Source organism: Aedes aegypti, chromosome 1 (assembly GCF_002204515.2).
Source record: "Aedes aegypti strain LVP_AGWG chromosome 1, AaegL5.0 Primary Assembly, whole genome shotgun sequence".
NCBI classification, from domain to species: Eukaryota; Metazoa; Arthropoda; class Insecta; order Diptera; family Culicidae; genus Aedes; species Aedes aegypti.
The window spans coordinates 291,684,246-291,756,334 of record NC_035107.1 but is presented as its reverse complement, the minus strand read 5'-3'; the positions used below and the strand labels follow the sequence as shown (position 1 = coordinate 291,756,334).

The 72,089-nt window shown below is 38.8% G+C and overlaps 5 protein-coding genes across 7 annotated transcripts in view; 3 read left to right on the top strand and 2 right to left on the bottom strand.

Annotated features, from left to right (window-relative positions):
• LOC23687401 overlaps positions 1 to 2,404 on the top strand; it is a 2,961-nt gene extending 557 nt beyond the window's left edge. The window contains exons 1-3 of one of the 2 annotated variants that reach the window (XM_021838160.1): positions 1 to 1,519; positions 1,588 to 2,024; positions 2,086 to 2,404. The exon at positions 1 to 1,519 is cut by the window's left edge and continues 555 nt beyond it. In XM_021838160.1, the coding sequence (XP_021693852.1) occupies positions 1,465 to 1,519; positions 1,588 to 2,024; positions 2,086 to 2,325 (732 nt within the window). In that variant the 5' untranslated portion in view covers positions 1 to 1,464 and the 3' untranslated portion in view covers positions 2,326 to 2,404. Of the gene's footprint in view, positions 2,025 to 2,085 lie in introns of both variants that reach the window. The other variant, XM_011494691.2, reaches the window with a different exon arrangement.
• Positions 2,405 to 24,297: 21,893 nt separating this feature from the next.
• On the top strand, positions 24,298 to 33,753 carry LOC110674179. The gene is made up of 2 exons (XM_021838158.1): positions 24,298 to 25,661; positions 31,402 to 33,753. The coding sequence occupies exon 2, from the start codon at positions 31,813 to 31,815 to the stop codon at positions 33,607 to 33,609; it is 1,797 nt and encodes a 598-aa protein (XP_021693850.1). The 5' UTR covers positions 24,298 to 25,661; positions 31,402 to 31,812; the 3' UTR covers positions 33,610 to 33,753.
• A 6,071-nt stretch (positions 33,754 to 39,824) lies between these two features.
• LOC5577637 (low molecular weight phosphotyrosine protein phosphatase 1) lies at positions 39,825 to 40,683 on the top strand. The gene is made up of 3 exons (XM_001656585.2): positions 39,825 to 39,937; positions 40,006 to 40,352; positions 40,413 to 40,683. Exons 1-3 carry the CDS (start codon positions 39,913 to 39,915, stop codon positions 40,500 to 40,502), a joined length of 462 nt encoding a protein of 153 aa, XP_001656635.1. The 5' UTR covers positions 39,825 to 39,912; the 3' UTR covers positions 40,503 to 40,683.
• LOC5577638 (adenosine deaminase 2) lies at positions 40,413 to 52,873 on the bottom strand. The gene is made up of 5 exons (XM_001656586.2): positions 52,779 to 52,873; positions 51,881 to 52,721; positions 41,132 to 41,268; positions 40,709 to 41,069; positions 40,413 to 40,653 (listed from the first exon to the last, which is right to left on the bottom strand). Exons 1-5 carry the CDS (start codon positions 52,834 to 52,836, stop codon positions 40,551 to 40,553), a joined length of 1,500 nt encoding a protein of 499 aa, XP_001656636.2. The 5' UTR covers positions 52,837 to 52,873; the 3' UTR covers positions 40,413 to 40,550.
• Positions 52,874 to 52,951: 78 nt separating this feature from the next.
• LOC5577639 (carotenoid isomerooxygenase) lies at positions 52,952 to 66,176 on the bottom strand. 2 transcript variants are annotated; one of them, XM_001656587.2, is made up of 4 exons: positions 65,461 to 66,176; positions 63,905 to 64,311; positions 63,416 to 63,837; positions 52,952 to 54,517 (listed from the first exon to the last, which is right to left on the bottom strand). In XM_001656587.2, the coding sequence occupies exons 2-4, from the start codon at positions 64,262 to 64,264 to the stop codon at positions 53,161 to 53,163; spliced, it is 2,139 nt and encodes a 712-aa protein (XP_001656637.1). In that variant the 5' UTR covers positions 64,265 to 64,311; positions 65,461 to 66,176; the 3' UTR covers positions 52,952 to 53,160. The 2 variants fall into 2 exon arrangements, with proteins under 2 accessions (XP_001656637.1, XP_021693849.1); XM_021838157.1 differs by lacking the exon at positions 63,905 to 64,311.
• Positions 66,177 to 72,089: the final 5,913 nt, after the last annotated feature.

Genomic DNA, 72,089 nt, shown 5'->3' with positions numbered 1-72,089 from the left:
CCATTGATCCTTTTAGTGATAATCATATGAAGTGGTGAAAAATAATAATATTTTTGTCATTTCTGAGAAGCTTTCCTGTCTCATCGGGCACTAAGCGCATTGTGTTATAGAGTGTGCATTAGATTTCCACTCCGTTCTGGAACACTTTTCAGTATTTTTTCGACCATGCCACTGGATGTTGCATGCAAATACGTGGTTTAGTGTAGCGTTTTATTTTATTAAATTTGCCATTCCTCTATTAAAACTAATAGCTTGTTGAAATTATCCTTATATGATAGGTTATTTACGAAGTTGTTCTGCATTGGTTCTAGGATTCGTAAACTACAAATATATAGGTTATGATCCTGTTGCATATAAGTATAAAATAATTTCAAGACAATTTTACGATGTATTGATAGTTCCCAAATAGGATGATGACTATGAAAGATTAAGCAGTAAAAATAAAACGGTTTGCGTTTGAACGAGTTCCAAGTTCAGTAATATTGATGTTATCTGATTAAAGTACGTAACGCATGGAACTGATTGAAAGCATCTAAGTTGTTGATCAAAAAGATTATTTTTTGTTGTTGATAAATATGATTTTATTTACGAAGCTCGAATTCCTTAACACTCCATTTTGCATTTCCGTCAAAAAACACACATTTTCAATATTATCTCAAAAATCTGTCATAGGATCCTCATCCTTGTATTTGGCTTTTGATATTCACGACGAGATAATTGTAGGGCTGTCCTTTGTTCAATTATTGACATAGAAGTTGCTTAAAATTCGAGATGATTTTTTTTTCATCATCCCTTAACACCCCATTTTACGGTACTCACGAGAAAACTGCTTTGTGGGAAATCAGCAGTACTGCAGTCGTTTGCAAGTTTTAATTAAAAGCCAAGTTTAATTGATGCTTTTTGTACATCAAAGGAATTCATATCAGTCTTTGCAAAATCGAGTGAAAATGAAGTTACCCCATGAGCCGATTTGAACAGATTTATTGAGAGCTTGACCCAGTAGCACCATGCAAAGTATTCGCCTCTTGATAAACCTGGCAAAATCCAAACTCACTACGCTGGACGATGAAAGTGACTACTTTCGTCAAATGGAGTGGGCAATGGTGGTAGCAGGCATAAAACTACCATCCCAAAATTCCACCTACCAAAGGCTGTTCGACTGCTATCGAATCATTATGCTCCTTCAGTTTAGCATTTGGGTTGATCGGGTCTACGTGGCCTACACCGAGTGGAACTCTCCTGGAGAGCTAATTGGCGTAGTCGCCTTCTGCTTGGCGTTGGTGATGATCCTTTCTAGGGCAGTGCTGATGAGAGTTTATTTGAAGGATTTGCTGAAGGTGCGAGATGGTTTGAAAAATCGACTTAATAACCATCACTCGGAAGGTCGAGTTCGCTCGTACCGCTTGATACGTCGATTCTTTATGGTGTTGGAGTGGATTTACCTAGTTGATCAGATCATACTTTATGCGTTTGGAATCAACGAAGAGCGCCAATACAGTGTTCCGGACAATCTGCGAAGGTTGAGCAAAAGATCGAAGCTAGGTTTCGATATTTTTATTTGTAGCAATCATTTCATATTCTCGTCAGTTTATGCGTCGATCTTGACCATCATGAATACGGTGTTCATGGGTTTCTCTACCGAACTGGAGAATATTGTATCGGAGTGTGATGGAATATTTGAGCGTGTAAAGCAACAAGTGGCCGTTATCGCTATTTACGAAGAATCTTCAACAAATATAGAGATGCGGAAAAATCTCTTATTTTGGAGCGCTTTGAAAAATGAAATAAGTCTTATTGCAGAGCGTTACTCTGTACTGACAGAGCATGTCGCAACAGTTAGAAATTTACTCAAAGTGAGTTTTCTGCTGATATTTTACACGGAGATTGTGTTCATCGGTTGTGCGTTATTCTACGTAAAACTGATCGGCATCACCATGAATACCGTCATCGTAGTGAGTTATGTGGCTGCAATTCTATTGGAGTGCTATTGGTTCTGTCGTTTGGCGGATAACATAAACGACACGGTAGTTCTATAACACCACTGTTGGTTGTTCATAATAATTAAAATTTGATTCGTGTTTACAGAATATCGCAATTGGATTTGCACTGTACAATCTGGACTGGCCGATACAATTGTGCGACCTGCCGAACTCACGGAAGCAATACCTGGAAATCCGGGCTTCTTTACTGGTCATGATGACAAGATCACAGCAGAATCTAGGCATTACCTGTGGAGGGATGTTCGAAATGTCAGCGCAAGCATTTGATGAGTTGATGAAAATGATATACAGCTGTTTGATGTTCCTGCTCAGTATCGCCACATAAAGAGTTTATTTATTTTTTGTAATTTCTCATCGTAATAGGCTGTTTTCCATCACGCCATTCTGTCATGAAACAGCCTATTTTCCTGCACTGAAGTATGCAGTGCGGGAATAGTCATTATGCAACTGAAACCAGTGCTGTAATGATTCATTACGCAACGCTTTCTCAGTACGCAACTGTTTTGAGTTGTGTAATGAATCATTACGCAACCATTTTTCAGAAATTGTTAAATTATGGTGAATGCATTCCGATATAATTGCTGATACCCTTAAGTGGTCTTCTACGAAATTGCAAAAAAAAAATGTTGTACGTAACTCGTTGCAGAACTCGATTTTTACAGCGCCCATCGGAATTCGGCAAGCCTCTAGGATAAATTTACGACTCGTGCTGTAAAAATCATCATTCTGCAACTTGGTCCGTAAATTTGGCTCACGGTTTCGCGCATGTTTTCGTCGCCGGAGATTTTTTTTTTTTCCTGTTTGCAAGCGTCTTGCTGGGTAGTGCTTCGTGAAGCCCAAGCAGGACAGTTCAGTTTTGCGTCGTCCGATAAATTTGGCTCACGGTTTCGCGCATGTTTTCGTCGCCGGAGATTTTTTTTTTTTTTTTTTTTCCTGTTTTCAAGCGTCTTGCTGGGTAGTGCTTCGTGAAGCCCAAGCAGGACAGTTCGGTTTTGCGTCGTCCGATAGATTTGGCTCACGGTTTCGCGCATGTTTTCGTCGCCGGAGATTTTTTTTTTTTTCCTGTTTGCAAGCGTCTTGCTGGGTAGTGCTTCGTGAAGCCCAAGCAGGACAGTTCGGTTTTGCGTCGTCCGATAGATTTGGCTCACGGTTTCGCGCATGTTTTCGTCGCCGGAGATTTTTTTTTTTTTCCTGTTTGCAAGCGTCTTGCTGGGTAGTGCTTCGTGAAGCCCAAGCAGGACAGTTCAGTTTTGCGTCGTCCGATAAATTTGGCTCACGGTTTCGCGCATGTTTTCGTCGCCGGAGATTTTTTTTTTTCCTGTTTTCAAGCGTCTTGCTGGGTAGTGCTTCGTGAAGCCCAAGCAGGACAGTTCGGTTTTGCGTCGTCCGATAGATTTGGCTCACGGTTTCGCGCATGTTTTCGTCGCCGGAGATTTTTTTTTTTTTTTTTCCTTTTTGCAAGCGTCTTGCTGGGTAGTGCTTCGTGAAGCCCAAGCAGGACAGTTCAGTTTTGCGTCGTCCGATAAATTTGGCTCACGGTTTCGCGCATGTTTTCGTCGCCGGAGATTTTTTTTTTTCCTGTTTTCAAGCGTCTTGCTGGGTAGTGCTTCGTGAAGCCCAAGCAGGACAGTTCAGTTTTGCGTCGTCCGATAGATTTGGCTCACGTTTTCGTCGCCGGAGATTTTTTTTTTCCTGTTTGCAAGCGTCTTGCTGGGTAGTGCTTCGTGAAGCCCAAGCAGGACAGTTCGGTTTTGCGTCGTCCGATAGATTTGGCTCACGGTTTCGCGCGTGTTTTCGGCTCCTAAGATTTTTTTTTCTGTTTTGGAGCGTCTTGCTGGGTAGGTATTTGGAAGGCACAAGCAAGACGGTTTGTTTTCGGGACGCCAAGAAGTTTTGCTGTCAGTATCAGTTTTGTGTTCAGTCGAGGATGGATTACCAACTGGTGAGTTCGTTTCATTCTTGTGATAACACATATTTTCTTGAAAGCGTAACTTAAGTAATTTTAAAACAAACTTTGTATGGTTCGTCACTATAAGTGTCGGCATTATGTTTTTTTCTTATACAATTTCAATATACATATATTTGTCTCTTTTATACGTTATTAAAAATTATCTTTTGAATTGTTCGACATTGTGAATGTTGACGTATTTTTTAAAACTTGTACCATATCGAGACAAAATGCACAGTAATACTCATATGTAATTTTCAAACAAACTATGTATAGTTCGTCACTACAAGTGTCGGCATTATTCCTGTTTCATATAATTTAAAATATATACATGTAATTTTCAGTTTTCGTCATTAATAAAAACATCTTTTGAATAGAGTAGTGTTTGATCCTTCGACCTTGACACTTGCTCCTGCTGGGGCGGGTGATGAGGGCAGGATCAAATATGTCGCGCGTCGGTAGTGAAGCGGTGAAAAAGTGATCGGTTCGTAAGTAGTGTTTGATCCTTCGACCTTGACGCTTGCTCCTGCGGGGGCGGGCGATGGGGGCAGGATCAAACTTGTCGCGCGTCGTTCGCTCAGAGAAATGAAAAAGCGCCGCGGATCGCTAGTAGTGTTTGATCTATTGATCGCGTCGCTTGCTCTTGCGTGGGCGAGTGACGAACCCTTGTTCGGCGTTTAATGCGATTATAGAATTATTTCGCGAATCCGGTTAGGCGTGATTATATCATGGCTCGCATCACCAAACATTGGTGACTCCCAGATCTTTACCTTATCCCACTAACCCAATATCCTCTCCATGACAACCGTGGAGATGCAGAGGTGATCTCGGTCTCTAGTAACAACGGTAGTCACACTAACATTCCTTCCATTCCCCGATGACCGTAAGGACGTGGCCGGCGCCGTTATTGACTTTTAAATTTGAGCTCTCGATTTGTGCACATTGAAGAATGGTAAGCTAATCCCAAGCCCCATTCATTAATTCCCTGTGCAACTTCGATTGTTCTGGTCAATCACGGAGTAGCAACTACGAATTGTACGGTCATCTATGCTTATGCTTATGCTTATGCTTATTCTGCAACTTGGTCCGTAAATTACTATTATTAACCTGCTGTTACATCAATTAATTTGATAAAACCTCGTTAACGTTAACATCAACATCTTCGATCAGACTGAAATTTTCAAGGATTGTGTGAATCGCAAGTCAGTCCCATTTGTAAAAAGCAGGCATTGAGAAAATGGAAGAGCATTGGAACATGTTTCAATCTTAATGAAACTTCCACAATTTGCTTTTCACCATGATATCTTTGCGAGAAAAATGTAAAGATGATCAAAACACTGTTCATTTTCGTGTTACACGATGCGGAATACTTTAGTGGGACTGATATGCGGTTACTTTTCATTATGGGATAATTTGACTTGCTGTTTTTTTCAACTTTTTCCGAAAAAGTCTTATTATCTATTAAGGGCAGCTTAAAGAGTATTGGGAAATAGGTTGAAAACTGAGCTCAACTTAATTTTGACCAAACTGCAGATGGAACTGACTTGTTCGCATATAAATGTTTTGCAAAATTTTAGACTTTTATATCAGGGGGAAGTGGGACAAAATGACCCCTAATTTGATTATGAAACTGGACATACAAAATCACAAAAACTGATATCACTATATAAAACTGCACATATTATGATGAAATTTGGCATGATTCCTCTACGTTATTTAAACTTCAAGATAAGCATGGTATATAAATTTTAAAAGTACTTAAAAGCGAGAAAAAAAAGTTTTTCATAAAAAGTATGAGTGGTTTTCAAATCTACTTTTTTCTTACCAACCAAACTAGGTCAAAAAACTAAATATGACGTTTTGTAGGGCAACTCATGGGCTTTCATTTGAGTTGTAATCCAAATATGTCATTAAAAAAAAATTCAAACAAAATTTTTTTTGGTGTGGTGTTTGAACTTGAGCCATTTTGCGAGTACCGCAAACCCCTTGTCTAGAGAGGTTGCATTGATGTTCTCCAATCGAACTGAAATTTACAGGAGTTGTTTTCCTATATAAAAAAAGATGTTTTGTAAAAGTTCAAATTTTCATTTAAGGGGGAAGTGGTACAAAATAACCAATAATGAATTTATTTGAAAATTAAGAATACAAAACCAATTAAATTGCTACAGCTTTAGTAAAAATGGGCGAAATTTGGCATGTTTTCTTTACGTCATTTAAACTTCAAAATAAACATGTTTTTTTTTATTAAAAAAAGGTTTTTTTTTTCAAATTGACTTATTTTTGTCAACCGAACTAGGTCAAAAGACTAAATATGGAGTTTTGTAGGGTAACTCAGGAGCTTTCATTCGCGGTGTAGGCACCGTAGTGAATCAAAATTCAGACGGCACCTTTCTTATCCGAGTGGTTAAAGTCCGTGGTTACAAAGCAAAAAACTGCTGAAGGTGTCTGGGTTCGAATCCCGATCAGTCCAGGATTTTTTCGTAATGGAAATTTTCTTGACTTCCCTGGGCATAAAAGTATCATGAGCAATTCTCGCTGAAACCAGGCCGCCATCGGCACCCATCGTTAGAATTCCAATTTTATGTCACTGATCGCTAGTTTTCGATAAAACTTAAGGGTCGTCCTTTCTGTTTTCTCAAATTGATGGACCCCTCGTACGCCAGTTAGCTGAACAGTTTGCGAAAAAGCCCATTTTTTGATAAATCTTGGGTATTTCGTCACGTGATATGTCTCATATTTCGCTTGGAACACACAGCAAACTTAGTGGCATTGTATAGAGAAAGGATATAGCTTTCATTTGAAGTCGAAAAAATTTTGGCGGCCATTTTGAATTTGGCCGCCATCTTGAACTTTGATAGAAAAATCGTTTTTTCACCATTAGCCCACCGCTAGTTTTGAATTCTGAGATCACCATCAGAAAGCTGAGGAAAAATTGCGTAAGATAGGCTACAGAAACTAGGTGAGCAATTGTATTTACCCTATCAAATGAACGATTTTCTAAATCATGTTATACGATTTTAACGTATATGGCGAGTGCAATCAATACAAAAACCTTTTTTGTACTAGAAAGAAACAAGTTTTCAACCTTTGTTGTTTTATTCGAGTCGAGTAAAGAATAAGAATATTATTTTAAGTGAAAAAATCGGGCGGCCATCTTGGATTTTGACGCCATTTTGATTTTAAGTAGAAGAATGAATTTGTCACCTTGATAGCACTCAGCATGTCGAATTTAGTGACCACCAATAAAAAAAAGATTACGTATACTCTTGTTCTTATTATTCTTCATTTTCCTGACGTTACGTCCCTACTGGAACCGAGCCTGATACTCAGCTTTATTAGTTATAAATCCAGGTTATTACACAGGAATTTTCTTTTATTATGCGTTTTCTGACAACAGAATAATTCTACGACATATCTTTGAATTCAGTAATAATGAATAAATAAACTCAATAAATGAAAACAAGCCAAAAACATTCATTGTATCAAACAAACATTTTTGTACCATTCATTGAATGAAGTTTATAGATTGGGCAACGGGACATTAGTAATTCTTGTTGTAATATCTGTAGTTTTAGCGTAAATCATTGACAAAAGTGCATTAATTTAGAATGGAAATCTTACATTTTGAAGCAAAAAAACATGCTTAATTTTCTGAACCATAAAGTATCGTTTTTACTACCATCCAACATGCATGTGAAAAATAGCGAAATTGAAAGATTGTGGACGTAATGCCGAAACGCAGGCATATTATTTTGAGGTTGGAAAATCTGGCGGCCATCTTGGATTTCGACGCCATCTTGGTTTTTAGCAGTTAAATGATGTTTTACCATCTCAGTGCTCATCATGTTGAATTATGAGGTCTCCGTTAAAAAAATAATTCTATTTTTCTTATCTTATCTCAGCTGTTCAACTGATTGTTCATTTCTATCAATGGTTTAGACCAAATAAATGAAAGAAATAATGCTATTTTTCAACTCGAAGATATGCAGAAGAATCATTCAGGTAGCAAACAAGCGTTAAAAAATCATATTTGATAATTTGTTTTTAAAGCTAGTTAAGCTGAGAGGCTGGCTCTGTCCCAGTAGTGACGTAACGTCAGGGAAAAAAAAAGAACAAGAAGAATAATAAGTGTAACGGTAGCATTAAAGTTCAACATGTTGAGTGCCAACAAGGTGAAAAATCATTCTACTACTTAAAACCAAGATGGTGTCAAAATCCAAGATGGCCGCCCGATTTTTTCACTTAAAATAATATTCATATTCTTAACTCGACTCGATAAAACACCAAAGATTGAAAACTTGTTTCTTTGTAGTACAAAAAAGATTTTTGTATTGATTGCATTCGCCATATGCGTCAAAATCGTAGAACATGATTTAGAAAATCGTTCATTTGATAGGGTAAATACCATTGCTCACCTAGTTTCTGTAGCCTATTTTACGCAATTTTTCCTCAGCTTTCTGATGGTGATCTCAGAATTCAATACTAGCGGTGCGCTAATGGTGAAAAATCGATTTTTCAAAATTCAAGATGGCGGCCAAATTCAAAATGGCCGCCAATTTTTTTTCGACTTCAAATGAAAGCTATATCCTTTCTCTATACGATGCCACTAAGTTTGCTATGTGTTCCAAGCGAAATATGAGACATATCACGTGACGAAATACCCAAGATTTATCAAAAAATGGGCTTTTTCGCAAACTGTTCAGCTAGCTGGCGTACGAGGGGTCCACCAATTTGAGAAAACAGAAAGGACCACCCTTAAGTTTTATCGAAAACTAGCGATCAGTGACATAAAATTGGAATTCTAACGATGGGTGCCGATGGCGGCCTGGTTTCAGCGAGAATTCTCGATTACTTTTTCAAATCGACGTAAGTAACTTTCATACGGTTTTGAGAAAATTAATTCAGAAGAATCATAACCTGTCTTCTAAAACTGTTTTAAAATGAATCACCTTTTTAACATTTTTTCGCAGTGTACACCACTTAAATTTTGCATACAATCAGCTCGCGTTCAAAAACTACGTAGTTTCTATTATTTCCCAAAACAAAATTATACAAAATGATAAGCCGTTTCATCAAGTTACTTTCGACGTTTTTCTATCAGTGTAAAATCGGCTCAAGTAGTGTTTTGTTTTGATTCGTGGTTAAGTCACTTTGTCTCTCCATACAGCGGGTCGGCGAAAGTAGTGGTTAGGTTGCGAAAGTTGAAAATCTTACTTTCGTCGTTTTGTAAATCCGGAAATTAAACGTTCTAAAAGTGAAAAGTTGAGTTGGTACAGAGCGGTACGTGTAGAATTCCGCCTGCTTAACACATAGGATCGATAAAGTAAGTTTGTATACTTTTTTGACTTGAGTCTGTATGAATAAGTTTTCGAGAATTGCTCTATCATACCTGCCACACCATATACGAATGCGAAAATGGCAACTTTGGCAAAGAAAGCTCTCAGTTAATAACTGTGGAAGTGCTGATTAGAACACTACGCTGAAAAGCAGGCTCTGTACCAGTGACGACGTAAATGCCAAGAAGAAGAAAAATAAGAAGAACTGCACAAATATTCGAACACTCTGATAATATGTACCAATAAAATGTTAAATTGAAGGTTAATATGTTTTTTAATTCTTTTTGTTTGTAATAAACATGATTGATCATTTTACACGCATTTATTTTTCAGTTATGCCATTCATAAATAATTAACATCAGAAGGATCATCACCAACGCCAAGCAGAAGGCGACTACTCCAATTAGCTCTCCAGGAGAGTTCCACTCGGTGTAGGCCACGTAGAGCCGATCAACCCAAATGCTAAACTGAAGGAGCATAATGATTCGATAGCAGTCGAACAGCCTTTGGTAGGTGGAATTTTAGGAAGGTAGTTTTATGCCTGCTACCACCATTGCCCACTCCATTTGACGAAAGTAGTCACTTTCATCGTCCAGCGTAGTGAGCTTGGATTTTGCCAGGTTTATCAAGAGGCGAATACTTTGCATGGTGCTCTTGGGTCAAGCTCTCAATAAATCTGTTCAAATCGCCATAAGCCGACTTCAACTTCATTTTCACTCGATTTTGTAAGGACTGATATGATTTCCTTTGATGTACAAAAAGCATCAATTAAACTTGGCTTTTGATTAAAACTTGCAAACGACTGCAGTACTGCTGATTTCCCACAAAGCAGTTTTCTCGTGAGTACCGTTAAATGGGGTGTTAAGGGATGAAAAAGAATCAACTCGAATTTCAAGCAACTTCTAGTATGTCAATAATTGAACAAAGGACAGTCCTACCATTCTCTTGTCGTGTATATCAAAAGCCAAATACAAGGATGAGGATCCTATGACAGATTTTTGAGATAATATTGAAAATGTGTGATTTTTGATAGAAATGCAAAATGGAGTGTTAAGGAATTTGAGCTTCGTAAATAAAACCATATTTATCAACAACAAAAAATAATCTTTTTTATCAATAACTTGCTTTGCTTTCATTAAATTTCATGCGTTATGTACTTTAATCAGATAACATCAATATTATTGAACTTGGAACTCGTTTAAACGCAAACCGGTTTAATTTTACTGCTTTATCTTTCATAGTCATCATTCTATTTGGGAACTATCTATAAATCGTGGGGACGGACCTGGTGTAGGGGTTAGAAAACACGCCTCTCACGCCGAGGACCTGGGATCGAATCCCATCCCTGAGATAGTCACTCAAAAATTTCAGTAGTGACGACTTCCTTCGGAAGGGAAGTAAAGCCGTTGGTCCCGAGATGAACTAGCCCAGATCTAAAAATCTCGTTAATAAAGATAAAAAAAATACATCGTGAAATTGTCTTGAAATGATTTTTATACTTATATGCAACAGGATCATAACCTATATATTTGTAGTTTACGAATCCTAAAACCAATGCAGAACAACTTCGTTAATAACCTATCAAATAATGATAATTTCAACAAGCTATTAGTTTTAATAGAGGAAATGGCAAATTTAATAAAATGAAACGCTACCCTAAACCACGTATTTGCATGCAACATCCAGTGGTATGGTCGAAAAAACACTGAAAAGTGTTCCAGAACGGAGTGGAAATCTAATGCACACTCTATAACACAATGCGCTTAGTGCCCGACGAGACTGGAAAGTTTCTCAAAAAGAGCTCAGAAATGACAAAATGTTATTATTTTTCACCACTTCATATGATTATCACTAAAAGGATCAATGGCTTCAAAACCATATCCAAATAAAAAAAAAACATTCCTATTTCCAAACATTTTACCAGCGTGATCCAACGAGTTTTGAAAGTAGTATCAAGAAAAATCCCACATTCACTTTAATACGTTGTTATCGAGGCTTTCCTACCAGTTTTACCGATTATCGAGATTAGACATTTTTGGCAATATTCAGTAACAATCAAAATAGACCCCTTTACTTTTTGATGTAGTTTTACTTCACGGAACAAACCAAAACTATATTTTAATATATAATGACATAAATCGACTTAAATAACTTGGAAAAAGTACAAAGGATAATCCCTTAACACCCCACTTATTTTCAATAAGAGACTTTTTCTAAAGAAAATAATAAAAATTGAAATCTAGATAACATTTTAGAAGTTTCTGTCTGCATTATGATCTCAATTAAGGTGAAGATGAATCGAAGCCAAAGTTCAAATTTTCAAGAGCACGGATCTGGAGAACCAAACATCCGTTTGAGCTGAAAACCTAATCGATTGGTCACCACCAGCTAGTGACCAATCGATTAGGTTTTCAGCTTAAACGGATGTTTAGTTCTCCAGATCCGTGCTCTTTAAAATTTGAAGCTTGGCTTCGATTTATCTTCACCTTAAATATACTTATCTTCTAAGTTGCTCACATATTTTTCTTATTATTGTTTCACAGTTTTGTACTTAAATGTATTCAGCCAATAAAATTTGAACAAAATTCATTTAAAAGGTTTTCAATAGCTTAAATCCACAATATTTTATTTTAAAAGACATCCTATTAAATATAGGGCAGCTCGCAATCCTCCGAACAAATCAAGCATTGCAGATGTTTGATGGAGAAGTTCAATCCCTCAAAACCCCATGAGTCCTTAACACCCCATTTTACGGTATTCAATGTGGCTACACATAGTTTCTGAGGGAGGGGTATCATTAGTTGGTTGTAAAGTAAAAAAAAAACTCGAATTAATTCACCGATGGTGAGATTGAACCATTCTTACATTTCCATATAGGTTATAGGTAATTATTATTCATCATTCATTGGGAACCTGATATTAGAGTAACTAAACTTTAGTATGTAGTGACTATGTTCTATATGCCCTTTTCTAATAGTTAAATGGTTTGCGAGAAAGTCCTGCAAACTGAACGTCAAAAGGTGGATATCAAACTTTATTACTTGTCATACGCTTTTTATCATAGTTTAAAAAGTCTATAAACCCATGTAGCCATCCCATCAATCTACTTGTCTTGTATAGGGTCGATTTATATCTAAAAACAAATATTTTTATAAAAAACGCGGCATTAGTTTTACATATTTTGAAATGTTCTTATCTTGGTTTTGTGGAAATATATGAAAACTACAAAAACTCAAATATTTGTATTTATTATCGCTTGTGCCACTTCAAGAACACATGTGCCTATAGTAGCACTATTTCAAATTTATTTACTTATATATTTCATGTTGTCATTTCGCAGTTGTCTTGAAGGAGCAAAATATGTAATTTTGACAAAAGTGTCATCGAGCCAATGCGATGCGAAACTATTTCATTTACGAACCAGACCATTGCAAATTCACGACGTTTCTTCAATGTTTGAGTACTCATGAGCATGTATCGTGCTTCATAAGATGGTAGAGGCCTAATTTTCGAAGTGCAAACAACAGAAATTGTTGTTAAACTGATTCAGTACTATTTTCATGGGTTAATGAAAATGATGACCAAACTATGCTACAGTATTCTAAAATTGAGCGCACATAGGTTATATAAAATGTTTATTTTTTCTTCAGGCATCACACCAATTTTATCATCAGGGTGCATTTCTGATAGAAAGTTGTCAGATTTGATTTTAGTTTTAAAATAATAAAAAAAAAAAAAATAGGACATGATTTTAATTCACGCTTAGTTCATTCATTATTCTCTTCAAATGCGGTTTTATGTGTTTTTTGATAAGATTCTTTTTTTTATTTCTCTACTGAACCATTTAGGGTACTTTGAGTTATGATTCCATCTTTTTTAATAAAGAGTATATCGTCGTGTATTATTTCGTATAAAATTTGTAACACATTTTAACAGCAGGTTCAACATTTTATTCGTTTCTTAGCACATTTTGCCAGCTTTTTTGATTGATTTTCTGTCTTATATTCTCATAATTTGCTGAGCGATAATCATGAACTTCGAATAAAGTGAACTCAATTGTTGTATGAAAGAAATCGTTTTTCCATAAGGGAGTCAATGATTCTACCACACAGAAACCTTCATCATTATTCGTTATTCAAAAATGTCTGTTATTAACATTTGCTGATTTTTAACGTGGTTAATATGATTTAGACCTAGACTTGCAGGTGTATCACATATAAATTGCAAAGCTTCATTTTCTCCAAAAATTGGCAGCAGGATGCTCTCGTTGTCAACGTCTGGGAAGAAATCCATATCACGTTGATTGAATTCTTCATCCGCCAAAAACATGTTCAACAATATTGTAAAATTAAGCACAAGCATAAGCAATGGACATACCGTAATCCGGGGTATCATTGATCAGCGGGGTAACATTGATCGGAATGACTCATCTCGTAAAAAGTTGGTATCATCATTTATTGATGAAACATTTCCAAAGCATGAATGTTGCTTCTCCTTCTTATATTAATGAGCTATTAAAATTGAGATTTTTGCAAAAATTGCGTTAATTTTATGCGTAAATTTGTCAAGTTTGCGAAACAATGATTTCAATGGTTAAGGATGACACTACCGAAGATTCATGTCTCACATAGGTTCTGCAAGCGATATGAGCAAGGAAAATGCGGTTCTCACTAAAAATGGCATCGCCTAAAACGATTCCGCTGTCAAAACTTTTATAAGTATGTTCAATTAGGCAACATTAACGACACGTTCGTTATCCCGTCCAGTCAAGTCGCGTGTGCGTGTTGTTCCTGTGAGCAATGTTTTCCGCTTGGATAAAAGTTGGCTTGCTGATTGAAAAGAGTGTCATATAGTTAAAAAGCATGTAAATGAGCAGCATAATCCAAAGAAGAAAGAAAATGTGCGTTTAAACGTGAAGGAAAAATGAAAATTTAGGTAGAAGAAAATCTTAAATTCGGAGGCATCAGATATTTTGCGGTGTTAGTGAGTGTGAAAAAATACCGTTGGTGTGAATATCTGATTGTAGCGGTACTAGTGTGTGTGTGTGTGTGGACTGTGGAGCGACAAGGTTGCGACTGTCTGGTTGAAAGATGACGGAAGATGCAGTTTCGTTGTATTCGTGCAGCTTTGGACGCCATCAGCCAAAAAGTGTAACGTTAATGAAGGCATCAGCACCAAACGTGTTTGAAGTGCATGGTGAAGGAGCGAAAGGCAACAGAAGCGTTTGCAGGCCTGACCGCAATTGCGTGGACTCGAAGCTAAGTATAATTTCATTTCATTATGTTTCCAGGGTAATCGCGTTTACATTTCAACTTTGTGGAAATATTACAAATATTTTTATATTTTTGCCCTTTGTGTACAGCAACTAATAATTATTGTCCTGATTATCAGGTCTTATATAGTTAATTAAAACGTGATTCTATTTGTGGCATTCTGTCAAGCAAATAATTATACAATTCCATTGAATAGCTAGTGTACACTTCCAAATTGTTCGCGGTATGGACCTTTGCACGGGTTCACTATTTGACGTTTTAGCGGTATCATAACGATAGAAATTTTCCATTAGGTACCTATTTGCTCTACTTGCGCCCACGCGTCTTCATAATCATCATCATCGTCATCAATTGGTCGGCGTTAAGTCAGAGTGGACCAAGTGACATTTTTGATATATTGAGAAAAATGGGTTTAAAGTCTAACGCTCTGTAATTTTTGAACTTGTTTAAATTTCGGTTCAATATTTTTACACGTCTTTATGTTACTTTCAAACAATATAATGTAAAGTGATAATCATGAAAAATCATAATCCAAACCTCTAACAGAACGATTTTTTTTATTGACTATGTGTACTTGGTCCACTCTGACTGAACCAAAAACCACCGTTCAGTGAGCTGGTTCACTCTGACTGAACAATTTCTTGAAAAATAACAATCATTTAATGCTTGCATGGTCAAATTGGGTGCATATCTCTAAGATAAACAGATTATCAAGACCCTTCGACACCAGTATCGTAAATTCTTAAATAACCCATATAGTAAATACTAAAATCAGTGGCATTACGATAGCTTGAAAATTAAGGTTTCGCAGGGTTAGAGCGTTGAAGACCAGAAATATTCAAATATGCGTTCAGTCAGAGTGGACCAAGTGAAAATCTTGAGTACCGACCAAAATATGCTGGTCCAATAAGCGGATTGTAGGACATGCCATACATACACCATAGAACTACCGTAAACTTCTATCGGACTCTGAAATTGACTCAAAAAATGCAGTAATCAATCATTTTATTGCTTTTCAACACTTGGTCCGCTCTGTCTGCACAGAATTTGTTGCAATTTCTGACCACCCATCCGAATGTGATAAATTGTCAAAAATCAAAATCAAATGCATCGAATCATGTAATATTTATAAATTTCTATTGATGGATAAGTAGAAGAATGATTCGATGTCGAAAAATCTGACAAATCTCCTGAAATGTCTTTCATTTCCTCGCATTCCTAAGCGCGCTGATCATTTTCGCTGTTATGGTAATAAGCACTTGGTCCATTCTGACTGCACACTTTATCGATTTTTGTTGATCATCCAAAGTAAATTTATTACATATCTCTCGTAGTTTACAGCATTCTTCAAATCTGATCAAAGTCTAACGGAGGTAAAGTAATTTTGCATCTAATGAGAGAATAATCCAATTTTCTCAAGTTTTGTACTTGGTCCCCTCTGACTTAACGGCGACCAATTGGCCATTAGGCTGACACGCGTTCGCAGAAGTGAGGTGGTGTGCGTGATACCTGGCGCCCTTTCTCTCTCTTGTATGTAGTTTTCGAGCATCGCAATTCTCGCGGTCGTGTTGGTAGTTGTTAGAAATTAAATGCCTCTTGCCTTATGGACCGATGCACGTGTTCACTATTTGACGTTTGAGCGATGCCGTGTTGTTTATGTGACCATGGAAACAAGTGAATTTGGCACCGCTCAAACGTCAAATTAGTGAACTCGTGCATCGGTCCATTTCATCATGCTGCGCGTGCATTGTCAATGATTAGAATCAGTTACGCAGTGCATTTGTGGGTTTTGGGCATTTGTCGAAAAAAAAATATATATATATATATATTCTTCTGTGTGTGTAGAAAACATTGATCATATACACTGGGTGGCGTGTTGTAACACTGAGGACTTGAGATGTGACTGAGCTTCAGGCAACGAGCGCGCCGTTTGCAACGTTAAATCACAGAATGGACCAATGCACGAGTTCACTAATTTGACGTTTGAGCGGTGCCGTGTTCACTCGTTGCCATGGGCACATAAATAACACGGCTCCTCCATGGTGTCACACGCTTCAATCATATATTTGTGTTCTGACTGACGATAGAGCATATTATCTTATTAATGATATGTTAACCATTAATGTTTGTTATGTTCTTTACATAATAGAGGAACCGCGCATTACGATGAGTGACTTTCAGATCTTTTTCCTCCCTAACTAATCAGCACCCTTTCCTTGATGCAGAGGTGTTCTCAGTCTCCGGAGGCAGCAGTCGTTACACTATACCATTCCTTCCCCATACCGGCTGCCTGTGGGGACTTGACCGGCGCCATTACTGATCAATAGTGTGAGATCTGCTAGAATGTGCACTTCGAGAATAAGTGGAAAGTTCTATCAAGTGTTCAATTGAATCGAAGTGCAATTCTTTCGAGTCAATATGAACTTGTATAATATTGTCTTTTACTGCTTTAAGGAGATATAATTTTCAGGTTGACGGCATATTATATTTTATTATTTAAAGAATTCTATAGATATAATTTTACTTAGATCACTGCTTTTCACAAAAACAATTTCATTCATGGTTGCTAACAATCGATTACAAATCATTCGATAACTTATACTACTTTTTAGCGTAGCACTTTTATATTCAGAGGGAGTTGAATAGTTTAATTTGATCTGAAGCTTCTCCATCAAGCCAGGAATAAGCATAAATCACAACATTTCAATACATTTCCTAGCAGCATTGGCGTTTTTAATCGAAAATAGAAACATATCTGAATACTTCTGTGAATGTTTTTTTTTCAGCTTCGGATGTTTAACATGGCCATACGTAGTACCTACTTCCAGCACAGCCTCCCGTATCGGTACACCTGGAGATCACCCCAACAGACTGAATCGCAAATCGACCACGTTTTGATTGATGGAAGGCACTTCTCGGACATTATCGACGTCAGAACCTATCGCGGCGCAAACATCGATTCGGACCACTACCTTGTGACGGTTAAAGTGCGCCAACGACTTTCCGTTGTGAACAACATTCGGTACCGACGCCCGCCCCGGTACAATCTGGAGCGACTCAAGCAACCCGAAGTCGCAACTGAATACGCGCAAAGCCTTGAGGCAGCGTTGCCGGAAGAGGGAGAGCTCACCGAAGCCCCTCTTGAGGACTGCTGGAGTAGTCTCAAAGCAGCCATAAACAACGCAGCGGAAGGTGCCATTGGGTTCGTGGAAGCAAATCGACGGAACGGTTGGTTCGACGAGGAGTGTCAGACGGTTTTGGACGAGAAGAATGCAGCGCGGGCGATGATGCTGCAGCAAGGCACCCGTCGAAACGTGGAACGATACAAACAGAAGCGAAGACAGCAAACCCATCTATTCCGGGATAAAAAGCGCCGCCTGGAAGAGTTGGAGTGCGAAGAGATGGAGCAGTTGTATCGTTCTCAAGAAACACGTAAGTTCTACAAGAAACTAAATGCATCCCGCAAAGGCTTTGTGCCGCGAGCCGAAATGTGCCGGGATAAGGATGGAGGTATCTTGACGGACGAACGTGAGGTGATTGAAAGGTGGAAGCAGCACTACGATGAACACCTAAACGGCGCAGAGGAGGAAGATCAAGACAGCAGGAGGAATGGCTTCATCAGTACGGCGGATGAGGGAGACGTGCCAACTCCCACAATAGGTGAAGTTAAGGATGCTATCAAACAGCTCAAGAACAACAAAGCAGCTGGAAAGGATGGTATTGGAGCGGAACTTATTAAAATGGGCCCGGACAGGTTGGCCACTTGTCTGCACCGATTGATAGCCAGGATCTGGGATACAGAACAGCTACCGGAGGAGTGGAAGGAGGGAATATACCCAATATACAAAAAGGGTGACAAGTTAGAATGTGAGAACTATCGAGCGATCACCATTCTTAATGCAGCCTATAAAGTGCTTTCCCAGATCATCTTCCGCCGTCTATCGCCACTGGCAAGCAGATTTGTTGGAAGTTATCAAGCCGGATTTGTGGACGGTCGATCGACGACAGACCAAATCTTTATGTTGCGGCAGATCCTCCAAAAGTGTCGCGAATACCAAGTCCCTACGCACCACCTATTCATCGATTTCAAAGCGGCCTACGATACCATCGACCGCGAAGAGCTATGGAAGATTATGGACGAGAACGGTTTTCCCGGGAAACTGACTAGACTGATCAAAGCTACGATGGATAGTGTACAGTGCTGTGTGAAGATATCGGGTGCATTATCGGACCCGTTTGAAACACGCAAAGGACTTCGACAAGGCGATGGTCTTTCCTGCCTCCTGTTCAATATTGCGCTAGAAGGTGTTATGAAACGGGCGGGCTTCAACATGCGGGGCACGATCTTCAATAAATCCAGCCAGTTCATTTGTTTCGCTGACGACGTGGACATTGTCGGAAGAACGTTCCAGGTGGTTGCTGAACAGTATACCAAGCTGAAACGTGAAGCAGATCGGGTTGGATTGAAGGTAAATACGTCGAAGACGAAATATCTGCTGGCTGGAGGAACCGAGCGCGATAGAGCTCGCATAGGCAGACGCGTGACGATCGACGGGGATGAGTTCGAGGTGGTGGACGAATTCGTCTATCTCGGATCATTGATAACGTCGGATAACAACTGCAGCAGAGAAATTCGAAGACGTATCATCGCCGGAAGTCGTGCTTACTATGGACTCCACAAGACCTTGCGGTCTGGTAAACTTCACTTCCGTACTAAGTGTACCATGTACAAGACGCTAATAAGACCGGTAGTCCTCTACGGGCATGAGACGTGGACAATGCTCGAAGAGGACCTGCAAGCGCTAGGAGTTTTTGAACGACGTGTGCTTAGGACGATCTTCGGCGGAGTATGTGAGAACGGCGTATGGAGGAGAAGAATGAACCACGAGCTTGCGCAACTCTACGGTGAACCCAGTATCACGAAAGTCGCCAAAGCTGGAAGGGTACGATGGGCGGGACACGTTGTGAGAATGCCGGACAACAATCCCGCAAAAATGGTGTTCAACTCAAATCCGGCCGGTACAAGACGAAGGGGAGCGCAACGAGCTAGGTGGTTTGACCAAGTGGAGCAGGATCTTGGAAGTGTGGGGCGATCGAGGAATAGGGTCCTAAAATGTTGAATGAAATCTTGTTTTTGTTTAATGACACGAAAGAGCATGTTACTGTAACTACTTTAGCATTTTTTCCCGCTCAAATAACGGCTATATCATGTTTAAACTTTAATTTAAAAATTGAGTCCATAAATGAACCTTGACACTTAAGATCATGTTTGACGTTCGCTCAGTCGACAAAAACACCACAGGGGTTATAGTTTTTTCACTGGGGTTGTTCCTATCTGACATTTCGGAAGGGACACGGAAAACAAAATACACCCAAAATTTGAGTTTAAGCCAAGGGGTGTGCCAAAATCTAATAAAAAACATAAAAAATGTTTTGTGGACTTAAACAAACGGAAAACATTAAAAAATTGAGTAAACAAGTGTTTTTGGCCTAAACTTAAGCGTTTGGCACTAATATTGGGACAGGGCTTTAGGACCCAATTGGAGGTTAGCAGCCATGGACCGAGTTAGTTGGCGTAACATTGTGGCGCAGGTCATGTCTTGAAGGACGTAGCGCCAGCAAAAGTAAGTAAGTAATGTTTAACAGCAAATTTTAATATTTGGAATAATATTTCATAAGGATCTTCGATTGGATCTTATATAATCTGTATTGCATTATAATGTATTTTATATGTTTTATGGTTCGATTGCACATTATAATTATATGTGAGAATGATAGATATTGGCTAAGTTGCTAATTTTAACCATTAATTCAAAAATTGATTACAGATTTTCTTCAACCATTTCCTATGATCATCAATAAGGACCTGCAAGTGATGTTTTTAATTCATGATTTTTTTTTCAGGATATATCAGCAATCTATAATTGCAGGAAGCCGTAGTAACATGTAGTATATATATAGTCATTGTAATTTTTCCAAATTTGTTCGAACAAACTAACAACAACAACAATAACAATTATATATTTAATATTAATCATCTTTCAATCAACAATTCTAGGTCAAACCATCGAGTTATTGCATGAATCAGTGGAAAATGATATGTTGTTTTGGTAATCCAAACACTACGTTTTTACTTTTACAGATTATATAATGTTTTATTGCGGTATTATATTATGTTATATTGTATTATATTATATCATATTATGATATATTATATAATGTTATATTGTATGATATTGTGTTATATTATATAATATTGTATTATGTTATATTATATTCTATTATATTATATTATATATATTATATATATTATATTATATTGTATTGTATTGTTTTATATTATATTATATTATTTTATGTTATATTCCATCATGTTATATTACCGCACCGCCACCAAACCGAATCGCGCCAGTGAGACTCGCGACGCGCCTCAACTCGCCGCATTTTGAAATCAGTGTTTTAGTGTAGTGTTGGATTCTTACGATTTTTATGAACACAGCGCACTATTCACATATTAGCTGCGACGCTCGGGGCCCGAGAAAACAATAATTTGAAATAAGTGTTGGCCTTGATTTCTACCGGATGCATAATACTATATAAAACTTGTTATGCCTAATGACTATCGTTAATTTTACAAGCTTCGTCTAGGGGATGTACAGAAAATGGAACAGTTACAAAACACAAATAATTCTTCAAATTCATCATCAAACCTTTCAGGAAAATGAACAGCACATCAGGGACGACTCAATTCGAACAACTCGCTCTCATAAAATGCTCGATTGCACGAACACCAGTCATTTTATATGCAGATATATTATTTGTTTTGTATTATTTTGCACTCTATATTATTTTGTTATATTGATTTATATTATAGGTTCTCAGTGGTTTTATTTTTATGCTGATACAATTTTAATTTTGAATCTTTGTCAGCTGGAATTTTGTTTTTGACGTATCCGTAAACTTTATTAAAAAAATCGATGAGTTTTTATTTTTATTAAAATTATTTGTTTTACCATACTATACCATTACCATTTACCATTCTTCCCTCGATCAGCCCAATATCATCAGTAGGACAAGTATTCAAAAGAAAAATAGGTGTTGGCCGATATAATAATGCATGCATTCAAATTCTGTTTCATTGCGTTATATTTTATTGTTACTACCATTATATTTTCATACTTTATTACCATATTATTTCATATTATGATTTTCTCAACTATATAAAATTTCACTATTACCGGAAATAACATGTTTTGGGAAGGGAGGGAGCATCAGGGCATCATTGAAGTTACAACTGGACAATGAAGTGGAGTGCCAATCGGAGTCAGGAGGAAAAGTGCTAGTCGTTCGCGTCTAGTACTTTTCTCTCCAACAGTTGTAAAAGATTTGACGCGCCCTTCTTCAAACAAACCTTTCCGTGGAAAGCTCGACAAGTATTGCAAATTTTAATACTCAATCTGTTGGATCATATGGCTGGAAGGAGATTCTCTATTTCCCGCGGGTTTCGCGTAAGTGTTTCTGCTTACGGGTCCGCCACACCCCTTTTGGCCCTTCATACAGCGGTATGTTGAATGCAGATTGGTAATAAAATTTGACCTTACTGTTGAGTGGAGCCGCATGCAGAGCAAGACTCAAGCAAGGATTGGTGGCTACCTACATACATACCTACATACATACCTACATACATACATGTTCAATTAGGCAACATTAACGAATTACTGTTAAGAATGTAAAATTCCCTTAGGAAATTGCCTACCTTTAGGCGTATTTCGCAGTTTGAGGTGTTTTTAATTTTAAATTAACTCAAAAAGTAAATGAGATGTAAGCGTTTGGACATCATATTCGGCTTCAGGGGCCATGATTTGATTAAGTAACGACATTTTCAATATTACCGAACGTTGTTTACATGGATGATCAATGTTACCCCATATCAGCTAAATGAAAAAATCACATAAAACATTTTTATAAACATGCTTAAATCTTTCAAAAAACAAAATACAGTGTGTAGTCACGAGCTATGGGTGGCAGTACTTGTTTTAAAAATATAAAACTCAGAACATTTGCATTTTTGAATTAAATATTTAAGAAATATCCTAAAAACTGATCAATGTTACCCCGGATTACGGTACCTGAGAAGAACAATAAAATCATTGACTTGACCGACCGTATTGATTCCGGGTCCGTCCCTTTCTCAATGCTTTCGATAACTCTTTTTCATATTTGTCACCATTCGTCCACATAATTAAATAATGACAATATAGGGAGACGTTTCGAATCCCCCGTAGGTACCGTCAAACGGGGTAACTTGCAACAGGGGTGAAACTTGCAACACTTCGACATGTAACCGAATTGTCGTTTCGTTCAGCATTGAGTTATTTTTTATAATTTATTTCGCCATTAATTGACCTCAGGTATACAACAGAAGATTTTGGCGAGGGTTTGGGTATTGTTTATTTTTTGCTTGGTTTGCTGGAGGTGAAAATCATATTAAACATTGAATAGCATGAAATAAATGCTGAAAAACGTTCTTGGTACTACACAAACGGTAGAAATATGTCATTCGAGGCATTTGCTATCAGTTACAGTACTTAGTAGTGTACAAATTGACAATATAAAAGTTTTGATAATTTGATGCTTGAACATTATAAAAATTCAAAAACATTTTTGACTACCCTTATGGGGTAACTTGCAACAGCTATTTTGATCTCAATTGTTTGATATTTCTTGTTGTTTATCATCAAAAACACATGAAAAGGCAAAATTGAATATAAATTTGTTCAGTAATATTGAATTTTTTGTACCGCTATAAATTCAATACACGAATGACACTAAATATAGAGAAATTTACATAAATCACATTATTATTAGATTTAGATTTAATTTGTTCATGAAAATCATGAAAATCTGTATAAAAACTAACTTGCAGATCTGCCATTGGGAACCTTCTGCATGAAGTATGATAAAAGTTGTTTCAGAACACCAACAGAGACCAATTTAAAACATACATATCAATATGTGTTACGTCGCTTTGATTTGAATTTCTATAAGCAATAAGTTATGTGAAGCATAACCTAAAGTACAATTGTATTTGTAGAATAGTTGCATTAAATCGTTTCAATGGCTTTCCAATTACTGTCGAGACTTATGATATGCTAGAATTTCCCCATGTGGCACCCTATGCAATACTAGTGAAGTTTTCAATCAAATTGGTTTAATACTCATAATTCAATCAATACTAATTAGTTTTCTAAGAGTACAGCAACTGTTTCTAATTATTGTCATACTTTTACTGCAGAAAATTATTAAATGATCATAATAACACGATATAGGTTAAGTTTTCAATAGTGTACTTCAGGTAGCAATGTGTGTTGCATGTTACCTCACATCAGGGGTAGCATGAAAAATAAATATTTTTCGTCTCTCATGATCCCAGAAAACCAAAAACTTATAAAATTAATACTGCGTGGTATTCTTTACGTGGCGATTAGGATACTAGATGGTTTTTGTCTCATCTGAATCCTCAACATTTTCATCCATATAGCTTCGAACTTGAAAATTGTTGCAAGTTACCCCGTTTGACGGTACTTCTGTTTCTTTGCGACAGAGTTTTATTTGCAGCTACTGGGCTTATATTTTGCAACAACGTGCACCGTACATACAGTACTGGACATAATATATTATATAATAGCTATTTTTATACAAAATGGTCAAGTTTTGAGACTTGAATGATAGTTTCTAATGCTCCAATCGACCTGAAATTTTCACTGCAACTAAAAAGTAAAAAAAAATAACTTTAGCCATAGTTTTTGAGTAATTTAAAATTTAATAAACAGGGAACAGTATTTTAAATGGATCAGTCTGTTTTGAATTTTCTTATCTCTTTTCAAGTGCACCAAGATGCACATACCAAAGTGTCGTAGCTCCGGGACTCCATTTTTTTGTTGAATTTTTGAGTTTTCACAAACGCGTGTTATCGCTTCGAATTTAGAACACTGAATGATCTTATGCCGTGAAGACTCGATTGCATCAACCAAAGTAGAGTCTCCAAAATCGATGAAAAGCTGAGCGTCACACTCATCTTCTTTTGGCGCTCTTCAAATCTCCAAACACGCTTAAAATTCTTGATACAGTGGCAGTACAACCTTCACACAGTGAAACTTACACCGAACAAGTGTGAATAGATTTTCCGTTGATGCTTTCGTCGAATTGGAGGTCGATCAACAAATCGCGTTTACTCGAGATCTCCAAACTGTGCTTTTTATTTTACCGGCCTTGCGTTAGACGCAAACATCGTTTAGGTATTTTTTTTGTTCTTCAATCCTTTCGGTCTTTGTGTAAACAAAGCTTCCTCTTCACACAGTTATTTCAATTAGTGTTTTTATTTTAGATTAGTACCCATCATATATCCCACAATATTCCTTTCTTCTACTCTTTTTTTTCAGAGAATGATGTGTCATCTCCGATGTTAAATAACAATTTTGAATATTGAAACCGCAGGAGCCTGTCCTTAGTCAAGAAGCAATGAATAAATTGACCTCCGTTTAAAATTACATTTCTCGACCCATTCACAAATTTGAGTTAAAACAACTTATATTTTTTTTTGTAGTCTGATTTCTCCGTGCTGTTCGAAAAGGCCTTTTTTTGCATCCCGTGCACTTGTGATGTGACGCCCACGTAGGCATCACGCCTTGACTTCGCAAACGAACAACTGTCAATGTCAAATGTCAGAACTTTGGGCAACGTCAGTTTGTTTTTGTTTGTTTTCCATTGAGTTTTTTCTCCGCTGCTTTTCATAAATCAAATTTACGCTGATCAAGCCCCGCTAAATTTGTGCAAAATCTCGAAACAATAATAAGTAATTATTACTTTATGTAAAGCGATCATTGTTTCCCCGAAATCGACTACACCAGACGACACCAGCCAGGAGGAAATCCCGCCCAATCCGATCGCTTGATTGCTAGGCCAACCACTGTAATATGCCAAGTGCCAATATCTCGCATGAACGGACAAAAATACATTGCAAGCCCTTACTTCAGTTAGATGGACGCAGGAATTAGGAAAATAATGTATAGGATGGGCAAAGATAAAGCGTTTATTTTCTCAGGTAACAATGTTCATTTTCTTACAGCTAATTTTAATCTTCTTGGTTCCAGTTCTTGCAAATGGAATCTACGTCTTAAGTAGTAACAAACCGTGCCTCACTGGAATATTCTATAGACAAAATCGTTGTTGAATCGCGAAGGTTTTTTCACTTCTCTTCGATGAAGTCCTGATCGGGTCTGTATGTAGGTCTTCTCAGGGCTTTCCATCTGGGCGACAACCTTCTTGTCTACTTCGTATTCCTCATCAGTATCCGTTATAGTTGGTACGCCAGGTGCTGGGCCACAGGGAACTTTCTTCAAATCGTTTATGCTCCTTGCATACTGTACGCCGTTTCCGCTAACGATCACCATCTTCGCCCCCTCTTGTGCGACCACCGTATATCTCTCAGTAGAAAACGTTGGGTCTGTTTTGGATTTCTTCTGCTGCTTCACAAAAACTACGTCCCCTATATGGATTCCTGAGGGTTTGGCCTGTCGTACACGGTCTGCATATTTTGAGCTTGTCAATTTTTGTTCCGCGTCATCTTCTCGAACCTTGTCCCGGTCAACTTCTCTTTGAGTCCTATCACTCCACAGACTTGGAAACGTTCCTCGGAATTTCCAGCCCGCAAGAAGTTCGAAGGGTGTAACATTCAACCGAGAATGAGGTATCAAAGTGTTGTGATTGTGCACAAACACATCCAGCTCTTTCCTCCAATGTTTGCCTTCAATTTTTGCCGCAGATAATGTCTTGATAATTGCTTGATTTTGGCGCTCCACTAGACCATTGGACTGTGGGCTCAGTGGGATCGATTTGCGCACTTTTACCCCTCTTTCTTGCCAGAAATCACAAAAGGATTGACTTTGGAAAGGAGGACCGTTGTCACTCTGTATTATGAGTGGTAGTCCCCACAATCTAAAGATTTCTTGTAATGCTGAATTGGTAGCTTCAGCGTTTGTCCGTTGCATCTCGACAACAAATAGAAACCTCGAATACGTATCGACTAGCATGAGGAATTCTCCGGATCCAAAACCTGGGACTTTGAGGAAATCTATTTGTACTATCTCCCATGGTCCTTCCGGAAGTTCTCGTGATGACAAGGGAACCGGAGGGTTCTTTCTAGATATTAGTACGCACGTTTCACAATTTTTGATGAAATTCTCAGTATCGGTACCCATTTTCGGCCACCAAAAGAAATCACGCATAATACGCTTCATAGCTACCTCCCCGATATGTCCGCTATGAGCAGATCGCAGCGCTTTTCCTCTCAGTTCTTTCGGCAAAATTATCTTATCTCCTTTACAGAGAAGTGCACCAAGAGTGTGAAGATTTTTCTTATGAACTTCAAACTTACGTAATTCCTTCGGCCATACGTCATTTTTCAAGGCAATCCGCAGCTCGCTCAGCTCTTCGTCTTGTTCGGCATACGACTCAATCTCGCTCAATGTAATTTCCATGCAACCTGCGTCCAAAGCGCACAGCACGTGGTAGTCATTATCGTCATCGAAGGGTTCTGGTTGTTGAGTTTCGCAAATCAATCGCGATAAAGCGTCTGCCACATTGTCTTCCCCGTTAATTCTGTCCAGTGTAAAATCGAACGGCTGTAATCTTAGTGCGTAACCTTCAGCTCTGGAGAAAGCACGTTTCCCAATGCGGTGATTTGAATGATAAATAAATTCATTCGCTGAAGCGTCCGTTCGTACAACAAAAGGTCGACCGGTGAGGTAGAACGTGAAGCGTTCAATACCCCATACAACTGCCAAAGCTTCCCTATGAGACTGAGGGTAATTCTTTTCCGCCGCCGTGAGAGCCTTCGATGCACACGCAATTATCCTTGGAATTCCGTTCGAATTGTATTGAACTAATACAGCTCCTAAACCAACTCCAGAGGCATCCACAAAAAGCTCCGTCTTGTCTGTAGTACTGTAGTAGCCCAATGTCCTGATAGCTTCTAGAGCATCGGTCTGCATAGAAACAAATTCAGCTTCCTCCATGTCTGTCCAGTAAAATTTAGCAGCGTTCGACAATGTCCTAAGATGTTCGGTCTTGGTCGCACGATGAACGAGGAATTTATCCACAAAAGTTATCATACCAAGAAAACTTTTAACCTCAGCACAAGATGTGGGCCGTTTAAAGTTTTTAATGGCGCTAATTTTCTGCTGATCAATTCTCCATCCCTCTGCGGTCAACTCAAATCCCACAAATGTTACGGTTTGGCTACCGAATACGCTTTTTGAGTGGTTGATCTTTACATTATGGTCTCTTAGCCTATCCTGAACCTTGGAGAGATTCCTATCGTGCTCCTCTTTCGTATCACCAAAAATTAGGACGTCATCGAGATAGTTGCACACCCCTTCGCAGTCTGCTAGAATTGTGCGCTCCATGACTTCCTGGAAGATGTCTGGTGAGTTGCACAATCCGAAGGGAAGACGTTTGTAACGAAACATGCCAAATTCAGTCATAAAATTTGTCAAGTGTCTGCAACTTTCGTGAATCTCTATGTGAAAGAAAGCGCTGGACAAGTCTACGGTAGAAAACCATTTTGCACCTTCCAACTTCGCAAGAATTTTGTCCATACTAGGCATAGTATATGGGCTACGGAGAATGTATCGGTTCGGACCCCGCAAATCCACGACAAGTCTGAAGTCATTTGGTCCTTTCGGTACAATGAGCATTGATGAACAGAACGACACGTCCATGCCATCTGATACTCGCTCGATGATATCCGAGGAGATTAACTCCTCCAGTCGATGATTCACAGCCTGTTTCATTGCAGTTGGTACGTTCATATAAATGTTACGGCAAGGTGGCATAGACGTATCATAGCTTATTTTCACTGCTGGAATGTTGAACTTTGGAAATGGTCCTGCAGTACTTACGAAAGCAATATTCCGCCAGTGGTTATCGCACTCTTTTCCGAACTTAGTAGCATTGACAGGAACTTTCAATCCAAGCAGTAGGATGCTGTATCTGGTTGCTGTAGATCTACTTAGCAGCGAACGCAATTCTCTTACCACATAAAATCGTTCCAGAAACACCGGACGATCATCCGATATTTGTAGGAAAGCTTCGAACGTACATAACACCTGTATTGAATCCGCTGTTGCGTAGCCTTTCAACGGTCGATCAGTGCCGGGTTGAATATTATGCAATTCTTTGCTATATTCCTCGTTTGCGAGCAACTGTTCAAAATTGGCTGCCGTCATTGTGTTGACCTGGGCGCCGGAATCAATCAAAAAAGTGCACGGCATTCCCGCCACCTTGGCATTTATAACTCCGCTATCTGTTGGCTCGCACACCTCTGCCATTGTTGTTACTGTATTTGCATTTCCCATTTCGGTGACCTGGCAAAGCAAATATTTTAGTCAAGCTATACGAAAACCATCATCATGATGGGCAGAACAATAATTTTGAAAGTTCTTGTCATCATACGAAATTAATAATTGTAACATACTAAACTAATGTAACGAATTCACTTGGTTTATTTATGTTTTTTTTTTTGTTATTCAAAATGGTAATCAATGAAAATCAATAAACATATCTCTTTACTTGCCCATCAATAATATTGTAATTGTTATTTAAGCTTCACTTACAGATTTCTCGTCGCTGTCATCGCCAACCTTTGCTTCTGGTTTGGTTCCGAGCACATCTACCTCCAACTGCTTTTCATTGAGCTTTCGGTCATCGAGTTGCCGACGGTTTCTTGGTGCCACCGGCAAGTTACACGCTCTCAAAAGATGACCAACGCCACCGCAGTTATGACACGTTAAATTGATCGCGAAGCATCTCTCCGCAGTATGGTAAATACTGTTGCACCTTGTGCATCGTTCTGGAACAGGTGAGCTTGAACCTCGCCACATCCTTACTGGTCGCTGGCCTCGTCCTCCTCGAGGGTTAGATCGCTGGTAAGGAGTCCTACCATACGCTGGAGTCGTGTAGTTTGGAACATACCGTGAAGGCCCAGCAGTAGCTCTTACTGCATTCACAGAGGCTGTAATTGGTTCGGTAGCGGCATGCTTCTTCGAGACATATTCTTCATTCAAACGTATAGTCTCAATCTCTCGAACCTTATCGATGAGATCGGCGAGTGATCCCTTTCGGCTCATCATTTTCAGAGCAGCAACTCGTACCTCCTTATGCTTGGCCTGCTCTGCCACAGTGCTCAAAATTTCTTCGAATTGCTTTCCTTCTGGGTACTCACACTGCCGTGCCGCTAATCCAACCCTTCTGATGAACGCTAGGTCTGATTCAGTAGGCATCTGCGACATGAGAGCAAGCTTTCTGCGTTGGAGCATGACGTCCGAAGTAGATGCAAAGAAGGTCTTCAGACGAAATATGGCATTTGAAAAAGGGCACATTTTCTCATCTGGAGCTTCACTGGAAGATTCCGTCGCTTTGTAGACTTCCAGAAGCTTCTGGCCCGCCTTCACCTTAAACACCGCCATCTGTGTTGCTTCGTCGGTAATGCCTGCCAATGCCAATGAATTCGTCAAGAGATCTTGCCAAGCGTCGAAATCAATCTTAGAAATATCGTCGCCCTCAACACTCGGCTTGCATTCCGGCACATTGATTGATGACACGGACATCTGGTTCATCGATGAGACAAACCGAGACAACTCAATAGTAGTATCGCTTCTACGCTGTGCTTGTCGCCTGGTACTGGTTGGCCCCAAATCGTTCTCAAATTCAACGCTGTTTACTTCGCCGCATTCGCTTCTGGCAGACGACAGACTTGTTTGCAACGAACGGATTGTTTCTTGCGCTTTTGCCAGCTCTTCTGCTAGGAGAGCGTTACTGATATTGGCTTCGGATAGATCTCGTATAGCCGCATCCAATTTGGAACTCTTTTTCTTTCTGTAAGTGCAATGTTCTTAATGTCAGTTCTATAACCTCAATTTGTTTTGACTTCCAAGTATGATCAAATTTGTGTAACCAATTTATCGAACTCTGATTCATCTTCATAATGGCTTATCTATTTTTTTTGCCATTTGAATTCAATTTCTGGATTACCTTATTTTCTTTGCCATTTTGTTCAGAATAAGCTCATCTTGTTTTTTTGCCAATTCGTTTTCAATTTTTGCATCCTTCGTGAAGCTAGGCTCAACTTTTCTTTTTTTTTTTTTTTGCCTGGTATGAGTAAATGGCTTACCTTTCTTTTTTTGCCAAATTCAAACTTTGAAACGGCTTATCTTTTTTTTTGCCGGAATTGGGTTACACATGCTTGGAAGTTTTCGTGCTTTTCTCAGAGAATCTTATACTTACTTGCTGGGAGCGCTTACTACGCCAATGTCGTAGCTCCGGGACTCCATTTTTTTGTTGAATTTTTGAGTTTTCACAAACGCGTGTTATCGCTTCGAATTTAGAACACTGAATGATCTTATGCCGTGAAGACTCGATTGCATCAACCAAAGTAGAGTCTCCAAAATCGATGAAAAGCTGAGCGTCACACTCATCTTCTTTTGGCGCTCTTCAAATCTCCAAACACGCTTAAAATTCTTGATACAGTGGCAGTACAACCTTCACACAGTGAAACTTACACCGAACAAGTGTGAATAGATTTTCCGTTGATGCTTTCGTCGAATTGGAGGTCGATCAACAAATCGCGTTTACTCGAGATCTCCAAACTGTGCTTTTTATTTTACCGGCCTTGCGTTAGACGCAAACATCGTTTAGGTATTTTTTTTGTTCTTCAATCCTTTCGGTCTTTGTGTAAACAAAGCTTCCTCTTCACACAGTTATTTCAATTAGTGTTTTTATTTTAGATTAGTACCCATCATATATCCCACACAAAGCTAGATCTATAAGTTGGTAAACCGCTTATTATTGAGTTGTCTCAATAGCGTATCTGCTAGCAGATTCCACAAAATTGGTGATAACCCAACTAACATTCATTTATTTAACAAACACCATTATGGCAGTTTTATTCAGCCTTATGTTCAATACCGAAACATTCATATCGTCTGTGTAAATTTATTTCGGGTTAAAATTCTCTTATATTTTTTTTTATTAGAGCGTTTATTAAGTTCTCACTTTTTATTCAAGGATTTTTCTCAGTCCAATCACTTATAAATTAGCATACGCAGAGCAATAATAGTACTAATCTCACTCAATGTATCTTATCACATAAATCAAATTAAAGTAAAATATATGTGCTTGCATTGCACATCCACCACATGATTTGGGGTTACATTCGTCCGGAAGAACACCGTACGGTTAGATGGCGTTCGATGCCATCCTCGGGACTGGCTCTGGCCAGTTTTTGTCTTCTATATACGTCCATTATAGCTGTCATTTCACCCAAAGTACAAAACTACACCCTCACCGCCATCGAGTACCTATCGGAGCACCATCCCGGACGATTTGAGTGCACTTTTCTGGACGTCAGCGGCGGAACTTACTTCGATCACGATTTTCAAGAACTGATCCACTCACCCCGGCTGGGTCTCATCGCCAAGTATGTGATCAATGATTCCACCCTGTTGAGCTATAGGGCGGGGCTTCCGTGGTTTCCGGCGCTGGTGGTGATCAACGTTCACGCGGATAAGGTCGATTTTCACAGCGACCAGTTCGAAATGAACCCTAACACCAGGATATTGATACTGTTCAAGATGGACTACGCGTATTCGGTGGTGATGTCGGCCATGTTTTTCTCTATGAGCACTCATTTTACACGAATGGTTTGTCTCGAGTCGGCTGATATGATTTTCATACGGGTGGGATTCAACGGGTCGTTTCATGGTTATTTGAGCTACATGGAGCCTAGTGAATTGTTCAAGAATATACTGCATGATATGGGAGGGCGAACCATCGGCTATAGTGGCAGTATTCGGATTTCGCAAAGGCATCAGAATTGGATGAAAGAAACCGCTCGGTATCTCAACGCAACATCGAGATATCTGAGAGCTCCGTGTGATCGGAGATTGGGAGGGATTTCTGACTGTTATCCACGGTTTTACAAGTCCAATCCAGTCGTCATCGCGTTGGACTGTAATTTTCTCTCATCGATATCAGCCCAGATGTATCGGTCGTTATTTGAAATTGTGCCCGAGACAAACGTTTTTGCTATTCCAATGTCTAGAACTATCAACGTTTTGGAGATGTTCTTTTGGCCTTTCTCGCTAGCCGCATGGATTGTTCTAGCGCTGATTACCGCCTTACTTGAGATACTCAGTATATTCTATCCCAAGCTATTCAGAAACGATCCAACTCTACTCATCATATGTGGTTTCGAGCGCTACAATTTACACACCGCAGGTGCTAAAGAGAAGCTGATTTTCCTTTCTATGATCATATTTTTCTTCCTAATGACAAACGCCTACGAAACAATGATCATTTCGTTTATGATCGAGAAGCCATCGATAAGCAAAATTAGAACCATACAGGAGCTGATCAACTCAGGACTGCAGCTGGCAGCGCAAAAAGTGTCAAAGATTGCCCTTTACAATGATCCAAGATTCAGTGGAATGCTACTGGACATATCGAACCATTCAGTGGATGACTTCGATGGCAAAAGTGCATTCTATGGCACACTGTCCTACATGGAGGATCGCATACGGATGCCGATTAATTACGATTACAAAAGACGTCGACCGACTTACTACATACTGGATGAAACCTACGGGATGGTCGTTTGCCTCTACTGGATGCCCTGGTTCGATTCGTTGATGGAAATGTTCTACTACACAGAGCGGATCTTCTTTGAAGCTGGACTACTGTCCAAGTGGTATCGGGACGATACCGGCAATTTTTCCGCATTCCAAATTCAGTTGCTGCCCAGGAGAGATTTGAATTTTGCAGATTTTGAAGACAGATTGGGCTTTGGAGATATGCTACCGGCGTGGATTGCGATTGGGATTGGATTGGCTGTTAGTTTGTTGGTGTTATCTGGTGAATATGTGCTGTTCCGATGCTTTAATTGTTGGAAGTCGGTAAAGTGGTCTCCGGATCAGATCAGAGGAGCAGATGAATAACCACAGTTATTCCATTAAAACGACGATGGATAAACCTACCCTAAAGATGTAAAAAACATAAATGCTTAGTATGTTTACATGTTTTATTATACTTTAATGCGCGGTGTAATAAAAAAAAAAACAAAACATGAACTGAATCTTTGATATTGTTACTCTTTTGACTCATCTACTTTCGAACATCTATAACATCAAAAGTTGTTACCTGCCTGTTTGTCCTTTGGAATTATCAGAGACATTTCTTTATTAAAGTAACAGTTTTTAAACTCCCTTTATCAATGATACCCTATTACCAAAAGGAAAATATTAGTTAGCACTTTTATGATCATCTTGTATCGCGCCGCCTAAGGAAGGAAGCGTTTTTAGCTTTGAAGTACTTTATTATACTTGATGGGCTACAATTCACTACGATGAATCTGCGCGCAATGGATGAGTCTTCTCCACTGGGCTCGTTCCTGGCCTGGGCCAATCGTTTCCAGTCGCCCTGAACGTTAAGTGCTCTCAAGTCCTCATCAACTGCAAAAAGTCATCGCATGCGTGACAACCACAAAGTCTTCGGCCTCGCCCGAGTTCTTTGTTGAATATTATCTTTGCTTGTCGCTCTTCCGGAATACAGGCAACGTGACCAGCCCAACGCAGCCTGCCGTGCTTTATGCGCTTGACAATATCCACCTCTTTATTCACTTGGTGCAACTCGTGATTCATGCGACGCCGCCAGATGCCGTTTTATAGTTTACGGCCGAGTAATGTTCGCAGCAATTTACGTTCAAACACCCCGAAAGCTCTCCGGTCGACTTCCGTCAATGTCCATAATTCATGGCCATATAGGACAACCGGAAGGACCGGTGTCTTGCAATCTCGTACACATCATCCACACACTTGATTTCGATGCATCAAGCGTTGCACGAATCAGTCTAATCAGCTTCGTCGGAAAGCCATAATTTGCCACAACTCGTTTCTCTTCACTGAATCGTAAGCTGCTTTGAAATATACAAACAGATGATGAGTCTGCAAGTTTTTTTTATCTAGGATTTGACGCAGGGTAAACATTTGATACGTCGTTGATCGGCCCTCTCGAAAACCAGCTTGGTATTCGCCGACAAAGGACTCTTCATGTGGTCTTAATCTGTTGAATAGAATTCCAGACATGATTTTGTACGCTGAATTAAGGAGTGTTATCCCTCGGTAATTGGCGCACTCCAGTCGATGCCACGATGTATAAAAGGCAAATGAGACCTTCCAGCCAACTTGTAGGCATTTGTTCTTCCTCCCATATCCTCGAAATAATACGGTGAAGGAGTTCGTGCAGCCGTTCACTTTCGTGTTTGAGAAGTTTGGCTGGGAGTTCGTCCTTCCCAGCAGCCTTGTTGTTCTTCAGCCCATTGATAGCTTCCTTTACCTCATCTAGCGTTGGAGATCCACAGCCTGTCCATCGTCATCGATTTGGATTCTGCTACCAGATCCACTTCCGTAATCTCCGTTTAACAATGACTCGAAGTATTCTTTCCACTTGGCCACCATTGTTTTATCCGTCAGCAAGATTCCTCTGCGGTCGTTGCACATGGCGAGAGACGGCGCTGTTTTTCTCCGCACACCATTGACGGATTCGTAGAAATGTCGCATGTCGTTCTGTTCCATAGCTTCTTGTGCCTGAGCATTTACTGCCTTTTCATGCTCCTTTTTCTTTCTGCGATGGATCCGTTTTTCGGCTGCCTTTGCTTCCTTGTACCGCTCTCTGCTCTGACGGGTACCAGACACCAGCATCCGGCTTCTAGCCAAGTTCTTCTCGTTCGTCATTTCTGGAACTCCTCTTCGAACCAACCGTTCCTTGGTCTTCATTGAGCAGCACCTAGCACTGCTCGCATTGCTGTGCTCACCGCTCCGTGGACTAACTCCCACAGATCTCTGAGGTTGACGCTTTTGTTGATTTCGCTAATCCGCTCGTCGAGCTTTTGATGGTAGTCCGCTAATACACCATCTGCTGACAGGCGTTATTATTTTTTTTTTTTTAATTTAAATAGCTTTTCGGTAGTTGTTAAACTTCCACTCGGCTGGTTGGCCATAAACCACGATTCATAATTAAAAACAAGTAAAAAGTTTGTGTTTGAAATATCGTGATGTGCTGGCCAGAAACAAATCAGTAACATTGTAGTGATAATTCCAATTAGTGTGATGCCGAGATTCATGCCTCTAAGCTTGACCATTTTGTATGAAAAACAGCCAATGCATAATGTATTATGTCCAGCGCTTAAACGCTAATAAATAACAAGATTCTTTTGCTTTTTCTGAAAATCAAACTGAAGCATTCATGTGAGAAGTTTGTCAGCCATTGAAATATATTGAAATCTTTTTAACATCTTAATAAATCTTTCAGTTACCTCAGTATTTTGCCAAAGAGAAGCGTTTCTTCAGTTTTTAAATATTACGGAGAAAGCTTTATTTTCTGGATTGTTAATTTTGCTACATTGGACGGTTATGTTTCCACAGACAATATGGCGCTTAACAGGAGGGCGTTTGAACGGTATCAAGCAAATGTTTTTTAATCTGGTTTAATCTAGCATGTTTAGTAATGCTAAAAACATAGCTATTTAAATTCTAGCATGCATAATGGTTTTAACACAGATAACAGATGTTTATGCCAGAACAAAAATCTTCTGAAAACTTGTGTAAATATTCAAACTAAAACACGTTGGAAACACTAACGCCGCCACACAACGTATTGCTGCAATCAGTGGTGAATATAAGTATCTTGAAATGTTTCATATTCACCACAGACATCACCATAGGAACTTAGCGATAACAGCGCCACCACGATGTTGCTACTTGTGTTGCCACTTAAAATCACCATTATTTGTCTTACACAGTTTTACAATCGGACATGAACATCTGTTATCTGTGGTTTTAACAATGCATAAATGGTCTATATGCATCATTAGAAAAAAAAACACCTCTTTTCGTATAAGCCCTTTTCAAAAGTTGGTCTCGAAAACTTGTTTATTGAAAACAAAACATCAAATTTGTATCACAAAACTCTTAAATATAACATGAGATGGCAAAAATATTTTTGGCCGCCAGTCTATATGGAAACCGCCCACAGTGCAGCCGACTCTTGGTCTGCGCGCCATTGGCGACTACGAAACAAAAAGAGATTTACAAAGCACTCGCACTTATGGAAAACCTCGTAAGGAACTGTCATCGTGTGCGTGAAAAAAAAAGCAAAAAATATATCTCTCCTTGTTTTTCTCACAGAAAACCGAGAAAAACAGCAGCAGCTTCGTAGTCCCGAATAAGTGCTGCAATTCTAGCATAATGTGAGTGACAGCCGTAGTTACTGAATTCCAGCACTCGGCATCCGCACACATTCTCTCTGTTATATTGTCGGGGGACGTGACCGAGCATGCGATCTCTCACAATAATGAAACGCGGGCAACCGAACACGACATGCTCCGATGTTTCCTCCACACCAGCACAAATGGGGCACGTAGGAGATTCTGAGTGTCCAAACCAATGCAGGTACTGTATATAGCAACCATATCCTGACAGAAACTGCGTCAGGTGGAAGTTCACTTCCCCATGGTCCCTACTATGTTGTGAAGAATTCAATTTCTCATAACTCACGCTTGAGATTTTTCATGCGTGAGTTGTCAAAAACGCAACTCAGCAGTCAAAAAATCATGGATGATTTGGTTCACCTTTTTAACTCATTGTCTCGTATTTCCACAGTTTACTCACACACGGCAATAATTTCTTGTTAGTCTGGTAAAATTATAGTATTCCTTACTAACGTAAACAAGAACATTCGGGTTTCACGAGTTTTTGACGGGTTTTGCGACTGAATCTTTTTTTTTACGGTTTTAGTTGATTGAGTGGTTTTGCATCAAAATCTCATGCGTGAGATTTGCGAAGCAGATCTCTAATGAGTTTGCTCTCACTGGAGTGTATATTGATTAAGATTTAAGTGTGAGTCTATCAACACTGCACATGATCCTATACGTGCATTCCAATCGCTATAGGTTCCTGCTTCCAAGAGCTTGCGTTTGCTTGCAATTACAGCAGAGCTGTAAGACATCCTCGACAGTGCCGCTATTGCCGTAGATGCCCTTTTATAGGCATATTCAGCTTGTCATCGAGTCTGACCTTGTCATTATCCCCAGATGCCTAAGGGATCGCTTGGACTCTATGGTGTCATCAATTACTGAGATGAGCACCCGTTGCTCGGACTTGCAGAGCTAAGAAAACGGTTTATATCAAAATTTCCGTTTGAAGCCAATAGTGTGACAGTAGAGGACTGTCTTTTAAGGGTACACCTACCCTATAATCATTTTATGAAACTAATTGAGCTCCTTTCAAAAGAGAAGAATGATTATGTGATTTAATGAAGTAAGCAGTAATGCTGCAGCTAGGTACTAGGGCTAGTCATCTGTTTTAGGATAAAAAACGTTGCTTGGAGGATGCAGAGTGAGTAGCGCTCTCAACTAACGCGAAAGATCTACCAAAAACTCAACACATCCCGTAAAGTCTAAAGCTGCGTGCCGAAATTTCAGACGAGAGGTGATCGAAAGGTAGAAGCAACACTGCATCGAACATCTGAATGGCGCTGAGGGCACAGGCACGGAAGCTTAAGGCAGCGAGAGAAACGATGACGTGGGAATTTTGGAACCATCCAGTTTAAGAGTGATGATGGTGCTCAAGAATAGCAAAAAAAAAGAGAAGGCTATTTAAGTTGAACCTACTCATAGAAGTAGGTCGCTTGTCTACATCGGTTTTAGAATCTGGAAGACATAACAGGTACCGGAGGATCGGAAGCAATGGGTTATATGCGTTATCTACGGTTATCACGACAAGCTGCAGTTTGAGAGCTATCGAGCGACTGATATTCTAAATGCTGCCTACAAAGTGTTATCCAGGATGATCTTCCGTCGTTTGTCACTAATAGCAAATGAGTTTGGGGGAAGCCGTCATGTGCTCAGCATATACGGCTTTAAGGAAAAGCCCCTAGTATTACTGATTACACATGCAGATTTTTTCAACAAGTCTTGAGAAGATCTGAATACCTGCATACTGCAACTCCAGAGAATACACGAGAAACCTACCATTTCTAATATTATAAATTCCACTCCATCGATAATTTACATGACAAACTCACTTTTTCTAAAACCCACAAGGCTTCAAACATTTTTTGTGAACCCCCGTGTTAGTTTGTTAAATGAAATCTTACTGTAGACAGGAACGCTTCCACTTCAATAAGGCCAGTCTAACCTGTTAGCGGAGTAAAGTAAAGTGGGGCAAAAGTTCGAGTGGGGTAAAAGTTTCTTTTTAAGATTTCAATCTCAATTCAAAACAAAACTTGTAAATGTCATGATGGTTTGAATGCTATTCAAGTAGAAGACTTTCATTCCAAATATCATAAAAATCGGTTGGGATTTGGAAAAGTTATGCCTATTTGTTGTTTTTTGACGTGAACATTCTAATTTTTGGTCAAACTTTTGTTCAAAGGAATCAAATAAAGATAAAATCTTTTTCAATATTTTATTGAAGGACGTTTCTAGGCATAAGGCTGCTTTGAGGTGTATTAGTTTTTGCGTAAATGCTCGGAAACAATTTTTGGCCCATAGTGGGGCAAAAGTTTTAATCAGCGGGGCAAAAATTCGACTCATGTATAAAATTACGGAAAAAAATTCAAATTGCCCAAAATTCACATAATATTATCTTCAAATTTAGCGAAATTTGCCTGATGGTGCGAAAAATATCACCAAAATTTAACATTTTCACTTAGTTTTGCGAAAAATGCTATTTTTGGGTATATTAAAATTATCCCTGTTTTGGGTAATTTTTTGATGAAAATTTAGTGTGTATTTTCAGGCAAACATAAGTTTATGGCTGGTATAAAGTCTGCCTGTCATAAAAGTATCAATATTTAGTGTTTTAGCCAGCGAACTTTTGCCCCACACTAGATACGAACTCTTGCCCCACCGGTGGGGCAAAAGTTCGTTTAAGACAATAAATTCTGAAACTGTTTTAACTGAAAATGGGTAAATATTTTGACACAAGTATGTTCAGCAAAATTATAGCCAATATGTTGAAGGTTCACTGTATGGTATTTATTTTGTGTCAACTGCTATTGTTTTTCTGGAAACATTGATTATATCACTAAGGTCAAACTTTTGCCCCACCTTACTCTACTCTCCAACCGCAGCTCAATCAGTAACATCGTCATCTCTACTCGCAAAGCAAGACGAGAGAGCATGATTCATATTTTTAGCTCCGCTCGTGCTTCAGTCGCCAAAACAGAATTTCACCATCAGGATGCGAATTCTGTTCGTCTGCATTGGTAAGTAGTTTGATTCTCTTAAAAGCACATCCTGCATCATGCATCCTGTAACGCACATCTCCTTGTAGGAAACTCATGCCGTTCGCCCATGGCTGAAGCCGTAATGCGAGACATGTTGCTGCGGGAGAATCTGGACTGGACGGTAGACAGTGCGGCGTTGGCCGATTGGAACGTGGGTCGTTCCCCGGAGGAACGCTGTTTGGCCGTGCTGCGGGAAAATGGACTGGATTTGGAGCACATTGGGAGGCAAATCGAGGCAGATGACTTCCATCGATTCGATTACATTTTCGGAATGGACGAAGGCAACGTGAGAGACTTGATGGCACTGGCTCCGGAAAATTGTCCGGCTAGTGTGGAGCTGTTGGGTAACTACCGGATGAAGGAGTTGGATAAAATCATTTTCGACCCGTATTTTGTAAGTGGTGCTTAGTTTATTGGGAGTTCATCAATTCATCAAGTTTCGTTTGCCTGGCAGGAACGTGGAATTCATGGATTCAGACGGTGCTATGACCAAATTGTGATATGCTGTAGGAACTTCATTCAGCAGAAACGGCAACCCCAGTGATTGTGATATTGTTAGTGTGATTTGTGGTTTCACAGAAGAAGTAAAGTATTAGAATAATTTTCCAGCGATTAGATCGTCCAAGAATTGGTCCCACTTTGGCTGGAGAACTTCCGAGTATTCCGTGCGTTCCTCCGGTGTCAATGAGCTATATCTAAAACAATAAATTCAAATTTCAACTCAACAACATCCACGTCATTAATACCAACCTCACTGAATCCCAAACGATTTGCTTTAGGAATCCAATCCCGATCGAACTGGGTGCAATAGCCATCAATGCGTAGTAGAAATCATAGCTGACGCCTTTGCTGTCCCAAAAGCCTGGATCGTCCGCTGATATCACAATCGGTATGCTCTCGGAGACGTAATACACAGCCGGATGGTTCCGCAGATCGTTCACCAAGCGAAGCACCTGGTTGGACAGAGGGCACACCTCCAAAGCAATCCCTTCCGATTTGACCATCTTCCGAAGGACCGGATGTTTGTACAGCGAGAATCCATGCCCGATGCGTCGACTGTCGAGCAGAATGGCGTCAATCAGATTGAGATCCGACTCGCTGCCGTAACCATCTGGAAAGAGGTAGAACATGAAGATCTTTGGCGAAATTTAAAGATAACCTAACAAGGAATACTTGTCTCTCCAGCGTGGAAAAAGTATGGGGTAGTCTTTCTGAACTCCTGCAGTTCTTCCAGGAAGCTGGTTAACGGTTGGTTAATGTCCTCCTGGCCGACCAGGTCGAAACCGACCACCAACTTAGGGAACTCCTTGCTGGAATGTATAGTTCAGAGATGATTAAGACTTAAACTTGAAATTATAAAAATCGCCGTCAACTCATCATTAACCCATTACCGTCTGAATTGTTTCACATTTATATTAATCACCTGATATTTTCTGGAGAATCGCAATATGATAAGGGGTCATGCACAAATTACGTCACGCTCCAAGGGGGGATGGGTAAAGCCAAGCGTGACAAGCCTTGCAAAGTTTTCGAAGGACTCATAAAAAAAGTGACAAAGGGGGGGGGGGTCGAAAAAGTTGAAATTTAGCGTGACATAATTTGTGTACCATCCTTAAGAGAATGTGAAAATCCTTATTTAAATAGAAATAATAGCTCACATTTTTCCATGATAATCCTACATGACTTGTGAAGGTTTCTCACAGAACTTCAAATGGACTTGAACAGAATTCCTACAGTATTTCCACAAATTTTTCGAAGAATAACACCCTGAATCCCACAAAATTTTCATCGGAATATCCTCAGGATGCCCATAGAAATCACACGCAATTCTCATTATTCCTGCAGTATGCCAACACACAAAAATTCCAGAGAATTCTCACATGATTCTTGTTGGATACTTACACAATTCCCTAATTATTTCCCCAGGATATCTATTTGTTTCTATTTGTTTGACAAAAAAAAACTCATAAGATTCCCTCCGTACTCACACCGGATAACTTTCAGCATAACTTTCACAGATTTTCCACAGTTTAACCACTGATAGCCAAGAATTCTCACAGGAATCCTAGGATTCCCATTAAACCATTCCCACTGGAATGCCATAATCCTCACTGGAATACAAGAATCCATACTGAAATCCCAGGATCTTCACTGGGATCTCATAATCCACTCTAGAATCCCATGATCTATACTTTAATCCCAGGATCTACACTGGAATCCAAGGAACCTGGGTATCCCAATATCCACACTTAAAATCTAGGAGCTGGAAATCCGGGACACATAATCCCCGGATCTACACTGGAATCCAAGTATTCGCACTGGAGTCCCAGAATCCACACTGGAATCTCGGTATCCAAACTGGTATTCCAAGATCGATCCTGAAATACCACCCAGGAAACCCAGGATCCAAACTGGAACCCCAAAAGCCTCACTGGAAACCCAGGATCCACAATAAAACTCCGAAATCCACACTGGATCCCTAGGATACACAAAGGAATCCCATGATCTGCATTGAAGTCCCAGTGTCCAAACTTGAATCTTAATATTCACACTGAAATCCCAGGGTCCACACTGGAGTCGGATTCCGTAAAAAAGACTTCAACGGTGGATGCTATTCGAACGGTCATCGCGTACGGGGATAAAGCGTCCAAACAGAAAAGGAGAGGCTGCGCAGTGGTAACGATGGATGTTAAAAAGCGTTAAACAGTGCCAGTTGGGCAGCCGCCCTACACGGAATGCGGATCTACGAATCTGTGTAAAGTTCCACGAATCAGAATACGGATCCCCAAATCTGTGTAAAGTTCTGCAAAGCTACTTTCTGAACCGAGTACTGGTTTACTTCATGTCGTGAACCAGTACCCGGTTCCAGGGACGGATGTCAACCAAAGTAATGGCGAACCTTGACACTGCCAAATTGAGTCGAAATCGTTGGGTACACAGATTACGTCGTTTTTGCGATAACTGGCGAGACTGTGGAGGAGGTGTAGATGCTGATGGTGGATTCGATAGACATTATTGAATCGTGAATGACTGGAGTCAAGCTGAAGTTGACTCATCACAAAACGGAAGTGGTACTGTCAGCAACAGTAGTTCGAGAGCATCGTCGAAGGACATGCAATCTAATCGAAGCGCTCTTGGAGTAATGGTCGACGACAGGCTAAACTTCAACAACCACTTACACTATGCCTGCGAAAAGGCAACGAAAGCAGCTTACACTGTAGCTATGATCATGCCCAACATTGGAGGACCAAGAAGCAGTACGAGGCGTCTTGTGGCGACCTTATCATCATCCATACTGAGATACGGAGTCCCGGCTTTATCTGCAGCGTTGACAACCAAACGCAATAGAGAGAAGTTGGCAGGTACGTTCCGGCTCATGGCTATACGGGTGCAAAACGAGTGCTTACCGCACTATATCGTCGATGGCAGTGTGCGTTATCGCCGGAATGATCCCCATCTTCATCACTCTAGCTGAGGACATTGCATACTACCAGTAAAGGGACACTAGGAATGTGAGGAATACCATCAGAATGGATACAAAGACGAGGTGGCAGCAGGAGTGGAATAATTCGGAGAATGGAAGGCTAATTTCTAACGTGTCGGTATGGACGATCAGAAACATGGAGAAGTTAACTTCTTCTTGACCCAGCTTTTGTCAGGCCATGGATGTTTCCGGAAATATCTGCACAGCTTCGGACACGCAGAATTTCTACATTGTCCGTCCTGTCCAAATATCGTGAAGACACCGGAGCATGTTATATTCGACTGCCCTTGATTCAGGGATATACGAAACGAGATTATGTCAGAAACCGCAAGTTTCCTAAGTCCGGACAACATCGTGCAGACCATGTACCAGCATGAAAGCACTTGGAATGCGATTAACAGATTATGTCGTTGCTGCAAAGGAGATGGCGTGAAGACCAGAGACCTCCGGGCTGCGATCGAAGTAGGCTAGATCCTGCGTCAGGGACTAGCTGAGTAATTCGTGAAATAGCGCCAGTGAACCGGAAGCCATCCCCAACCGGAATTGCTAGACCAACTTCGGCACTCCACCGGCAGTATCGAAGCATGAAGAAACGTGTAGCCGGAGTAGACTAGCTCCACCGTCGGGGACTAGGCCGAGTAGCATCGATAGTCACAAACCTGTTTTGGGTCGTCGGGGCGCCAGTGAACCGGAAATCATCTTCCATCCATAATCTTTGGACCGATTTTGGTATCCAACTGGTCAACCAGGAGAGCTCGAACAGTAGCAGCGGAAAACGAGTCGTCGTAGAGTAGCGAAGAGTACATGAGCGTCCAGTAGAGGTTCAACAGGGCTCTAACGTGGGGCCAGCCCAAGAGTAGAATGCGTCGTCAGAGATCTACACAGGCTTCCCAGGATCCATTCTGAAATCCAGGGACCCAAACTTGAATATCAGTTTCCTCACTGGATTCTAAGTATCTTCACTGGAATCGTAGCATTCATACTGGAATGCCAGGGTCCACAGTGAAATCCCAGGATCCGCACTGGAATACCAGGTTTAATGCTTGAACACGGAAATTTACACTGGACTCCCCCAAGATCCACACTGGATCACCAGGATCCACACGGGAATCTAAGGATCTACACTGGAAACGTAGGACTGAAATCTACTGACACTGCGTTTGGCATTACAATCCCAGGATTCACATTGAAATCCTAAGGTCCACGCTACAATTCCTGGATCCCCATAGAAATCCCAAGATCTACACTGGGAATCCGTTCATTGCTGAATTCATTGACTCATTTCCCCAGATATTAAATTGAATCTTAGAAGTAATCTGCTAATTTTTCCAAGAGTTTCAACTAAAGTTTTGCAGATCAGATTCTTGGGAAGATTTTACCCATAAAGGAACATCCCAGGAGCAAGGTATCTAGAAGGGAGGTAGTTCAATGTGTGAAATCGTTCATTCCGCCATATTAGAATCACATATGACAGATAACTAGTTTGTTGTAATAAAACAGACTAGCATGCCATGAAATTGAAAACATTCTTTGACGGTAGATTCCAATCGCCTATTCTCCAGCAACAATAGTTCCTTCGAATCTGCTCGGGGTGTATTAGTGAGAGAGTCTAAATAACAGCAAATGCACTGCATGTTAAAAATGGATTACAACAATGCCATACACATCGAAATCAGCTAGCCTTTTTGGAGCTCTTATCGTCGACAAGTTGAGCTCTGTCTGTGTTTCAGCTCAAACTCTAATGCATTTTTTTTTTTAGAATTTTCTATATACAAAGCTCAACAAAGAGTATCTGGGGTAATAAAATTGTAGTCCACTTGGTCTATGGATAGCCCCTTTTCTTTCGACAAGTGTCAGTATTTACAGAACTTTATTATCAATTCTTCTTTACATTTAAACTAGATTTTCACAGTAACTTTCAAAGCCTTTCAATATATGCTTTAATCATAGGTACATCCAGTAAATGGTCCTCCAAACTCGGAACTTCATCTTGCAGTGCTCGCAAACATTCTGCCGATCCGTGTGCACTATAAAGTGCGCAATGGTGGTCCGTTTCGCCCAAAAGCTTCTCCGGCAAGGGGTACACATGTAAACCCGGGTTTTTTGTATCTGTTAACGCTTGAACGGATTATTCACTGATATCCTCAGTATGTCTTTGTCCGGATTCATATGGGAAAGGTCTCCCAGAAGGCCTTCCGATGGAATTCATCGTCGCAAATAAAGCAGTTGGACGGGCGTGTTTCGGGGTGCGCTTGATCATAATGGTCCACGAGAAGAACTTCATCGATGATCGCAAACGTAGAATTTGCATAGCTGTGTTTCAAGTTCTAAAATTTAAATAGATTTACATTTAATATTACGTCACATTATAATTATTATGAAAAACTTACTTAATTTATTAGGGTGATTGCTCGGCAAAAAGGAGGACTATTGACTGACGCGAGAAAAATTTCTGCTTGTTTGATAAAAACAAACAACCATTAGCAACCTCGGTTTCTAAGGGATCGAAAACAGAACAACGTACACAAACTAGCCAGCTGTCATTTCCACCGCCCCCGCAGTGTACCACACCCCGCATCCACTGACTGCTTATATTGCTTTACCTAGCATTACAGGTACCTTGCCCAGGAGTTTTGAAGAATCTTTTCAGGATACCAGCAAATATCTATGAGGAAATCTGCCAGGGTTGGTCCAGAAATATACTGAGAATAACCCAGAGATATCTGCAGAAAAAGAAAATGTTTTCACATTGCAATTTATTCATCAATTACGACAAGTACAGGCATTTCAAATGGCTTCATTTCTAATCTGAGAGGTATTCACGACTATCTATGGTTTTATGGAACACTGCCCAGACAGCCAGAAATCGCATAAAAGTTCACGAAATAACTCGTTCATTCATGCAAATTACATCAAACTCGCAAGTTTCCTCGCATAAAATGCTTTTTGTCTGAGTTCATTTGCACAATTTGTTTCGTCCCGTACACTCGTACAAAGCAAATCGATTCAATTCGTAGCAGCTGTCAAATCAAAATTTGTTATCATAAGTTAGGTCGCATAAGATCACGGTTAGCTCGGTAGAAAATTTATACACTCGCATTGTATGCTATAATTCATCACATATGCACGTTTATCACCTCCACTTTTGTACGAAGAAGCCCTTTTCGCGACATCTTATAAGTGAAATTTTACACGTATACGGTATCCAGGTGATTTAGTTAAACGTACATTTTGGTTGTTTGGGTGGTTGAGAAACATTGGTTTAAGTTTTTCCAAGAGTTACTTGGAATATAGTTTTTCTGACCTACAAGCGTAACGAAGGATATTACCTAGCCTTGCGAACAAGAACAATGCGGAGATTGAAGATAGAGACAACTCAAGAAATCCTTACTAGTGAGACTCGTTTACTTATACTCTACAATGTTTTGAGTTCAACGATTGTTCAAATAATTCGAGATCTCATTTAAGTACAGGTCTTCAAATTTACAAGCATAATCAGTGATATTTCGAAAGTTTATTAAGAAGGTTTTCACATCTACAACTGTAACCAGTGAGTCAATTGTTGCTGTTGCAGATATTTCAAATAACCTCCTAGAACCTGCCAATCAAGCAAAGCACGGTTCAAATCAAACGACCCGCAAAAAGTTATGACAATTATCAGTGCTAAAAATCCTTCGGGGCACTGGGCTATTCGGGGAAACGAGGTATTCGAGAAACCGACATTCAAGGAACAGTAGCACCATATTTCAGAAAATCATTCCAGGATTTTTCTAGATATATTCAATAAATCCAACCGGTATTTATTCGTGAAAATCCATCAAGTATTTCCTTTGGAGGTTACTCTTTTAGCATTTCACCAGATGTTTATCAAGAAGTTGCATTAGAGCTATTTTTGAGTTTCACTTAAAAACACCTCCAATTATGTGTGAAACTTTCTCGGTAATCCTCTGGGGAAATTCTGGGAGAAACTAGCATTAGTCAAATTGTCAAATTTATGAAAGAACCTTTGGAGTCATTCCGGAAGTAATTTTTGAAGTAGTGCCTATAGGTGTTTTTAAAGAAACTCAGTGTTATATTTATTTTATGCATATGTTTCACTCCTTCATTTAAAGTACAAGTACATATCAATCACCAATACCCAAATGCAGTCCAGGCATCTCCTTCTTATATTTTATAACCTTACTTTGTAGAATTGTGTAGACTTAAGTTAGCATTAAATCTATTTGAATAAAGTAAAAGAGTCTAGAATCGAGAGTCAAAGTGGAAGGTCGATGATTTTACGGTGATGACACGACCAGCACACACCAATCAATTACACCGGTATTGATCGGAACTGGTAATTGCTCTACGATCCAAATGAATAACGGCGCAGTCCAAGCGCATGAAGATAGTTGTTATAGTGATGGAATGAGACGATTGTTGCTTCTAGTGACCGAGAATACCTCTGCATCTCCACAATCACAACGGGATGGGTGTTTGTAAGTGAGGATGGGTAAAGATCTAGGAGTCACATTTGGTCGATAATGCGACCCATGGATAAGGAGGAAAATATGACTCTTACTTAAAACTAGTGAAAAAATATTGGTAAAATATTTAAATAGAATCTAAACCACAATTTATCCTTTTTTATTTACGTTGATACTTATAATGTAGAACTATTCAAAGGTTATTTCAGGGTATCTACTCGTTTACAGAAATGAATTTCCCGGATATATCCTGTTATTCTCAAAGTTTTACAAAATAATTCCAGATTCAAAAATTATTCTTGATTCATATATATAAAAATATATGTACAAAATAATTTGATTCAGTAGCGTTTCACGCTCCCAGATTTTTTTAATGCATTAGTTTTTTTTTTAACTGAATTGTATTTAATAAGAAACCTGCATGTATTTGATAAGAAGACTCATTTTCATATCCTTTGTAAGATTAATCATCATTGGAAACTGAACGGAACTTTCAAGTGCATCAGTATGCTTCATTCTCAGAATTTTCATTTTTGGCCTGTGTTCAGTAAAGAAATCTCAAATGGTTACCATGGGCCATTGGGATACTTAAGACAACTAACATTACGACAGTTTTTTTTAAGGAATTTCATCAGAAATTGTTTTGAGTATTTGCCCAAAGATTCAGATATTACTCCGAAGATCCTCAGGCTAGGATAGAAGGATAGATTTTTTTATTTGATAGATTTGCAGCCCTAGGCTAGTTCATCTCTTAAATTTCTCCAGGACTTCTCTGCCCATAACTGCAAATTTGTCACATTCGACATTTTTGACAAATTGGAGTTAATACCGTGGAGGGTCATCAAATGATAAATACTTTCGATCAACTTACTGAAATCTGTGAGAATGTTCCAGAAAATTTAAATTTGGTAATTATAACCGCATAACAGTCACAATGAGGTTATAAATAAGTCTAGTAATGTAATAACAATCAAATTTCTATCAGAATTATTTTCTGACTATTCACCTAGTATGCGATACTGCCCAGACAACCAAAATGTACGTTTAACGAAATCACCTGGAGGCTTTGTATGTGCAACATTTCACTTATAAGATGTCGCGAAAAGGCCTTCTACGTACAAAAGTGGAGGCGATATGCGTGCATACATTATGTGATGAATAATAACATACAATGCGAGTGTATAAATTTTCTACCGAACTAACCTGTGATCTTATCCGACTTAACTTATGATAACAAATGTTGATTTGACAGCTGCTACGGAGTGATCCGATTTTGTTTGTACGAGTGTACGAGACGAAACAAAATGTACAAGTGAACTCAGAAAAGAAGTGTTTTATGCAAGGAAGGTCATAAATCTGACGAGTTTATCCACGGTGTTTTGCGGGTTTGATGTAATTAGTATGAATAAACGAGGTGTAACGTGAACTTTCATGCGATTTCTGGTTGTCTGGGTGGGCCATACATACTGCCATGAAATGCACACTTGATATTCCATTTACTCAATGCCTACTTTTGTCGAATGTTACAAATATGCAGTTATGGGTAGTTCATGTAATGATTATTTGTCTTTCGAGAACTTTCCTAAGAAAATAAGTTTTGAATCTAAAAACACAACCTAGTTTTTGCCAAATATAATCACAGAAATTAACTCAGCGATCGTTCCTTTCTTTTGGACATTTTTCAAGAAATCCCCAAATCCTCCAGGATTTTATTCAGTGATTCTTCAATCGATTTTCCCACGACATCCCCTTAGACTTCCGTTAAGAACTTCTTAAAAAACTCAACCAGAAGTTTCTCCAAAGATGCCTCTAGGGATTTCTTAACAATTATCCTTCGGAATTTATTAAAGATTATAACTACGAATTTCTCTAAGGATATCCCCAGGAATTTTTTTCAGAGATTTCATTTTGAGTTCCTACAGTAATTCTTCAAAATTTCTCAGGGAAGTCGTCATAATTTTTCCAAGTATTATTTCAGGATTTTTTCTGGGCATTTCTTTATGTTAATCTGATTTTATTTTTCTGAGATCTGAGTAACTGTTCATAAAAATTCGTGGGTTATTCCTAAAGCAAATTTTGAAGTAACCTCTGATGAAACTCATGTGAGGTTTTAAGTCACCTTGATGAATAACGGTTACTATTGAAACTCATAGATTCTTGAGAAAATCTTAGAATTTGTAGTTGAATTGGATGATATGATTAAAAATAAGTATAGGATTTTCTGTAAAAATGCTGCAGTGTTAATTAGTATAGAATCTTGAACTTTTGTAAGTCCTTGGGATTTTTTTTGAGAATGTTTAGCAGTCATAATTCTTTGCATAAATTGTGGAGATATTCATAGAATAAAAAATCTGGAAGAACTCCATAATGAAACACACGGTTGAGTTTGAGGAATTCTTTTAAAAGTTCTTAATGTATTTTCTCGAATAACTCCTAAAGGTTTTTTTTAAGGAAATTCTTAGGACTTACCGTCGATGATTTGACGTAGAAATTCATGTAGGGTTTCTTGAAAATAAAATCCCTGGATATTTCTTGCAAAAACCCTTTGCTGATTCTCTTGGAAAAAAAATGTTGATTCTCTTGGAAATTTTTTGGAAGATCTCCTAAAGTAACAACTGGAAAATTTGGTTGCAAAATTAATGGAAAAATATCTGGATGAAGTCCTAAGAGGTGTTTGTAAAAATCTTCAAAGTTATCCCTGAGCAAATAACAAGAGAGAGGATGAAGTGCTGGAAAAATATCTAGGAGAATTCACAAAGGAATATCTAGGAGAATTTCTGGTAGATTCCTGTAGGAGTTCCTGGAAATATTCTAGATTAAATCTCTGAAGAAACCGCTTTCTCGAGGAAAAGCTTCGTGAATCATCCACGTCTCGTAACAGTCTGATGTTTTCTCTGGAGCCTGCATAATTTTGCATCAAAACTTACTGCAAGGGATATATTAAAAAAAAGTACTTTAGAGACCATTTTGGTTGAAAAATAAAGAAATCAGATACCTTATATCAAAAATAAAGACCAAACCTCTAAAAAAGACCTGCTGTCAGCCCTGCAATTGATAAATTGATTGTTTCGACGTTTTTAAATTGAATGTTGTTTGCATTCTAAAATACTTTCCTAAAACCAATTTTTTTATTCAAATTTCGAATAATTTTAAACATTGTGCATGAAGGTATGTGAATCCATCACTGATCAAATTTTATTCATAAAATTAAATCATGTCTTGCGAAGTCGATAATATTTCATACACAGAGCCTCACTGAGCAGCTCAAGGAACGTTTTGATTGTGGCGGAGCCGAAATTTGTTGGGGGAATCCTTTGTGATAAATATATTCTACCATTGATTACTGCCTCAAAATTTCTCTGATTGTTATCGGAATTGCCATGCGAGATGCCATTGGGCCTAGGGGGTAACCTTGACCGCCCTTTTCGGTATACCTCATGGCTAGCATGAACGTTAAAAAAATAATCTATGACTATGTAGCGGCTATTTTTAACGTATTCTTGAAGCTTGTCACATTATCTTCATTATTCTGGTTTTAGTTTGCTGTAACAATAGTGGCCCAAAGTCACCCCAAACGACGGCATGTGTACCTTTATTAAATTTACATAAAACAGAAATAAAAGTTTATGCCGACACTTGTAGTGACAAACCATCTGTAGTTTGTTTGAAAAATACATTAACGTAACGGTGTCACCAGTTGGTAATCCATCTACTACACGAATATGTACAACGCGAGCCAAACACGATTGATCCTGATTCCGTCACTTATCCCAAAAGAACATGTAACCGAATCAGAAGATCACACACTACTCCCAGAACTTCGGGTGCATACGTATTGAAAACTAAAAAAGTTTTGGAGTTTGTGGACTAAAAAACTCAATTTAGTTAAATAACGAATTGTTGGCGATTTGTCAAATCTAAGGCTAGTTTTAAACGACCTAGAAACAATTTAAAATTACACATCCTACTCACTTCAGTTTCACGTAAGACTTCAGCAGATCCTGCGCCGTTCCGCTATCGACGCCTCGATGCTTGGAGAATATGACCTTAGCCCCAACAAACCCTGGATGGGTCGCTTTAAAGCTATCGATCAAGTTCACCACGATGGTAGCCACCTGAGCTTCGTCGTACACTTTCCCATCCGCATCGTACAACTTCGACAGAGGCATCCGCAGTTCTATGTACTGGACGTTGTCTTCGTAGAATTCCTTCAACAGCTGCGTGTGGAAGGCCTCGAAGAACGGTCTGTAGTTGACGAAGTCCCGTATGACGGAAAACATCTTCTCGAACTCCACCCAGATGGTGTTGATGTCCGCGTGCATCAATTCGGGGTCGCTCTTCTTGAGATTGACGTGAGACTCCAACCAAGCGTCGAACGCTTCAATCGAGCCGTTTTTCGCACGAAGCGACTGAATGGACTTGAGCGATTCCTCCGGGCATATCGGGCTCTTCCGAGTGGTGAAGTAGACGTTGCCTTCGGACTCGCACAGCTTTGCCTCCGGTCTGTAGGTTAAATTTTTGATGATCCACTCGGAGCTTACCGCTGCCGTATTGTGAAGGTGCAGAACCGATCCTTTGGGCATAGATCGTACAATTTTGAAAATGCTGCTGTTGTCAATTATGGGCTTGGCCTGGAAGAAGTGCATCGCTGGGGCGTAAGATCTGGGACTGGTAACTCCTTCGACTATGGTTTTGTTCTTGAGGTTCATGAGAACTTCGTCGGCTTTGATTTCCTTGGCTGTGAGGAAGGCATGACCCCCGGTTGACAATTGTTTCTCCGCTGCTAGGATGGTATTCCGTTTCGTGAGATAATCTAAAATTCGCACCGAAGTCTTTAATTTCACCTTGAATATGTTCTATGCAGACTTACCAATTGAAATACACCCTACCAAGGGAAACAGCAACAGAAACGGTACCAGGGAGCCCATTTCTCCTCAGTTAATGAACTCGAAAAGACTGATTTGGTCTCACCCCAAATCTGATAAATCCCAATATTGGCAGGCTATCTTTCGAACCCCTATGCACGGGAATAAGTATTGCGTGTTAGTAAAACATCAACTTTATTTGTGACCACGGCGTCTAACATCAATACACGAATATCAAATGTGCCCATCATGCCAGGTGATAATGGACTTTATTCCGCGTGCATGCATAATTGAGCACATTTGTCTACACATCGGACATCAAATCAAAGGACACCCACTATATTGGCAGGGCAAGCAGTAGCAATTGATTGATTTATGGGAGCAGGGTTATTGCTCAGCTCGCTTCGATGACGATTGGAACCATCCGTGCAGGCACTTGGGCACCGGACCGGGCGTGATGAACTCACTCCGGGCAATCTCGGTGAACGTCCTGGCGTCCAGTATCAGCAGTCCGACTCGGTTCTCCTCTTCGCGACCCCAAACCATAGCCGCTAGGACTACGCCATCGTCCTCCGTCTGTGGAGATGGGCTTGGCACAAAGATTGGCTCGCTCGGATATACGTTCTCCTCACACCAGGTAAGCTTGGTCTTGTTCACGACGTCCACCTTGATCAGCGTGCCCGGATTGCTAGCATCAACGTCCGAACTGATTGCATAGAAGTACTGGTAATCTCGGCCCAAGTTTTCCTCATAGTGGATCCTTGGAGTTTCACATCCTAAGTCGCAGAGCAACTCCGGTTTGCAGAATATGCTTTCATCGGGCATAACGTATGCTGTCGCTTTGGTGTTTTCCAGTGTGACTAAGTTCTTCAGGGTAACATCTCCACGGTCTTCGTCTATCTTCTTCTCATCGTCATCCGCACTCAGTTTTTTGATCAAACAGCTCCAGGGTCGACTCACGGAGAAAATACTTGTGGTAGAACTTCGCATCCGATCCTTGTAGTTCAAAGGAAGCACAAACCGTAGCGGACGACCTCTAAACATCTTGGCGTAGTCTGGATTCTGTTGCATGCTCTTCATCGTGTCGATATACATACAGTTGAGCATGGCGGGGTCCTTATAGCAACAGATATCCAGAACAACATGTCCGTCTTTCTCGTATTGGTTGATGATGTGAAGGTAAAAGAATGACTCCGCCTGAAACGTATGCCTCAGCTCTCCGGTATCCCTGTCCAGTAGGTAGATGTAAGTCTGCTGATTCTCGAACCATTTCAACGACGAAGCCATTGGTTCGTTCCGGATTTGACTGACCAACATCGACGGAACGGAAACACTCAGCGGTTGTTCCACCACGATGAAGAAATTCTCCGTTATCCCAAAAGTGTGCATATATCCGGGGTGGAACTTCCAGCGGGCCGGCACGGACGCCACAATCCGGGCGTTTTCGAACATATTCTCACCATGGGGGAAGCAGATGATAGTGTAGGCCGGTCCCGTCTTGGTAACGGAGCAGCCCAGGTTGTACACGGTACCATCGGACATGACGTGTGGATGTGACGTGTGGTTAACTATTCCAACGTAGTCGGATACGTTCAGCTTCGCTTCGGTGCCCAGCGTTTGCGGGTCGATCCGGTGGATGATTGGACTCTCGGTGAAGGCAAAGTACTCATCGCCAAAGGGGTAGATCGATATCATCGCGTTGTCGGAGTTGTTTTCTCCTGGTTTGCGGAAGATGGCAGCGATTCTGGAAATAATAGGTTAAATATTATTAGGAATATGTTATTCGAAAAAGAGTGCAACACTTCAAACAAAAAGCAACTTTGAATCTCTAAGGCGGCATCCACAAATTACGTAACGCTCTAGGGGGAGGGGGGGAGTAGGTTCAAGTGTTACGGATCATACAAAAATTTAAAAAAATCATACAAAAAACGTTACGGACGGGGGGAGGGGGTCGAAAATTTTCAATTTTAGCGTTACGTAATAAATGGACGCTGCCTAATGGTATTCTGAGGTTTATTTAACCCCAGACCAATTCGAAAGTACGATGTTAACAGAAAACGCTTAGCGGGGTGACGAATTTGAGATCAATAAGTTATTCTTTTGAAGATTGAAATCAGTTTTTCGGTTTAATCTACCTGAGAATGTGAAAGTTTGAAGGAGTCATATATAGGAGCCTATATACAGTATTGGCAGTGCCGTAGCGTGCGGTTGGCCAGGTTCCCAAGTAACATTTTTAGTTTTTTCATTTACTACAAGCTGTTGTAACCACCATATCGTTAAAACTCATTTTAGAACTTATTAGTCTTAACAACCTTAATAAACCTTTGATAAAACTCCGTTAAGCCCGAAAAGGCCCACACTACAGGAGGTTGTTAAGACTATACCTTAAATCCGTTTCTAAACTTCTTAGTTTTGTATCGTATGAATACATCTACCCTTGTAGAATGCTATAAAACAATCATAAGAGCTATTGTATAGCCTTATTGAGCTCAACTAGCGGTATTAAATCTTTTACGATATCCTAATACACGGAATAAAACTAACATTGGTTTTATAATGAGCTTATGATTGAACAAACATCAACCAAGAAGTTGTGTATGAACCATAACCTTTTTTTGAATTGAAATCATCATGATGTCTGCCGACTCATAATAATCAATTAAAACAATCTTTTTTTTTTTGCGTGGCAGAAAATTTTCTTACGATCGCGTGAAATTCCTGCCAATAAAAATTTACTGGTGGCCAATTAGCACCCGCCAAGGGTGCGTGAAACACTTGGTATTTATTTTGAAGATATTAAATTAGGGAATATCGAATGTTGAAAAAATCTTATCAGTAATAATTTCAGAAGAATTATTGGACATAATATAGAAAAATATGAAAGTCGCTTGCGCTACCTCTAAATCTCAATATTTTTGGATCATATTTGAGGTTTCCCTTTTCACGTGATTCAAATCCAGAAGAGCACATGATTTTTTGGTTTTGAGAACTTTCGAAAAATAAGCCGCACCCTAATGTGCATGAATCTAATATAACCCTGAGCGGGATCCACGAAAATCTGGGCAGAATTTCAACAGAAAATTGGTCAAGATTCTCTCAAAATCAAGGACAGGATTCTAAGCAGAGCTTCGTCTTGATCGGTCTTATACATAATTTCAAGTGTCATTCTGAAAAAATGTTGAGTAATTTTTAAATCTTCATTTGATTTTTTACTGCTCGAAAATTCCCAGAGCAGACATAATTTTAGAATCTATAATACATTTTTAATAACCTAAAGAATGTTCTATACAAGCTGAAACTCGTTTGGTGTTCCATAAAAGATTGTAGTAGAATGGTTGAATGTTACGTTTTACACCTCTTCGATATTTTTTATTAAGATTTGACCTGGCAGTGATTGAGATTTTTCTTGTGTATTTGATGTTTTTTTCATCGAAAATATATATGGTTAACTTTCTTCTTATAGATCCTCGATCAACCTTCTCATCCACCGTGGATTTCAATTAAAAGATTCTAAAAAAAAATTAAAATTTTTGTAAATACTTCCTTTTTATTTGGTATCTTACTGTGAAAACAGCTTTCAAAGGCAATGGTTATATCGATTATCATTTGAATACATAATTGAGGGGCTACTCTTTGATGTATTTCAAGTAATTTATTATTGATTAGTTACAAAATTTGTGATTTCCACATTGCTTCCACTTCTAGAGAAAAGCTTGACTAAATCTACGCAAAATTTATAAAAAAAAAGTTCTTTTCAAATCTTAAACAATTTTCTTCGGTTTCTGTACAAATATCTTGAAAAATGAAATATATTTGATTTTTTTTCTTTTCGAATTCTATTTCGGGCATAAGCTCCTAAATTCTTTCTAGTTCTTCAGGGCAAAAAAATTCAAAACTCTGCCAAAATACAGATGGATGTTTGGGAGGATTTCTTTAAAAAAATGTATTTCACCATAATTTGAAAATTTTGCTAGAAACATCTAACCAGATGAACTATAAATTTCTTCGGAATTTTTCAGAGCATCTTTCAGATAACATTAAAATGTTCTCAGAAAATTTTCATTGGACAAATAAAAAAATAAACATATTTTTTGACGGATTTTAGTCAATAGTGTAATGCGTTCTGAACTTAAGAAAATATGTTAACTAATTATGAAACTTTTGATGATTTTCATAAAAATTCTTGTAGAAATCGCTCAAAGTGTTTCAAAAATAATTTTTGATGAGCTTTGATTTAGGGGCGCTAAAATGGAAGTTCGCCAAGGGCGCCATAATACCACGCTACGGCTCTGAGTATTGGACATTACATTTAGAACATTTTCGATTTTCCATACAAAATGGTCCACTTTAAAGAGCGAGATCCGAATTATTTATAATTATTTGATTAATTTTTCCAATCGCGAGTAACAGCAGTAACGGTTTGACTGAAGTGAATTTTGGACGAATTTTGATGACATAACATTTATGGAATAATTTCATGGTATTTTTAGCAAAGTTTTAGATTACAAAGAGATGAACAAGTTTGGTAAAGACAGTTTTTGTGTACAGCTATTAGATTTCAGATGAATAATTTTGATTTTTTTCTTTCTAAAATTTCAAGTTTATTCAAGTTATGTCTGATATACTGTGAAAATTTCATTTAAACTGGTCCATAAATAATTGAGATTTAACTTACCAAAGTTGATAATTTTGTGTAGAAAATCGAAAAAGCTGCAAATGTTTTGTCCAATACTGTAGATAAATCAACTGTTTGTGGCATTATAGGGGTGTCTATGCTGGTGATGTGTCAAAACTTGTTTCAAAGGTAGGTGTTATTCATTCAATGATTAAGCCAAAAGTAAGTCGAGGGGGCATAAAAATAGCTAGCCACCTTAGACAACATCATAAATTTATTACGTAATACTAAAATTAGGAATTTTAAGGGCAGCCCGGGCATCCCAACGCGGATGGTAAGTCTCATTCTGTCAATAACTTTTTGGTACTCTGAGCTCACCTAACTCCTCAGTACCTGCACTCTCTGTTAGACATCACAAGCAACGTTACCCAAGTCCTATCGAAACTTCACTGTCACCGACTGCTCCTTCAATTCCGTCGACGTTAGCGCACGGTTATGAGGCCCACAATAGAACACATTTTCCTATAAGAAGCGTGCGGGTGGTCATCGGTTTTTCAGTTCTGGCGCCTAAATGATAAATGATACCACTTTGGTGTCTATGGACGAAAGTTAGAGTATGGGTTAATGGAACAAAAAATATTATTTCGAAAAATTTTTATGATACAGACGATAGTTTTTCCGCTATTTATCCGACTATTTTCCCCATGGTGAAAAATTTTCCGGGAAATGTTTTTCCTTTTATATTTCTAATGGATTGCTGAAATTTCCTTGCGATTTTACAAAAAGACTTTTGTTCTACGATGCATTGTTCAGGAGATTAAAATTTTTAAAGTTTGAGGTTTATAGGGAAATCGTGAAAATTCATCTAGAGTTTTCCGGGAGAATAGGCCACTATAATTTTTTTGAATTTCACTTTTGGTCATATATCCACGAGCTCTACCTGTGGTGAACATTTTATACAAATCGGAGAACCTCCGGCCCAAACCTGTCCGATAATTTAAAAAAAAATGTCCTTTGACAGATACGCGTATTTCGACTACCACTTGCAGTCTTCTTCAATATCAGTTACTCATATCCACAGTGGATAAGAGTAACTGACACTGAAGAAGACTGCAAGTAGTAGCCGAAATACGCGTATCTGTCAAAGATAAGCATTTAGGATGGAATTTAAAGGTACAAGGTACTGCAATCTACTTTTTAGTCTCTATTGAGATTCTGCTCAAAGGATTCGAATACATTACAAAGAATACTAAACAAGTTGAAAAGCTAGAATACTAAACATATATGAGCTAATTTATACCCTCTAGATGCATTTGAAGTCTTTGTTGGCCTTAATTTTTCGGAATATGAGTCAAAACGGTAGCAAACAACATTTTGATTCAAATGCCGAAAATGTCTCATATTCCGAACACTTTGATTAAAATTCCGTACAGCACGAATAAATCGCATTCAAATTAATGATTTCACAAATAAATTTATCTGAGCTTGTTTTACTGACCTCGATCTAGGGATTGATAACTACTCCCGATGTATAAAATAGATTGGAAGACGTTAAAATTGAGTTGTAATTGACTCCCATTCCTTGGAAATTTGATGACATATTTCAGCGAAACATTTCAACCAAATCGCTATTCAAAAACCGAGTGTTCGGACAAAACGGTATAAATCAATTGGGTCATGAATCAATTGAGGTTGTCCCCAGAGAAAACATCAAAATTAGTGTGAATTGTGGTGGTGGTGTAAAGGTGAATCAAAAATTAAATTAATGCGAGAACCAACATAGCAACTTTACCGAAGATCTTTTCTACAAATTCAAAATCCCGTTGAACATTCTAAACAACTAATACAGTGGGATTCCGTTTTTGGCAACAAAGTTTAAATTTTCAGTTGCCGAAAACGGAACCGTACCAAAATCGGAAACCATATTTCAAATTTTATTTTTCAACTATTGGTTTTGAAAACCTCATTACAATATTAATACATAATTTTTATGGCTTTGAGACTTCGAAAAGGTTCACTTCGAAGCATTTTTCCGAGGGGTTGTACTATGCTATGAATCTATAGCCCCGTAATATTAAATCTGGCAAACGTTTTTCTGGTGGCGTTTTTTCTCCTCAACGTTTTCAATTATTTTTTAGAAGCTTTATGTAATTTTTTGTATAAAAGGGCCTTGTAAAACCAATAATCGCATAAGTGACCTTTATTCAAGAACTGGACATTTTCTTAAAACTATGAAAGGACTCGAAAAAAAAAATGTTTTCTTTTAAAAACGTATTTACGAATCAAAAGCGCTGGTTATTGCAAAACGTTATTGGCTTTTTTCTTTAATTGAATGAACATTTAAAATCAGTTTAACTTTTGAACTTCAGCGTAAAATTTGAAAAATTCGGGATGTTTAGAATTGCTCTTTCAATTTATGTTTCTGATAAAGTAAAGCATTTTATAGTACATGATTGACTGTAATCAAAAGGGCAAACATAAACATGAGATGATGCTTAAATGTGATTTATATTTCTGTAGAATTTAATTTTTACTTGAAATAATTTGAATTGAGCTTGATATATGTTTTGCTCTTACCTTATGGAATCAACTGAAAGTTACAGGATCCTGTTATGAAACCTCAAGAACCTTATAGGAATCTTCAGGTTCTCATAAGAAATATACAGAAAAAACGCTTGAGCTCTGAAGCATCTTGCCAAGCATCCGTAGGATCTTACATAGAGTTCTCAGGATCTTGCTAAGGATTTTGCTAGGAGTTAATATCTTGGAATTCCGCTGCGATGTTGCTGAAAATTCTCATTTTATGTTTATTATTATTAGGCTACCACTAGCACACCTCAAATTCCTATGGGAACCTTTTCAAAATCCCCAAGCTTTCGCCGGAAATAAAATTAAAATTTACAGGATGCCCTAGAGTATATTAGGAATCACCAAATTTTGGACATAATTCTTCATAACCAATTATACACTCTAAGGATCCCTCAAGAAGTCCTCAGTGTCCACTTGGAATCTGCAGATATCCTCATAAATTCGTTGAAATTTCTAAGAAGTCCCACAAGAACCAAGAATCCCTAAAGGATTCTCCAGGGTACAGTTAGGAAATTCATAGACTCAGCTCGTAAGGAACATTTTGATGATGTTGAGACCCGTATCCTTGATTACAGAACTGTGGATCGTCTCTTAACAAACCTAACGCCTTACAGAGTCTATAGAAAAGAGGGAACGTAGCTTTAAAAAGCTGACGCAAGAAGATTAATATACACACCAATGCCACAGAAAAATAGTTAAAACACTCTCAGTCGTATTTATCGCACGCTTCAATGATATTATTGAGAATAAATTGTAGTTTTGTATTCGCATTTGTCATGTTATATAATGAAATTTAATAAAAGTTATGAAACACGACATTTTGCTGTACATATTGTGCATTCAGATTAACTTTAGACCGAAGTTCATAAGAGAAATGAAATATCACCAAAAGTTCGCCGAAGTTCGGCGTCGGCATTCTACCGAAGTGCTACGCCGACAAAGGTAATCCTTATGCGTCGACGAAGCACCAAATTAGAATGCCGACGCCGAACTTCACCGCAGTTTTGACTGCCGAACTTCTAATTGTCACTCGAATTGTCAATATTTGTATATACTATTGAGTTGTGTTTTTACCAAGGGTGGAGGGCGGCTGTCAACTGGGAGTAAAATTGAAAAGCCGACCACCAAGTCCAGAACCAGTTTTAAGGCTTAACGCGGAAAAGTAAAAATATTTATTCGCAAAACTTCAGCTAATTAATGCGTTTGAAAGATATTGTTTACAAGCAGTTATATACGACGTGTTACTGCAATGCGCTGCTGTCGATTTAATCAGGAAATTATGCTCAATTCATACAAGAGACGGTTTCGCGAAAATTGATTACGCCTTTACCATTGTTTGGTCGTATATTTGTATGGTTGTTTACATTTTAGAACCAGCTACACGTTGGGGTAGCAATAAAGAGCCGCCAGTACCACCCTTGGTTTTTACATGCGCTACACACTTAAACAGACTCTATGAGTTCGGTAAATGAAATTACCGAAAAAGATCGGTGATCAAAAAAATTACAGACGTTTCGGTATATTCCGGCTTAATTACTGAAATCTGCGAAAAAAAAAACGGAATTTCGGTGAATTGATTCAAGATTAACGATATCGGTGAAAATTTTTACCGATAAATCGTTAAACAAGCTAAAGTGCGGGCTTCGGTGAAATATTCTGCTGAACTGTCGGTAATGAATACCGTAGTCGGTAATTTGGAACAAGAAACGTCAAATCCGCCATAATGGTATTTTCAATCGACTCTTGTACATAAACCGCGATCTAATATGTAGACCCGTTCCATTCCGTTTGTTTTTGGGAAATGTTCTTTAATATCTGCTTGGAAGAAGTGATTGGGAGGTGACTTTACAGGTTAGTTATTTATTTTTTGGCTCACATCAGAGGATGATCTGTAAGGGATCTGTACGTATATACATGTTGTTATAGGAATGAAAGGAGCACGACGAATATGAACCCTTCAATGATGCGCCTGAAGTCAGCAGCATTTCGTGAAGGTACAGAGCTGGGAGGGAGAAACCAATACAAAATTTATGTACGTCATGGTGAGCCGAGATTTTGCTGTCACGAACTGTCACTGTGAGCCCAGATCTTAAAGAGTGGACAAACATGATAAAAGCGCGTAATTCATCAAAACAATTTTTTGCGTTTCATCAAAGTTGACAACAATCGGTTGTCAATCAATTGCAACACAGTCAAAAGCAATGCCACGATAGCACCTTTTTATTTTTATTGAATGTAAAGTATTGAAACACGCATATTTTTACTCTTTTTCAATAAAAATGAAAAAAAAAAATACACAGAACACTTTGGTCATTTTCTCATGTTTGTCCAGAAAGATCGAAGGTGCACATTAAAAGAAAACCAGCGATTTTCTCCAAGCCTGCCTTGATTGTCGTTAGTGAGCTGGAGTTATCTTGCAGTTTGGAATAGTTTTGTATCATATTTCGTGTGTAGTATCTGTGCCTCCCTCCCAGGTACAGAGCATGTCGAGAGAGGGAACGTGTCCCACCAATTGAAAGAATTGTGCCAAAAAGGAGATTATGTGTGCCATGTAAATAAATTTTTGTTGTAAAAAAAAGCGTATGCATTGATTTATTACAATTTCGCTGCCTCATTCCAAAATAACCGATGATTCGGTAAATACCATTACCGAGTAGAAGCGGAACTTCGGTAACCACTACCGATCTACCGGTAATTTTGACAGCTCATCCGTCGGGTTCAAATTAGTCCTTTCGGTAATTTTTTCGTTTACTGAACGGATTACCGACCGTTCAGCTTTTGAGATTTCTGTAAATGAACTACCGACGTCGGTGATTTTTTCTAACTGTGTATGTTTTTAAATCCATAATAATAAAGACAGTGAGCCAAAAAGAAGAGACAAGATTTATGATTGTAACTCTGGGTGAGTCATAGATTTTTTGTTGCTCTTATGTCGGTGCTGGTGCTTTGTTCAAACAAGCGGTTCCTAATCTGAAGAAAAGTGTTTTTTTATTGTATCACCTACTGGCAGACTTAAGTGGGCTGGTCACTCAATATAAATGCCCAAGAAAAGAGTCTTTAGTTGAGATTCTGGTGGAGATTATTGACCTCATGAAACGTTGTCAATGTACGACCAATGACCATTCTGAAGTAAATAAGCGCGTACGCGAGTCCTTAGTAGTTGGTGAGATTTGGGGAAATATCGACGAAAATTGAGCTTTAGAATGTAATTGGTGTGGAGGTGACATGCTATTCAAATGACTAAAGCAACATACACGATAATATTTACAAAAAAGTACAAATTTTAATAGTATTGGAAAATGTTGCCAAAATCGGGGGGTGCCAAAATCGGAGCTTGCCAAAACCGGAGCATGCCAAAAACGGAATCCCACTGTACTACAAGTGCTTTCTGGTGGCTATGTTGGAAGTTAATCTTCATAACAAAGCAGTTCAACTCACTTGTCAAATATCGTGTGGCAGGGATCCGGTACAGCACTAGTCCCGAACTCCGTAACCACAATCCGTTGCGCGGCTCGGTTCTTCTTGTAGGCATCCGACTTCAGAAACCGACACTGGTATGTCACTTTCCCGTCCTCGATGTTGAACCGGTGCAGCAGAGCTGAACTGTCGAACAGATGGTTGAACGTCATCTCTCCCACCTTCAAACTCCCTGGTCCGTTCCGCAGTAAGCTCCCGGTCAACCATTCCGGCACCACGCCCCTCACTTTTCCCTCGATGGGTTCGACAATCTCCTGCTCACAGGATCGTAACCACACATTGACATCACAGTTCGGGTAGCAGTCCTTGGGTTTGTTCTGGTCAGTTTTTTCTTCGGCATCACTGAGGTGCGTACTTTCCGAATCCGATGAATCATCCTCGAACTGCAATCGATAGGAAAATACACACGCTTTATTCGAATCTTAATTGGATCATCCCTCACTTAATTACCCTGGAAAACTTCACTTCACTGTCTTTGTTTTTCGCGTACACGATACCGTTGGCCGTGGGCAGAGGATTCCAGGTGAAAACTGGAGTAGTTCGGCCCGTAGCTGGGAAAATGTGTTTCGGTTGAAGAACATTGATCGTAGCATAGTTGCCTTCATCTTCGCCATCATCCGGAGGAACCGGACTGTTGGCCAAACTAACGCTACGCGTTGAACACGCAGATGAATACGCAGATTTAGGCGTGAAGTGACCGTTGATGGTTAGGAAATCCATGTTGAACGTTTTCTCCTCCATCGGACTAGGACATGGAGAGTCGAAATTGGTCTCCTCACAAAATTCCGATTCTTCCACCGATATCTCCATCCTGCTGGGGAGCAACGGTTACACGAAGGACACGACACAAACCAAAACTGAGCAACAATTTCGTCAGAACATTTGCTTTTATACCCCAAACATAGTTTACCTTCCCCTCCAAACCAAACCAGACACGGCTTAACAGTGAATTTCCCTCGCAGAATTTCCACATGTCTTTCCAGCTTTCCTGGTTTGTTCTTGAAATGCACAGTGGGTGAAATTGAACATGTAGTTGGAACAATCCAAAGTCTTCTGTCAGGATAACTATCAGGACTCCAAGTCTGAAAGATTCCCTATAAGAGCTGATGTTCCTCAAGGCAGCATTTTGAATCCAATATTATACAATATTTTCACAGGTAAGTTACGTCAGGTTCACGAATGTCAAAAATCTTTGTTTGTGAATGACTCCAAAGCCTGCATATTATCTGTAGTGGATTGCAAAAAAGATTGGATATATATATATATATATATATATATATATATATATATATATATATATATATATATATATATATATAGATATATATATATATATATATATATATATATATATATATATATATATATATATATAATATATATATATATATATATATATATAATATATTTATATATATATATATATATATATATATATATATATATATATATATATATATATATATATATATATATATATATACATATATATATATATTTTTTTTCTTCTACTAATGCTTCCAAACAACTTATAATATTCCCACATAAACCAAAAGCTTGTATCGATGAGAGGGGTTCCAATAAATTGGTCATATGATACTTAACTTCATCTAGGGCTCACGCTGGATAAAAATTTCACTTTCAAAAATCACATTTAGGGCATTCATGCCAAATGTAACAAATATGTAAAATGTCTGTATTCTCTTATTAATAGAAAATCAAAACTTTGTCTTACGAACAAGCTTTTGATTTTCAAACGAATTTTCAGGACAGGCATATTGTATGCTATACCAATATGGACTAGCTGTTGTAATACCAGGAAGAGAGTGGCTTCAAACAAGTCCGAATACGGGTCCGATTTCGCCCACTGTGCGACGATGCAGCGCGTTGTCCCGTGGGAGCATTTCTGGGGTTTCCTGTATTTGTCTCGGAGGACACATTTCCTCCATTGCTTTGCGTGCTCTGTTTACTCACGTGCTTTCCCCGTTATTGCACAATTTACTTACCCAGGATTTGATGTCCATTCGGATGTTTTGCCAGGTTCCGGACTCAAGACCGCACGCTATTATATCACACCCACTCACGACTGCACTCTGTTCGGATTGTGACCAGTGTGGGATGAGTCCAGCTGCTCCCGCGGGTATTCGACAATCATTTTGTAGAAACTAAGCCAACGTTGAATCCACGGCTGGGTAATCCCAGGGCTGCACCGTACCAGCCATATGGAAGCGGGGGGCAATATGTTAAGTGAATTAAATCAAAAAGCTCGTCTAATTCGATCGAATTACGACGTAAGTGGCGGACGGCGGCACTGTTTCAAAGCTGCTGTATACACGCGTTCTGGTGAGAGATATGACTATGTTGCAGTATTCAGATGGCCGGTTGCCGGTTTAGTTGCTAAATTGTAGCTAGGGCTGGGTCGCGACCTTGAAAATTTTCCGGGATTCAAATAAAAGGGGGGAATGGGCTGTGCGAATATTACACATATAATGGGGGGGTATCGTTGCGGAACTGAGCAATTTGGCATCCTTTTTTAGTCAAATATGATACAGACAGGCTAGGTTTCAACTTTGAGCTTAATTATTGGTAACGATAACCGTACTATTTGCAATTGTTCTCCGGCGATTGATTAAAGCTTTTAGGATTGTATGAAAGCAGCCTTAAGAGAAAACAACCTTCCTAAATTTGCACTATTCGGAGATGTTAGTTCTACTTATGATGTTATGAGCGTCAGAGATAGGGTTTTGGTACCGGGAGTACCGGTACCGAAAGTACCGGTACTACCGATAATTTTTTGGTACCGAAATACCGGTACTGGGGAGCGTTGAGTATCGGTATTTTCGGTACTGATGAAAAATCTAATAATCATTTGTTTCAATAAATATTTTTCACAATAAACGACATGTAAGTTTGGGAAAGTTCGTTGATAATGAATTTCTCAGGCAACAATTCGAGCAACATCTGAATGGTCCTTGAAAGAGGTTTGTCCGTGTCTGAAAGTTTTGTTTTGTTCCGGTAGTTAAACATTGTACTTGAACACTATTTCCATTTTTAAACCTGCTTTAGGAATAAAAGGGTGATTACATAAAAGAAGTCAATAAATTGTTCATTTTGAACGATTTTTCGCACCACATACAGTATTACACAATTCATCTGCACTTTCCTAGAAACTGGTCAACTGTAGATGGCGAAAGGAAAGATTTGAATGAATATGATCCATCACGTCAGACAAAACTTGAATTTTAACAAATATTTTTGAGTATTTCATGATTTATAAAGATGGAACGGATTACTTATTATTATTTCAAGACCACATTTTTTTAGTGTGACTTTTTTTTAGTGTGACTAAAGCAGAGTATGCTTTAGCAAATTTGTGTTTATTAACGAATTTGAAAAAGTTACAATTTTGTTGTCCATACTGCATGCTTTACATTCATTGCAAAAAAATCTTTCAGTACCGGTATTTTACCGGTACTACCGGTACTGAGAGTGACAGTACCGTAGAACCGGTACTCGTCAAAAGTGGTCGGTACTAGGAACCCTAGTCAGAGATGCATTTTCACAAATATCTCAGTCAACTACTTTTTTTTTGTACGGACGTTGCCTAAATCTGAGATCACTTTTCTACCCAGACAACCAAAATGTACGTATAACGAAATCACCTGGAGGCTTTATATGTGCAAAATTTTACTTATAAGATGTCGCGAAAATACCTTCTACGTACAAAAGTGGAGGCGATATGCGTGCATATTAGACTGATGCAAATTTTGAAGTTTTTGGTCCCCTATGCTTAAACGGTGTCCATTATGATGAAAATCATTCTCCCAAAATTTTAAGTGATTTGGATGAAATTTGGTTGAGCACACGCCATTTGAAGTTTATATGGAAATTACTATGGAAAAGCCAAACCTTTTGTATTCAATCCTCTATCTGCTCGTCATAATAAAATATGAAAAAGCGAACACACTCTTTCGATGTAAAATCTTCCCAGCTACAACTTTGCTAAAGACCACATTTTGTTGGGACGTAAGGATAATTTGTTATTCTTGATTCCAAAGTCTAAACCATGCTGAGATGATCATTCAACTACTTTTAGAGCAACACTGCTGTTTTGCTGTAGAACATAGTAGCCTGGATTACTTTGATCTATTCTTCCCGGCAGGAGAACCACGGTTGCCTGCTGAACAGTTGGTGAAGCATGCTACATGCAAACCAACTTTATGATGATGAATAACAATTTTTCCGGACGTCCAATCAAAATGTGGTCTTCGGCAAAGTTGTAGCTGGAAGAATTTCACATGAGAAGAGTTTATTCACTTTTCCATAAAATATTATGACGAAGAAATAGAGGGCTGAACACTGAAGGTTGGCGTTTTCCATAGTAATCTCCATATAAACTTCAAATGGCGTGTGCACAGTCAAATTTCTTCCAAATCATTTCAAATTTTGGGAGGATGCTTTTTACCATAATTTAAATCGTTTAAGCATAGGGGAGCAAAAATTTCGAAATTTGCATCACTCTAGTGCATATATTATGTGATGAATAATAACATACAATGCGAGTGTATACATATTCTACCGAACTAACCTGTGATCGTCTGCGACTTAACTTATGATAACAAATGTTGATTTGACAGCTGCTGCGGATTGATTCGACTTACTTTGTACGAGTGTACGAGACGAAACGAAATGTACAAATGAACTCAGAAAAGAAGTGTTTTATGCGAGGAAACTAATCAATCTGACGAGTTTATCCACGGTGTTTTGCGGGTTTGATGTAATTAGTATGAATAAACGAGTTATAACGTGAACTTTCATGCGATTTCTGGTTGTCTGGGTACGTTATACGATATAGAAAAGAATTTTGTGCATTCAGTTGCAGTTCTAAAAAGATTATACGAACGTGGCTAATCCAAATAGTAGCATGGAATAATCAGTTGTTAGGTCATATATTTGCTCAACAATAGCGGGATTTGGGGCAAGTGTGCCACCTTAACCCATTAACGCCCAAGGTATCTCACAATTGTTATTCATTGTCGTATTCCCATAAATTAAACCTTATTTCACCAAAAAATTTCAAGTCTATGGTGGGGATCCAAAAAAATTCTTGAAAGTGTGTCGTCCATATCTAGCTGTTCTATGAGTTTATTTTCGAGATTAATCAAACATATTTTCATGCAGTTCGACCCATTACAATGTAAACAAGTTGGAAAAAATGCTGGTGAGGGGTAATTCATAAATTACGTCACGTGCAGAAGAGGAAGGAGAGGGTTACAATGAAACGTGGCTACCAATATAAAAATTGGAATCCTTACAAAAAGTGTGATACAGAGGAAAATTGAGGAAAATGAATATGGCAAAACTTTGCGTGACGTAATTTATGGACGTGCCCTGATAAAGAAATTGCAACATAAAGAATAAAAATTTCAGAGGCGAAAGGTGCATGTCAGAACAAAATCATTTAGTGACTTCAATTCAATTTTCAACCATTTATTCCAAAAACAAAATAAAATCTAACATCAAATATTTTGATTTACAAAAAAAACTTACAGATGTTTCAGAATAGTCTTCAAAAAGATTATATAAAACTTGCCAGCTGATAATGGAAACATAACTATCAAAATATTTTTTTCTGGGTCAAGTTATTAGTGTACAATCCCAGACAACCAAAGTGTACGTATAACGAAATCACCTGGAGGCTTTGTATGTGCAAAATTTCACTTATAGGATGCCGTGAAAAGGCCCTCTACGTACAAAAGTGGAGGCGATATGCGTGCATTTATTATGTGATGAATAATAACGTACATTGCGAGTGTATACATATTCTACCGAACTAACCTGTGATCTTATGTGACTTAACATATGATAATAAATGTTGATTTGACAGCTGCTACGGATTGATTCGACTTACTTTGTACGAGTATACGGGACCAAGCAAAATGTGCAAATGAACTCAGAAAAAAAGTGTTTAAAACGAGGAAACTCATCAATCTGACGAGTTTATCCACGGTGTTTTGCGAGTTTGGTGTAATTAGTATGAATAAACGAGTTATAACGTGAACTTTCATGCGATTTATGGTTGTCTGGGATGTGACTCGAATCTGACAGTTATCGAAATACATATTTGGCAATATCAGAATTTCGTAAGTGCTGATCAAAAGTTAGTCCTTCGGTCCAATGACAGTCAAATATTGGACTCCAACTTTACAGATGTGAATATTTGAAGCCAACATTATTCGACTATATCGTTGAAGTTACTGCATCACTGATGCATATAGTCTCATTCACCGATAGAACCGAATCCACGCGGTCCAAGATTTTTGACACTAGAGCTGGCCAGAATACCTGGGGAGTATACTGAAGCGTGCCCGCTCAAATGTCACAGTTCTTGGACCGAGTGAGTTCAGCAAGGAAGGCTCTTTACTGCTACCTCAACGCGTCGCTGGTTCTAAAAGGTAAACAGTCATACAAAACTACGACCAAACAATGGCGTAGGCGTAATCAATTTTCTCGAAAAAATCATTTTGGGAATTAAGTAGAATTTTCTGATTAAATTGGCAACAACGCACTGCAGTAGCGCGTAGTAAATAACTGCTTGCAAACAATATCTTTCAAGCGCTTTTATTACCTGTAATTTTGCGAATAATAATTTTTACTTTTCCACGTTTTAGTCATATAACTGGTTCTGGACTTAGGTTGGTGGCTATTCAATTTTACTCTCATTTGACAGCCGCCCTTCACCCTTGGAGTTCAGTTCATGGATGGATAAGTCAATTTGTCGGTTTTTTCGTTCTTCACTCCCTTCAAAAAATCAAAAGATCTAAATGGTGTCAAGTTTCATGTAAAAATGTAAGGAGCATTGCATCCAAAATAAGCGATTGTTGCTCGAACCGATAGTAAGTATCCATTGTTTTGATCTAGTCAGACCAATTTCTTATTGGTTGTTTCCTTGATGTTTCGCACATAAAAGCAATTCCCAGCTAATATGTTTTTTTTTTGCGAAAATATCTCCTTTAGTTGATCATCGTTTTCGAAGATACCAAATTTTTCATCACTGGACTTCAATATAGGCGCATAAATCATTTGTCGACTAGCGTCATCATGAGAATGACTTCCAAACTAAGAAGGTTTTAGGCGAATAGCTTTCTTTGGATTTAATCAGTGGACTGATATATAAGCGAACATAATGTGTGCCCAGTAGTGCCATTTAGGTGATTTCCGAAGTAATAAGTTTCCAGGCGAATAGGTCTCATTCAGTTCTCCCACTTTGTCAAAAGCACTAACTTTGTATCCAATCTCTAGATTGAGATAAAAGTAAATAATATATTTGTCTACAAGCGCCATCTTGGGAAAATTTTCCAAACAACTTTGTTTCTTGGCGAATAGATCCCATTTAGTTGAACACTTTTATCGAAGATACCAATTTCAAGAGTTCGATTTTTTTCAGTCTCATCGCTGGACTGATATAAAAAAAAAAATAAAATATTTGACCACTTGCGCCACCTTGTGAGTGTTTTCCGAACTAATATGGTTTTAGGCGAATAGTATTCATTTAGCTGCTCCACATTGTCCATGACACAAACTTTGTATCTTATCACTTGACTGAAATATCAGCAAATAAAATCTTTGCCCACTAGCGCCATCTTGTGAGTGTTATAAGGTTTTATGTGACTTAATATTATTTAGTTGTTCAACATTGTCGAAGACAACAATTTTGTATCTCATAACAGAACTGAGATGCAAGCAAATACAATATTTGCCCACTAGCGCAATCTAGTGAATGTTTTCCGAACTAATAAGCTCTCGGGCGAATAGATCTCATTCAGTTGAACACATTTGTCGAAGACACCAATGTTGTATCTCATCACTGAACTGAGATATAAACAATCAAAATGTTCGATCGCTAGCGCCATCTTTTGAGTGTATTCCGAACTAAAAAGGTTTTAGGCGAATAGGTCTCATTTAGTTGATCAACTTTGTCGAAGACATCAATTTTGTATCTAATAACTGGACTGAGATACAAGCAAATAAAATCTCTGCTCACTAGCGCCATCTAGTGAGTGTTTTCCCAACTAATAAGTTTTCGGGTGACTAGATCTCATTCAGATAAACACATTTGTCGAAGACACCAACGTTGTATATCATCACTGAACTGAGATATAAAATGTTCGACTATTAGCACCATCTTTTGAGTGTTTTCTGAACAAATAAGGTTTTAGACGAATAGTTCTCACTTAGTTAATCAACTTTATCGAAGACACCAATTTTGTATTTCATAACTGGACTAAGATATAAGCAAATAAAGTTTTGGCTCACTAGCGCCATCTTGGGAGTGTTTTCCGAATTTATAAGGTTCTATGCGAATAGGTATTATTTAGTTGTTCAACTTAGTCGAAGACACCAATTTTGTATCTCATCGCTGGACTGAGATATAAACGAAGCAAATATTTGTACGCTGGAAAGTTGTTTAATATGTTGCTTATATATGCGACATTTGTTGGCGCCTGTGCGCTACCTGGTGAGTTAATTCTGAATTAAATTAGTTACCAAGTGGAAGTCAGCAGTCCTGTGATCAACTTTGCAGCAGACAATTTTCTCTTAAACCTCTTTATTTTCAAGATATTTGCACTACAAG

What these genes read in the sequence shown, in the direction of transcription:
- LOC110674179 (XM_021838158.1), top strand. Translation starts at nt 31,813, where the DNA reads ATGATTTGGGGTTACATTCGTCCGGAAGAACACCGTACGGTTAGATGG.
- LOC5577637 (XM_001656585.2), top strand. Translation starts at nt 39,913, where the DNA reads ATGCGAATTCTGTTCGTCTGCATTG. An exon ending in AATTCTGTTCGTCTGCATTG is followed by an intron (nt 39,938 to 40,005) that starts GTAAGTAGTTTG and finishes ATCTCCTTGTAG; the next exon opens with GAAACTCATGCCGTTCGCCC. An exon ending in TCATTTTCGACCCGTATTTT is followed by an intron (nt 40,353 to 40,412) that starts GTAAGTGGTGCT and finishes TTTGCCTGGCAG; the next exon opens with GAACGTGGAATTCATGGATT.
- LOC5577638 (XM_001656586.2), bottom strand. Translation starts at nt 52,836, where the DNA reads ATGGGCTCCCTGGTACCGTTTCTGTTGCTGTTTCCCTTGGTAGGGTGT. An exon ending in AAGTCTTACGTGAAACTGAA is followed by an intron (nt 41,269 to 51,880) that starts GTGAGTAGGATG and finishes TATACATTCCAG; the next exon opens with CAAGGAGTTCCCTAAGTTGG. An exon ending in TTTCCACGCTGGAGAGACAA is followed by an intron (nt 41,070 to 41,131) that starts GTATTCCTTGTT and finishes ACCTCTTTCCAG; the next exon opens with ATGGTTACGGCAGCGAGTCG.
- LOC5577639 (XM_001656587.2), bottom strand. Translation starts at nt 64,264, where the DNA reads ATGGAGATATCGGTGGAAGAATCGGAATTTTGTGAGGAGACCAATTTC. An exon ending in GTGAAGTGAAGTTTTCCAGG is followed by an intron (nt 63,838 to 63,904) that starts GTAATTAAGTGA and finishes TATCGATTGCAG; the next exon opens with TTCGAGGATGATTCATCGGA. An exon ending in TGCCACACGATATTTGACAA is followed by an intron (nt 54,518 to 63,415) that starts GTGAGTTGAACT and finishes TATTATTTCCAG; the next exon opens with AATCGCTGCCATCTTCCGCA.